Source organism: Panthera pardus, unplaced genomic scaffold, assembly GCF_024362965.1.
Source record: "Panthera pardus isolate Hobbes unplaced genomic scaffold, ASM2436296v1 HiC_scaffold_17, whole genome shotgun sequence".
Classification (NCBI taxonomy): domain Eukaryota; kingdom Metazoa; phylum Chordata; class Mammalia; order Carnivora; family Felidae; genus Panthera; species Panthera pardus.
In genome coordinates, this window is record NW_026526732.1 from 41,980,807 (window position 1) to 42,052,895 (window position 72,089).

The window sequence follows — 72,089 nt, forward strand, 5'->3', positions numbered from 1 at the left end:
ACTGCAACCATGTTGAAAAGAGAAAAATATACAAAATACTTGTCATCCACACCAAGTCTCCTTGCCTCTACCCTAGACCACCTAAACCTCCTCCTCTTTCACCATATTCCCAACACCACCACATACACATTGTTTCCCAACAAAAACTATTTAGTGTGTACTTCATCCTCTTGTCTTTTCTTCTGATTGGCATATCTACTTCCTACCCATCTATCAAATTTACATCATCTTTGAGTCCTGTATTCCAATGAAGTTGTTCTTCACTCAACAGGCCATTTCATTGTCTCATTTATTTACCCTAACCTGTTAGCATCTTAGCTAACATAGAAGACCAGAGACAAATAAAGATTTACGAGTAGGATGCAAGTACAAAGTCAAATAAGAAAGGAACACATGGAAAGCAAGAGAAATAGAAATTTAGGATTTCTGACATCCAGTTATACTGTTGTCTTGGTTACATGCTCTGAACTTTTAATTCCATTTGAGTCCATGCAAAGCTCTTTTGGCCCCAGTCATTCATTTCTTGGCTGTGGATGGATGGAGTGTCATTCTAAGTCCTATATTCTTCTTCTCCTTGCAGGGCAGCTGCTGAAGACTACTGCCTTTACATGAACCCCAACTATTCTCCAGCTCATCTCAGGGCCCTTGAGTGTATATCAAAGGGGCCTTACTCTGCCCTCAAAGAAAGATAAGTTTTCTATTCTTCTCTTTACGGAAGAGAGATGGGGAGAGAACAGTGTTACAGTGCATACTTTACCAACTTTCAGGGAGACGAATATATTGGTTGGTAAGAAATTATGTCCAGTTTTTAATTCATTTCAACCTCATGTAATATTCCCCTCATTTTCTACTGCTTTCCTTATCTCTAGTTAAATGAGAGTGAGTCTAAGTTTCCATTAGCCTTGGTGTAGATTCTGAAAGCAAAACATGAGAAGGAGTCACCATCTTTCTGGGGGCTATCAGGAAAATTGAATACTCAGTTGTGTACTCAGATGCTGAAGAAGCTGTTCCAGCTGAGGTTGGCTCATGTTTGCTCTTGTTGTGCTGCTATAGGTATTGGGGGCTGGGTGTTGGACTCTGCAATTCAGTGGGTTAGTTTTCTCTGGGCCCTGAGGCTACCTGATCTCACCCCATCCTCAGTCCTTGCTTCTCTTGACTAATCCAAGTTGAAGATTACAAAGTTGATCTTGTTTGCCTATCTCTTTTGTGATGCATAATGGCTTACATATGTTAAAGTAGAATATTTATGAATATAAAGCCACCTGGTTTCTCTAAAAATACTAGGAAGAATGCCTCATTTCCACCCCTGATTAGAATGCATAGCATGGCCTTTTTTTGTTTGGGTTTTGTTTAGCCATAGTTCTGCTATTGTGACAAATTTTATGGGGTATTGTGTACCAGGCTAATGTTACATCTATCTCAAATAACCAATACTAAGAATATAAAGAAAAAGCAAGTAAAACTAAAACTTCTTAAAAGAGGAGAAATCCTCCAAGGAAAGGAAAATGAGATGTAAAATATTAATTCAGCACACAGATGCATCTAAAACCTCTCTCAGGAAAGTGGAAAACAGCAAACATCTGGGAGATTTCAGCTGTTGAAATAAAATTACAACCATTGGTTACAGAGACTTTTCTTGCCCCTTGCTTGTAAACAGCCAAATAAGTCCATGGAACAACATATAAATAGGAGAAATCTTCAAATCCCAAACTAAATATCCCATGTCAGGATAAAAGACTAACTTTTGGGCAGAAAGTCAGAAAAGTACTGAAAAAACTCGTAAGTTTCCAAAGTTTGAGCTTTAGAATACAACTCATAAATCAGCCCCCACCTACTTCACTGATCTCATACCCTACCCCCCTCCCACGTGGGCCCCCCTGCTGCTGCATGAATTCACTAGCACTTCCCATTTGATGCTCCTTCTCCTGGTGGACTCTTTGTCCAAATACATACGTGACTTTCTCCCTGACTTCCTTCAGATGTCAGCTAAAATACCACTTCCTCACCTTAACCTGAAGTATTTCTCCTTATAACATTTACAATTTCCTAAGTTACTATACGTGTTTAGCTTCCCTTTCTAGAATGTTGGCCCCTGGAGGTTAAGGGCTCTGTTTTGTTCATTGTTAAATTCCCAGAACTTGCGACGGTGCCTGGCACATAGAAAACACACAGTAAGGTTTTTGAATGATAGAGTGAAAAGTCTAAAAGAAAGAATGAGAAAGACAGAGTGAGAGGTGCAAGATGCAACACCCAGATTTCTCTTTCAGCCTTGAGCCTGTCCAGGATCCCCTCAGCTGCAGACAGCCCCCTTGCCAAGGTCATGCCCTTTTGTGTGTGATCCACAGACAATGGCTGACTGAGGCAGATGTATAAAGTCATGGCTGTTTCAATACAACACGGGAAAACTGATGAGCCATTTCAGTTCCAAAGCTCACATGAGGAGTTGGCTGGGGCTCCTGGGGCCCACATCACAGCTGCGTTTCTCTCTTGGGCAATCCTATGTCTCCCCTCCATCTCCACAGGTATTGATTCCAAAGACACTCCCTGAAAAAAAACCCAAACACAAAGTCTACTTCCTGGAAAACCCAAAGTCCTACAAGATGGAAAAATGGGGAATATCTCTTCTTTACAAGCAACTGCTGTATTTCACAAAACTTCATTTCTACCCAAAAATAAATTTCTTGATTTGGCAGATATTTGTGGAGAAACTAGCATGTGCTTAGCACTGTTTTGTGATGATATAGCAAAGAAAACATGGACAAGTTTTATGAGTTCCATGATCCTTGTATTTTAGTATTATAGTAAGTAAACAAAGGAAAAGATAATTTGCTGTATTGATAAGAGATGTGAGGAAAGTAAAGTAGATTCTGGGCTAAGAGTGGTAAGTGAGGAGCTGCTTGTAACTGGTTCCGGGAGGAGCTCTGGGGCAAACGCTTGAGGCTGAGATTGGATGGTGAGAGGAGTTAGGCATGCCTAAGGCTTGGGGAGGATCACTCATACGTATTCATCATGTGAGGACAATATGCCAGGCACTAATAAAGGTACCAGGGTGACAAAGATTGATCTGGCACAGCCCTGCCTCTGAGAAGGTCATGCTCTAATTCATAGTCATAAATAATTCTAATGTTTTCAGGTAAGGGAATCTGGGTATTTATTGCTCTCTTGATTCGACTAATTATTAAGTCATCATTACCTGATAACAGCTTTATTGAGTACTTATGTGCCAAGTCTTCTTGTAAACAGTTTTCACATGCAGAAGCCTTATTAGGCCATTATGTTGTTGTTTCTATTATTATTATTATTATTATTATTATTATTATTATTATAAGATGATTAAAACCAAGGCATAGAGTAAATAATTTCCCCAAATCATAGTTATCAGGCAGGAGAGGCAGAAACAAAACCCCAATAATCTGATGTCAAATCTAACACTCTTGACTTTTTGTGTTGTATTGAAATTGTCCCTTAGTGTGTTAGTAGATATTCCTTCCTATATGGAGTTCAGAATAGGTATATGTAAAAAAATAATAATAATAAAGTAGATGTTTTCATTCTGAGCAACAAGTATTTTTCTATGCCAATATTCAGTTCAACTGTTTTGCAAATGGAAAGTAGTATAGTCCTCATTAAAATAATGTATAACTCAATGATACCATGTGTTTTTTACATTGTTTCTATTAACAATCTCAGAAATTTGAAACCATCATAATCAGTTATTCCTGAAGGCACAAAAGAGATTTTCCTAGATTTTATTCCATCTCTAAAACTTGAGGATGGAGCAAAAAATTGAGCAGTATTTGCCAGGATAAAAACCAAAGTACAAGAAAACATAAAATGCACCATTTTTAAATTTAAAAGTAGAGTACACAACACATAGTGAAATATATGTACAAATGTTCACTTAATCCACAGGGAAGTGAAATGTTCTCATGGTCATGGTTCATGGTTCTCCAGTGTCAGAGTGACTGGTATAATTTTCCATTGGATGAGATACTGTATCATTTGCAATTTAAAGAGCGGTTTTTACATTTTCATCCTCACTCATCACTGATTGAATCACATGGCAACTGGACACTAAAGTTTCAGTCTCATTAACAAACATTTGCTTGCTTCCCTATGCCTGCCTGAAATCTATTGCTAGAGGAAAGACGCATCAAGCTATGGCAGCCTGCATCTGATGTTTTTAAAAGTAGGGGTAATAAAAACAGCAAATTTGGTGATTATATGCCAAGAGCATTTCTGTTATACAACAACAACTTACAAAGTGCATATTATTTTAGAGATGATGAGACTGGGACTTGGAGAGGTGAAGTACATTGCCTTGGGTCGCACAGCTATTAAATTACAGAGGATTCAAACCCAAACTGCTTTAAATCTTGCACTCATAAATACTATCTTAAATTGAGGTAACACTAAGTGCATATGTGAATACTCATTAGCAGCTATTATATTTTTCAACTATTATTTCTGCCTTTTGGCTTAATGGACAATCTCTGTCAAGAATAAATCTAGTAGGGTTTGCCCAGTTATAATAATACATCAGAGTTCTGGCAATTTATCTTCCTATCACCACTCAAGTGGGATTTTATTTTTTATTATTTTTTTAAATTTTTCAATATATGAAATTTATTGTCAAATTGGTTTCCATACAACACCCAGTGCTCATCCCAAAAGGTGCCCTCCTCAATACCCATCACCCACCCTCCCCTCCCTCCCACCCCCCATCAACCCTCAGTTTGTTCTCAGTTTTTAAGAGTCTCTTATGCTTTGGCTCTTTCCCACTCTAACCTTTTTTTTTTTCCTTCCCCTCCCCCATGGGTTTCTGTTAAGTTTCTGAGGATCCACATAAGAGTGAAACCATATGGTATCTGTCTTTCTCTGTATGGCTTATTTCATTTAGCATCACACTCTCCAGTTCCATCCACGTTGCTACAAAGGGCCATATTTCGTTCTTTCTCATTGCCACGTAGTACTCCATTGTGTATATAAACCACAATTTCTTTATCCATTCATCAGTTGATGGACATTTAGGCTCTTTCCATAATTTGGCTATTGTTGAGAGTGCTGCTATAAACATTGGGGTACAAGTGCCCCTATGCATCAGTACTCCTGTATCCCTTGGGTAAATTCCTAGCAGTGCTATTGCTGGGTCATAGGGTAGGTCTATTTTTAATTTTCTGAGGAACCTCCACACTGCTTTCCAGAGCGGCTGCACCAATTTGCATTCCCACCAACAGTGCAAGAGGGTTCCCGTTTCTCCACATCCTCTCCAGCATCTATAGTCTCCTGATTTGTTCATTTTGGCCACTCTGACTGGCGTGAGGTGATATCTGAGTGTGGTTTTGATTTGTATTTCCCTGATAAGGAGCGACGTTGAGCATCTTTTCATGTGCCTGTTGGCCATCCGGATGTCTTCTTTAGAGAAGTGTCTATTCATGTTTTCTGCCCATTTCTTCTCTGGATTATTTGTTTTTTAGGTGTGGAGTTTGGTGAGCTCTTTATAGATTTTGGATACTAGCCCTTTGTCCGATATGTCATTGGCAAATATTTTTTCCCATTCCGTTGGGTGCCTTTTAGTTTTGTTGGTTGTTTCCTATGCTGTGCAGAAGCGTTTTATCTTCATAAGGTCCCAGTAATTCATTTTTGCTTTTAATTCCCTTGCCTTTGGGGATGTGTCGAGTAAGAGATTGCTACGGCTGAGGTTAGAGAGGTCTTTTCCTGCTTTCTCCTCTAGGGTTTTGATGGTTTCCTGTCTCCCATTCAGGTCCTTTATCCATTTTGAGTTTATGTTTGTGAATGGTGTGAGAAAGTGGTCTAGTTTCAACCTTCTGCATGTTGCTGTCCAGTTCTCCCAGCACCATTTGTTAAAGAGACTGTCTTTTTTCCATTGGATGTTCTTTCCTGCTTTGTCAAAGATTAGTTGGCCATAGGTTTTGGGTCTAGTTCTGGGGTTTCTATTCTATTCCATTGGTCTATGTGTCTGTCAAGTGGGATTTTAAATTCTAAGAACTGGGCCATTCTTTCTATCTGGGTCTTTTAGAAATCACCCCATACTGGGTTTATGTTTCATGATTTAATTAGTAATTGGCTTAACTGCCTATGCACTTCTATTTTAATTTTATGTCATTTTTGGTACACATCTTTTAATCATGATTATATCCTTGACGTATTATTCTGCAAGACCAAATATTTTAGCTACCTTATTCTAAAACAACTTTATTTAGATATAATTCATATATCATATAAACCACTGGCTTTTAGTATATAATTTACTGGCTTTCAAAGTACACAAGTCACTGGCTCTTAGTATATTCAGAGTCATGCATCCATTACCACAATCAACTTTAGAACGTTTTCTTTACCCCAAAAAGTAATCTGTACTCCTTAATAGCCATTCCCTAACCTCCCCACACCCTCAGTCCAAGGCAACCATGAATCTGCTTTTTGTTTGCATGTATTTGCTTGTCTGCACATTTCATATAAATGTGTTTTTTGGTGACTCTCTTCTTTCATTTAGCACCGTGCTTTCAAGGTTCATATGTGTTGTAGCATATATCAATACTTTATTTTCTTTTATTGCCAAATATTATTCCACCTTATGTATGTATGCGTGTGTGTGTGTGTGTGTGTGTGTGTGTGTGTGTGTGTGTGTGTATATATATATATATATATATATATATATATATATATATAGCTAGATCAAATGGTAACTCTATGTTTAACTTTTTGAGTAACTACCAGACCATGTTCCAAACTAGATGCACAATTTTACTTTCCTACAAGCAGTATATGAGGTTTTTAATTACTCCACATTCTTGTCAACACTTGTTATTATCTGTCTTTTTGATTATAGCCATCTTCATAGGTGTGAAGTGATATCTCATTGTGGTTTTGATTTTCATTTCTTTGTTAAAACATAACCTCCTAAGATGATAAAAGTACTTATTGAAAGAAGTTCAAAATGTCATTGTAAGTGGCAACTAACCATTACAAACTAAAGAAAAAATTGCACAGTGGAAAATGTAGCCATATTTTTACATTTTATTTATTTTTATTTTTAAAATATTGTTTGTGGGGCACCTGGGTGGCGCAGTCGGTTAAGCATCTGACTTCAGCCAGGTCACGATCTCGCGGTCTGTGAGTTCGAGCCCCACGTCGGGCTCTGGGCTGATGGCTCGGAGCCTGGAGCCTGTTTCCGATTCTGTGTCTCCCTCTCTCTCTGTCCCTCCCCCGTTCATGCTCTGTCTCTCTCTGTCCCAAAAAATAAATAAAAAAAAAAATAAATAAAATATTGTTTGTTTGTTTAGTTTGAGACAGAGAGAGCATGTGCACACATGCACAATAGGGAAAAGGCAGACAGAGAGAGAAAAAGAGAGAGAGAATCTCAAGCGGGCTCCACACTGTCAGCACAGAGCCCCTTGCAGGGCTCAATCCCACAAACCAGGAGATCATGATCTGGGCTGAAATTGGATGTTTAACTGACTGAACCACCCAGGCACCCCCAAAATTGACCGTTTAAAAATTAGAATGGAAAATATTAGAGTAGAAGATTTATATTTGAAATACAGTCAAGCCCAAAGAAACAAATACCACATGGTAAACTGGAGTGATAATGATGATAATTCTCTGAATGAACCACATGCTAATCATTCATTAGTTTGTATAAGACACTTTGCCAGAAAGATTACAAGGGACACTGTCAAATAAATTGTGATAATAATTCCAAGCAAACTTGACCTTGGTCAATGCTTTGAATTTATATTACTCTGGCAAATCAGCAGTATCACTCTATTGTTCATTATTCCTGTTATGTCTTCCCACTCTGTATAAGATAGTATATGTATAATGTACATGTGGTAAATGTAAGATAAATGTATTGCAAAGCTGAGAACTGGCAAGAACTTTGCCAGGGAGCATTTGAAATAAAAGGTAAGGAACAATCATAAAGGAATGAGCTTTAAGTATTGGTAAAGTGTCCACCAAACAGCACTGGACCCAACAGTAAACTTCTTTTCTTTTTTTTCCCTAAAACCCTAGAGGCTTATAATAGGACACTCATACGCATTAATTGGCTCATCCAGTCTTTGTTTATGCCTGGTATCCTGGTGTTGTCATTAGTATCTTTCATTTTCACTCTCAAAAGGCTCAGAAGAAAGATGCTAAAATATATTTTCACCCTACTTATAAAGGACCTCCTATTGCAATGAGAGATATATGAAGGAGATACAGCCCCTTTCAAGAATTAAGCAGCTCTTCAAACCAGGGCTCTGTTTCAGATGGAACGACTAAAGAACTAAGGAGAGAAAAACTGCTGATGCCCTCTCCTGAATGCTGTCAGATTTTTCCCAGAATGGGCTTCCCTTGCGTGTCTCTGACTCTATTCGAGGTGTGCTTGGAAACACAGGTGCAGCCACCTGATGGGTAGCATGGAGGTGGTACATGGGAGCATAGCCATCCTAACTGGATCACTGACTCCTGTATGTTGAAACTTATTTCCAAGCTCTGCCTATCATAATTAAAGACATTGTTAATATCTACCTACCTCTATCAAGATCTGCTCAAAACTGTGGCTGGACCCGGATATATGGGTAAGTCAGTGGATTGGGCTCTAAAGAACTAGAATGGCTGACGTAGCAGCTGACCTTGTTCTTTCCTCCTCATGACACTAGAAAAGCACTTACTTAGAAGGGGTTTGCTGGTGGGCAGAACACTGATTTTTCTTTTCCCTAATCAGTGGGGATTGGAACTAATGGGTCCAGGGGCACCTGGGTGGCTCAGTCAGTTGAGCTTCTGACTTCGGGTCAGGTCAGGATCTCGCAGTTCACGAGTTCAAGCCTCGCATCAGACTCTGTGCTGACATCTCAGAGCCTGGAGCCTGTTTTGGATTCTGAGTCTCCCTCTCTCTCTGCCCCTCCCCCACTTGCACTCTGTCTCTTTCTCAAAAAATAAATAAACATAAAAAAAAAAAAACTAATGGATCCATAGGACTGCTTCTTGATCATATTTAGTGGCAAGTTCTTAGTTGTAATTTTGAACACCTTTCAACATTTCGTCTAAAAAGTGAGTCTTCTAAAAGTTGAGGCACAGGAATCAAATGGAGAATTTACATTTTAGAGCTTTGCTGTCTGCTGCTTAGATAATTGGCTAGAGCCCATTATATGTCACAAATTTAGTCACCTGGTATACAAACAGAAAATAATTGTACATATTTTAACTTCACTTTGAGTTTCCTTCATGGGTTGCATTTGCTAATTTCAGGCATGACCCTGAACAATTACAGAGAATTTGTCTAATAAAGAAGTTATTCCATAAGGAAAAACAAGCATATTAAGAATCCCATCTCTCTCAAAATTTTCACCTGTGTGAAGTTAAACAGAGTCCTCCATATATTTGACTTTGGATTTAGTAAAAGTCATCTTTTAGGAGTAATATCAAATAGGAAAAATAGGACTTCTCTTTCTCAGTCAACGTGATTTTAAAACCATGAGTGATTGTGTACCACATGAAATGGATCGTTGGTATTGCTACGCTTTCTGGAATGACATAGGCACACTCTTTGGTGACATTTTTTCACTAATGGGGCAAGATTTTCCAAATATATACTAAGTTTTCACCTGTTATTTTAAGAAAAAGTCAGAGCTTTAATGGTGGAAAAACGCTTCTGCCTGTATATTAGAGAGCTACTGTCTGAAGGTGAAAATGGATTTCTTCAGCCCTGGTGTCAAGTCCCAGAAAACGGCAAATGCTCTGCTTTTATGGAAAATTGTATCTTGTATTCTAAATTTTAAATTTTCCTGGCAAACCATTTGTGCTTAAAAACAAAACAACAAGCTAATCAGTGAAATGTCTTACTTTCTCAGAGTGAATATTCTGCATTGGTTGTCGCTGTTGTTTCTATAAATGCATGTATGATCCAATCTCTCTTTGTTTTTCTCTTTTACTCTCCTTTACCCTTTCTCTCTCTTTCCCTAAAATTTAGAACCGATCAAATCTAAAGTCAATTTATTAACTCCCAGACTTATAGGAAGCAGTTTATAAATAGCCCACAGATGTTGGTTAATCACATAGTAAATGTCTCAGTTTGGGATGCCTGAGGATTGGAAAAGTTCTTGTAGTAGAGAGAATGCAGGAAGAACTGGGAGCATTTTCATACTGGATTATTCTGATTTCACCAGTCACCTGCAAGTGGATAGCATCTAAATGGGTCTAAAACTTCTCACAGTATGTGGTTAAAAAAAAAAAAGGCCACAGAGCATAAATGCAACCACATAGATGGCAAATAGAGCATTAAACTTAATTCTGAGGTGAAGAGAAAAATGAAGCAGAAAGAGTCATGCTTTCCAAGTCTTCTGATCAAATAATGGAAAGAGAAGGGGTCATCAAATAAGATCCTGGAAACAGAAGATGCTGAGTGTGAACTATTTTGAAATCCGATCCAAACCCCAATATACATGTACAGAGAACAAGTATCTGTGTGTTCTGTTGAATGGTAGTGTGGTTTCGGGATTTGCTCCAGTTGCTGCAGTCAGCTTCTCTGGGATCTATCCTGACTTTGTGCCAAGAGGACATCTCTGTGGAGGCTAGCACTATGCCCTCAGCACGGGTTTCTGTCTTCAGTCCCCAAATCACTTTCAGTGCCATGTACATCCTGAGCACAGCACAACACTTATGAAAGCTCTTTTCTCTGGTGTTTTTGTTATGTTATTACCATTGACATCTTAGCGCTGGTGGATTCTGCTTCCTTAGAACACTAGTTTGACTCATGGAAAAGTGTTGGGGGTATGAGTAGCAGAGAAAACAAGCCATGTTCTGAAACCCTATATGCTCTCATGGTCTCAAGTTAAAGTCAAAGTTGGGTTTTCAGTGCTTTTAGTTTTTTTCCAATTTTAGAAGATGGGAGATGTCAGGACAAAATTTGAGTATGATGATTGGAAATATTTTCCAAAGTGATTTATTTTACTACTGGTTAACACTAAGGTTCTTATTTTGATGTGTATTTTTAATATTCTCATATATTTTGTATGAGCTTGTATTATCCTAAAATCAACAACAGTAAAATACCTGGGTCCATTGTAATAATCAAAAGTATCAACCTGACAACTTCCTGCTTTAAATAAGAAGATAGAATGCTCGGGATTCCATCCCATAAATATTTGAATCCTTTGCTTGCGTAGGACATACTGCACTAAAATGCTACAAAGAATGCAACTATAAACCCATTTGAAAGTAGTATTTAGATGTGATCTAATAGTTGTAGATACACCTTATGTCTTGGGCACAGATACAAACCAACCATGCCTCAGTTCTTAATAATGAAAAAATGAAATAATGAAAAATAATGAAAAAATGAAACAATTAAAAAACTCATTTTCATTGAGTTGACTCTGTTTCATCCTAATTGCCATAAAGCTAAAGATTACATATAAGGGGCGCCTGGGTGGCGCAGTCGGTTAAGCGTCCGACTTCAGCCAGGTCACGATCTCGCGGTCTGTGAGTTCGAGCCCCGCGTCAGGCTCTGGGCTGATGGCTCGGAGCCTGGAGCCTGTTTCCGATTCTGTGTCTCCCTCTCTCTCTGCCCCTCCCCCGTTCATGCTCTGTCTCTCTCTGTCCCAAAAATCAATAAAAAACGTTGAAAAAAAAAAAAGATTACATATAATATGGATATATTTCTTTTAGTTCTTGATCCAAAAGTTGGCATTGATGGGAGACATCTTAAAGCAAAATGAGTTGATTTTATATATCATACATTTTTGAGAACAAATCAAGCTTCTGTAACAATCCACAAATAGTTTCAACCTTCTGTTAAAAAGAGAAGAACAAAATAACCTTAATTTAGTATTTCTTCTTTCATTTTTTTAACTTAAAACTATATGTTAGCATTTCCTTCTCCTAAAACTTTACATCAGCTATTTCTCAACTTGCCTTGCTATCTGGATTTCATACTTTTGTCATTAATCATATTTGTCACATATTTTCCCCAATGGATGGACAACTTTACAGATTGATTTCCACCTCCAAAGTGTTAAATTTCTTTCTATTCCCAGGGTTTAGTTCATGGTGGTGCTCACTGAAAAACACCTGTCAAAATTTTGGGCAAATTGATTGATCTTTTTGGATCTCAACCTTCTCATCTGTAAAACAAAAACAAAAAACAGGAAGATCAAGATAGATGATATATACATTCCTGGTAGCTTTAAATAAGTATAATATAACACGTGACTCATGTAAACACAGATAACAAACATGAGTATTTACTATTCTGAGAAGTAGTCAATTATAGAATTTAGTCAGTAGATGGCACTGTTTATTGTAGTATTAGCGTTAAGAAAGCAATCACAGAATGCCAATTACCTTGCCTGATCAGGATGGAGGTAAGAGAGAAGGAGGCTCTGTTCTTACTGAAGAGAATACATAGATTCCTTAGAGGTTAGAGTGACCTTGAGAAGGAATCCAGCCCATTTTCCTGGCTAATTAGACCTATAAAAGGAAAATTCTATTTCAAGTATTTTTCAGAGTGGTAGATATTTTTAACACACTTCGTCTATCCCTTTCAAATTTGAAGCATTTAAGAAATCTTCTATCCAAATAGCGTCTTTTCTTTCATGTCTCTGTATTCAGTCCTGAGTGGAATTAGAAACAATTCTTCCCATTATTTTCCTGTAAAATCCCTCCAGGTCTATAGAGAGTACTTTATGCATGTACTTTTTTTTTTTTTTTCTTGGAGTCTTCAGTTCTGGGAAACACTATCAAATTTATGAGAAATGACCATTCATATTCTCATACATGAATTCTAATATTAGGATACTATGTCACATTTTAATGTGTGACTATATTAGCTCACACGTACAGTCTGGAATTTATACAGTATTTAATTATTAAATAATGGAAATATGTAAATATTTATAGTATACAACAGATATACATAGCATTTCCATTAGCCAGAACCAAATCAAACCTTTTGGATTAATTAATAGAGCGAAAATAAATAATACAATTCATAACTATTAGGTACAGAATGTTGCTATAAACTCTCATCTTTTCATCTCTCTCCCATTTTTCTATGTAATTTTCATGAATTTGAAATTTCTAAGTGAAAACAAATTAGAAATTAAAGTGCTATGTAAGTAAATTCTATCAAATAAGTATTCAGAATAGTTTTATTGTAAGTTCAGAGAGTTAACTATCTTGGACCATAAGATCTCATTCCTTTTTCTTTTAGCATTTCAAGGAAATATTAGTGCACTTAAGCTTTTTGTAATTCTGTTTCTCCCTACTATATTTTAAGCCTCTTAAAATCAGAGAATATTTATTTCCCATGAATTCCAAGAGCCTTACACAGTACTTGCTTAATAAAGGTATACAGTTGGTGCTTAATAAATGTTGGTAGAATGAATATTTTCACCCAAGTAAATTCAATGATTCAGGAGAATTATCAACTGCATTCAAAATATAGCTTCAATAACTATCATGTCGACATTTATTTCCCCTGTGATAAGTCTACTTATCATATAATACCAAGACTTTTTGGTAGCTTTCCTTGTGTTGTTAAGAAGTAAAAACAAGTGTAAAGAAAGCTACTTAAAAAATAATCCTATTTAGAAATATATATTAAATAATTATCCTTTCTCACCTTCTGATTATTATGAATATGTACATTATATCATATCATTCTGTACAAATGCTTTTTTTTCAGACAAAGCATCATTATAAGCCTTTCCTTTGTTCTCTTACAATTATAAGCTTATGTACTGTTTTTAAATTATTTTGAAAACATTGAGTATTTGATTATTTTCTTTGATTCATTTTGTTTGGGGATTTTATATTTTTGTACTTTTTTACTGCTTTGAAAGTATTTTTAAACATTAATTAATGTTTATTAATTATAGGATGGTATATGCACTGTAATTTTATTCTATACAATACCTTGGATTATGTCACAAAGGAGCCTTAGTCAGAAAATTAGCTTTTTTGATTAATAACGACATTTACTATTTGAAGAAATTACTTGGTATCGTGTAATATCGTTTGGTGTCCTATGAATACATTAAAATAAATAGACTTAGGCCTTTTGATGAAATATACAGATGGAAATAAATGCATGAAAAGGTGTTAAAAATCATTAGCATTAGGGAAATGCAGTTTAAGACCCTGATGAGATATAACCACACATCTATTTGTACAGTTACAGTAAAAATAGTGACAATACCAAAAGCAGGAGGGGATACAGAGAAACTGGATCTTGCACAATTACTAGTGAGAATGTACAGCCAGTCCGGAGAGCAGCTTAGTTTTCTTAAAAACTAAACATACTCTTATCATACAACCAGCACTGGCAGTTCTGCATATTTGTTCTAATAAAAAGGAATGAACTATTCATAATGCAACAATTTGGATGACTCTTGAGGGCATCATGCTGAGTGAAAAGAAGAAGAAGGAGGAGAAGAAGAAGAAGAAGAAGAAGAAGAAGAAGAAGAAGAAGAAGAAAAAGAAGAAGAAGAAACCCCAATTTCTAAGTATCACATACTGTATGATTCCATTTATATAACATTCTTGAGATGACAAAATTATAGAGGTGGAGAACAAATTAGTGGTTGTCAGAGATTATGGATGGTGGCAGAAGGGTGCTATAAAAGGATAGCAAGAGAAAGAGATCTTTGTGGTGATGGCATAGTTCTGTGTCTTGATGATGGTGGTCATTACACAAATCTACACATGTGATTAAATGTTATAGAACTACACACACATTGTGCTCATGTCAATTTTTCTGGTTTTCATATTATACTACAGTTATGTCAGTTATAACCATTGGGGGAACTGAGTGAAGGGTACATGATACTTCTCTATTCTATCTTTGCAACTTCCTGTTTATAACTTTTCAAAATCAAAAGCTTTAAAAATTCATTTCCCATCTTGTCTTAAATTTCAGAACAGACAATATTTTTCCTTTCTTTACTCAATGTAATTTTTAATTATCTTACACTTTACACTTATTCTCGTGGATCTGTTTCAAACTTGCTAGATTAAGCTATTATCACAATTTCTTCTTCTCTTTAGGTTTTTTAAATTTTTTTTGTTTGTTTTTTTGTTTTTTGAGGGAGAGAGAGAGAGAGAGAGAATGTGAGCAGGGAAGGGGTAGAGAAAAAGGGAGACACAGATTCCGAAGCAGGCTCCAGGCTCTGAGCTGTTAACACAGAGCCCTACATGAGGTCTGAACTGACAATCCATGAGATCATGATCTGAACTGAAGTCAGATGCTTAACTGCCTGAGCCACCAAGGAGCCCCTCTTCTTCTCTTTAAATGGTGGTAAAGATTAAGGTATGTAGGAGAAATTTTGCAAGTTTTCTACTCAACAGCAAGGATGGTTAGTATACAGAATAAGACAAAGTTCACTGGGAAAGACATATACTCATGTAAGAGTGTTCATTTTTAAGATAAAAATTTTAATTTCTTTTTTAAAAATGTTTATTCTTGAGAGAAAGAGAGAAAGAGAGAGCAAGTGGGGGAGGGGCAGAGAGAGGGAGAGAATCTGAAGCAGGCTCCAGGCTCTGAACTGTCAGCACAGAGCCTGATGCAGGGCTCAAACCCATCAACTGTGAGATCATGACCTGAGCCAAAGTTGGATGCTTAAGCGACTGAGCCACCCAGGTGCCCCTAAGATAAACATTTTAAATGTTTATCTACTATTAGCTGAACGAGTGATGACTTCTTCTTCTTCTTCTTCTTCTTCTTCTTCTTCTTCTTCTTCTTTTGGGGGGAGAACTATAGATCACTGCTTTTGGTGATTGTAATGAAAGCAGTACCAAACCAGAACTTCCTTTCCATTTTACCTTATGTATTTAAATGTGAACAGCAGAAGAAACTATTAGGAATAAATCTTCCATTTATTCCCCAATCAAATGATGTACTATGCAATGAAATGCTTTGCATTTTCATTTGGTGCACAGATGTGTCTGGAAAGAACCTGACTTGAAATTTGGGATGTCTAGCCATGAATTATTTTCTGCCTCGTAAGTGTGACACAGACAGTATGAATTTTAACTACTGAGTCTACTGCTATAAGATCTTTTAAAGCACGACTATGAAGGACTTTGAAATAAAGTGAGAGACTTATCTGGCACTCATAGATACATGGCTTAGGCTTTAAGTTTGGAAAACACTATCAATTATGTCATAAAACCTGTAATAATTTGTAGTTATTCCTTACTATCATCCTTAACTTGTCAAAGTGGTCCTGGAAATCACTCACAAAAACTAAAATAACATTAATATTTCCAGCCCAAATTCGAATACCTGGTTTATTCAACGTTTTTGTTCATGAACATTTGGCCTAAAAATAAGTTTTATATTTTTCTTCAAACATGTATAAAATAACTTCGTAAGCTTAGATGTAAAAAAAAACAACAACTATGTCTTACAAGCCTTTTGCAAAACCCATTGATGCTCTTTTCTATATGTCGATGTAATTTTTTTATATTTTCACTCTTATCTTCTAATTGTCAATACATAATTTCAGAAGTACCTTTATATATGAAGAAATATTTCTTCTTCTTGCTTCAGGTCTATTATACACTTTGCATCAGGCCAAAGATGTTTAATTGCATTTGTACATGTCTAGACTTTAGTCTTCATTTCCATCATATTCTGTGTTGTTTTTTTTTAATTTCTCGAATATTTATTTTTGAGAAAGAGACAGAATATGAGTGGGGGAGGGGCAGAGAGAGAGGGAGACACAGAATTTGAAGCAGACTCCAGGCTCTGAGCTGCCCACTCAGAGCCCAGTGTGGGGCTCAAAGTCACAAACTGTGAGATCATGACCTGAGCTGAAGTCGGATGATCCACCGACTGAGCCACCCAGGTGCCCCTCATATTCTGTGTTTTTTAATAAGCTTCATGAGGACAAAGCTCAGGAGCACTGTCCGCAGCCCTGAATGTGAAGTGAACTGTGTAGTAGGTGCTGAAGATAATTTTGGTAGTTATAATTTTCTACTTAAGATTTTAATTTATTTCAACTGAATACTTGCAAAGGAATTGAATTTACTTTAATGAACTTCTTTTAAGGGTGCTTTGCTGGCTAAGTTGGTGGATCATGCGACTCTTGATCTCGGGGTTGTGAGTTGGAACCCCACATTGGGGGTAGAGTTAACTTAAAAATATTCTTCCAGAAGTATTAGTCCCATACATTAAAGGAGCAGTATGATAGTGTGCAACAATATTCTACTAGTGACCAAGATGACCTAAGAAGCACAGCCAGGAGACCAGTGTGGCTTAGCTTAACTCACTGTGGTTCAGTCTTCCTCACTGTAACTCCCGGTCACCAGCTCTGTGCACTGCAACAATCTGTGCTTCACTTCCACTCCGCCTTGTAGACTGGAAAAAAAAACTGCACTTGGTACTATGGTTCTATAAAATGGGAAGTGTGTTCCTCAACTTTTCAGCACATGTCCCTTTCAGTAGGTATAAAGAATCTCATTCCCTTTTTTTGAAGTTAATCAAAATAGCCAAATAAATTAAGTATGATCACACACACACACATACACACAAACTCAAATGTCATTAACTACTGAACATGTTTCAACCTTATCCATCACCATTACTCATTGATTCTCATATAGATAGATATAGATATAGATATAGATATAGATATAGATATAGAAAAGTTAGAGTCACGGGAAGTTGCAAAGATAGAATAGAGAAGTATCATGTACCCTTCACTCAGTTCCCCCAATGGTTATACCTTACATAACTGTATAATACTGTAGTATAATACAGTTAGGTGTCTGACTTCAGCTCAGGTCATGATCTTGAGGTTTGTGAGTTCAAGCCCCACATCAGGCTCTGTGCTGACAGCTGGTAGCCTGTAGCCTGCTTCAGATTCTGTGTCTCCCTCTCTCTGCCCCTTCCCTGCTCATGATCTTTCTCTCTCTCTCTCTCTCTCTCTCTCAAGAATAAATAATTTTTTTAAAATCTGTTAGAGCTAATAAATTCAGTAAAGCTACAGGATACAAAATCAATACGCAAAAACCTATTGCATTTCTTTACACTGATACCAAACCATAAGAAAAAGAAATTAAGAAAACAATTCATTTATAATTGCTTTAACAAGAATAAAATATCTAGGAATAAGCTTATCTAACAAAGGAGAAGACCTGTGTATTGAAAATTATAAGACATTATTGAAAGAAATTGAGGAATACACAAATAATGGGAAAGATATTGCATGCTCATGGAATAGAAGAATTAATATTGTTAAAATATCTATACTACCAAAGAAATCTACAGATTTAATGCACTCCCTATCAGTATTTCAATGCTATGTTTCACAGAAATAGAACAAATAATCTTAAATTTTTTGTGAAACCACAAAGGATTTGAATAGCCAAAGAAGTCTTATGAAAAAAGAGCAATGCAGGAGGCATCATACTCCCTGATTTCGAACTATATTACAACCCATAATAATAATTTTTAAAAACCCAATAGTAGCATAAAAACAGGCACACAGATCAGTGGAAAAGAATAGAAAGCCCAGGTGTAAACTCATGTATATATGGTCAGTTAATTTATGACAACAGATGCAATAATGTATAATGATGAAAAGACAGTCTTCTCAGTAAATGATGTTGGAAAAATTGGACAGCCACATGTGAAAGAATGAAATTGGACTGTTACCCATTTCAAAAGTTAACTCATGTATTAAAAACATGAATGTAAGACCTGAAACTATAAAAATCCTGGAAGAAAACATAGGTGAAAAGCCCCTTTGACATAGGTCTTGGCAGTGATATTTTTGGATCTGCTGAAAACAAAAGCAATAAAAGTAAAAATAAACAAGTGGGCCTACTTCAAACTAAAAGGCTTCTGGGCAGCAAAGAAAGCCATCAACAAAAATAAAAAGGCAACCTAGTGAATGATAGAAAACAATTGCACATCATAAATCTGATAATGGTTAATATCCAAAATATACAAAGAACTCAGAATAGCAAAAAAGTCAATAATCTGACTTAAAAATGGATAGAAAATCTAAATAGACAGTGTTCCTAAGAAGACATACAGATGGCCAATGGATACATGAAAAGATGCTCAACCTCAAGAATCATCAAGGACGGCCAAATCAAAATCACAATGAAATATCGCATCATACCTATTAGAATGGCTAGTATCAAAAGACAAGAAATGCCAAGTATTGGTGAAGATATGGAGAAAAGAGAAACCTTGTGCACTGTTGGTGGGAATGTAAATTGGTGCAACCACTATGGAAAAAAGTATGGAGTTTTCTCAAAAAATTAAAAATAGAGCTACCATTTATCCAGCAATCCCCCTTCTGGATAATTATGCAAAGAAAACAAAATGTTAATTTGAAAAGATACATGCACCCCATGTTCAATGCAGCATTATTTGCATTAGCCAAGAAATAGAAACAATCTAAGTATCTATCAATGGATGAATGGATAAAGAAGATGTGGTATATATATACGTGTATAATATACGTATATAATGTAATATTATTCAGTCATAAAAAAGAAAGAAATCTTGCCATTTGTGACAACACAGATGGACCTTAAGGGCATTATGCTAAGTGAAATAAGTCTGATAAAGACAAATACTGTAAAAAAAAAAAAAAGACAAATACTGTATATCTCCTATATGTGGAATCGGGGGGGGGGAGGGGGGACCAGACTTATAGATAGAGAAAACAGATTGGTGTATGTAAAAGGTGGGGTGGGGGTGGGGAAAATGGGTGAATGATTTTTTTTAGATTAAATAAATTTAAAATAAAAATTTTCAAAAATCCATATAATTTTCTAAGTGTATAACAAGTTCTTTCAAGAATTCAGCGAGATTGCTGTTTCTAAAAGCTCTTAAACTCTGAAATATAAGAAGACTACTTCTCAGCATTGAAACTCTCAGCATTGAAACTCAAAGGCCACCTAGGTACAACATGATGAGTAGATGTGTGATAATCTCTTATGTCAAATCTGAAATACGCTTTTCCCAGCCATATTAAGTCTGTTAGAAAAAAACTTTCAAGTGATCTGGCAACTTAAAGTGAAACATATGCTTTGATATTATGTTATTTTTCTTAGGAGTAAGTAATGCCATGTTGCAAGAAGGTGGGTTTTCATACTGCATTTCTAATTACACTCCTGAAAAAGTTATTCCATACATATTATGCAAGAATCTAACCTCAAAAGAAAAAAAATCCAATTTAAGAAAGCTGGATAACATTTACATGGTTATGCATTTCACCACACCCCATACCTTCTTATTTCCTCCTTCCTCTAATTTAGAGCATGTGCTTTCTTTATTCATTTTTGGCTTAAAATTTTATGACTTAATAATAATTTGATAAATTTACTTAGAAGAAGAAATTTATCTAATGACTCATGTAACGAATGCTTACAAAATAAAAGTGTGCATTTTATACCGTCTAAGTGTTTCCAGAGTTACTTAGTCTTGTCCCAAATGATGCTATAAGCTTTGAAATAAAGCAGAAGGCAGAACTTCTGTGGTTTGTGACCCTTTCCGAACTATAGTTTATAGTCATTGCATGTGAATAAATAACTATACATTATTATAATTTTTTCTTGTAACAAAGTTATGAATGAGCCCAAACACAGAATTGTGAGTCCATTTCTCTATAATACAAGAAATATAAGAATTTTTAGAGAATAAAGTTGTGTATAATCTGTTCCTCCATTCTATAATCTGTTCCTCCTCTCTCCTCCTCTCCCTTCCTCTCTCTTTCTGTTTCTCTCACTTTGTTTCTTTCTTTCCTGATTCAGCTGTGGCAGGACCAAATCCTGGAGGGGGGCTGGCCATGTATAAAATTTCTCATTGTGTATCTTAGTGTTCCAAGGATTCTTAACTTTTAAAAGTAGGTTAGAAATGCCGCTCACTATCGTAGGATTTTTGGGAGCTTTGCTTTTGGAGCTCATCAATTCTAAGACACATATATTTTTAATACTAACAAATCTCGAATTGGGATGTATCCTACAATGATGCTACTTAGTATTTTGTCATAGTTTAATTGGTAGGTTTTCTTCCCCCATGCTTTACAACTGACAGCATCCTGAGTTTTGGTGAAATATTGTAGTTGAGATGGAAAAATTGATTTGACTCATTAATTCATTTACATTTATGTTTCTAGTAATCTTTTGTAGTCTGCTCTGTATCTTTCCCTGGTCTCAGCCCACTGTACCTCACCCCCGGGGCCACAGTTTTCCTGCCTATAGATTAAAGAAGGTACATCAAATGGTTTACAAGGCCTCTCTCATCTTGAATGTGTTCTGATTTACTTCTTACTGCCTAGTTAATACCTTTGCCTTCCTGAAGCAGAAAATCACTCAAGACTACAGTGGATCTCTCCATTTCCTTAACTGAATAAAAACAAAAGATAGCAATACAGATTGCAGTGGGGGTTGGTGGTAATAATTAAAGAGTAAGCTCTCACTTAAGTGAAAGAAAGTTTTTATCAGGAGGCACCTTGTAATTGCTTAAAGTTAGGTCTGATAGTTTTTTTTTTAATTTGTTTTTAATGTTTATTTATTTTTGAGAGAGAGAGAGAGAGAAACAACACGAGCAGAGGAAGGGCAGAGAGAGAGGGAGACAGGATCTGAAGCAGGCTCCAGGCTCTGAGCTGTCAGGCCCCAGGCTCTGAACTCATGAACTGTGAGATCATGACCTGAGCAGAAGTTGGACGCTTAACCAACAGAACCACCCAGGCGCCCCTAGGTCTCATAGTTTTAAAGTCTTTACCTGATCCAGAATTCTGGAAAGACCTGTGGGACTTTGTGAAGAAGGTAAAAGTTATTCCATTCTTTTTCTGATCAGTGAAGAAAATGTCAAAGAGCTGACAGTCTTCTTGTGTTCCTTCGTGTCTTTGAGAGAACCAGACACTTGAGGATGAAGAGGGTAAGGACTAGTGACAATGTAGTTCTACCCCATATTCAGGTAACAGACTGCTCTTTATAGGGACTGTTGCCAATTTGTAGTACTCAAGCCAGAAACCTTGATTTCCCCCCTCCTTCTTCATGACTCCTCCCATCAAATCAATACAAAATTCTATTGATTCTAATTAATAAATATCTCCCAAAGCTTCCTGCTTTTCTCTATCACCATGGTCACTATCTTTATTCAGACTACATCATCTCTCTCCTGGCTTATTGCAACAACTTTCCAAATAGTTTCCATTTGTCTAGTCTTGCCTTTTCTTGTTCATTGCAAGGAGGCAATCGTATCTGATAGCTTTTAAAGTCTGAAGAGTATCTAAAGTACTTCCTGCTACAGAATGCAAAGCCACGTACATGCAATTTGATGAGCAGAATCTCTAATGCCCTTTGGTTTTGTAAAGTTTAATGATTATTGCCATTAGAAAAAAATCCAGTTCTATTTTTTCTTTTCGACAGTGCTTCCAACTTTTTTCATATTATGACACATCACAAATCATAATATTTATGTGACTTAAAAGGATAAATTGGGGAGGGGGTTGGGGAGTCTACATTGATCTTGATTTTTAAAAAAAAATACATTTTTAGGTCATATAATTACAGTAAAAAGTAAAATACAGAGTGTTAGGAAAGAAACTAAATAGTTTTGTGTTGTACTTTCAAATAAAACATTTTTCAATTTTTTCCAGCTAAGGAATTTGAATTTGCAAACGTGGATATAACTTTTATTTTAGAACTTGTGTTTGAAGTGTCTTCACCAAATTTCTAATCAAAAACTTAAATGACCACCTCTCTGAAATCTTGATAGTGACCAATCTGTAAAGAACTTTGATCTCATAAAAAGTAGCAAATGATAGAAGTGTATTAATCACTCTTTTTATATTTGATGGAAACTCCTTTGTCACCATTAACCAGAATTTGAATAACTTGAACTACTTAAATGGTCCTTAAAAATGCAATCTTTTCTGCATCTAACAGCTCTCATTTTGTCTCTTTCTTTCTTTCTGTTCTTTCAATAACCAGTATCATCTCAACATTTTGATGGTAATGCAGAGATTTCAAAATTTCAAAATAGTGATGAAACTTTTCCTCAAGTATAAATGGTATTGCTCTAACAGAATATACTGAGAACAGTTCCCCAGAGAGACAGAACCAACAGGAGAGAGAGAAATAGAGACAGAAACAGATAGAGAGAGAGAGATTTTTATTATGACTGGAGGTTTGGTGAGTCTAAAATCTGATAGGGAAGGACAGCAGGCTGGAAACTCAGGAAATAGTTGCAATTCAAGTCCTGTAGAACCAGGAGGACAATCTGATAGATAATTCTTTCTTGCTAGAGAAGATTGACATTTTCTATTCAAGCCTTCAGCTGATTGGATGAGGCCCACCCAGCTAATGGTGGACAATCTGAATGTAATTCCATCCGAAGATACCCTCACAGAGACATTCAGAATGATATTTGACCAGATATCTTGGCACATAGGCCAAGAAAAGTCAACATTAACTATCACATACACAGTTTTAATAATTCTTAGGATTCAAATTATGATAACTAACTAAATATCTCTAATTAACCATTTACCTTTCCCAAAGGAAAATTTTTCTTTGTGAGTACACATTACTATAATATTTATATGGTCTTTGCAAGTTTTGATTAAAATTAAGTACTCCAAATTTTTTACTTAAGTAACCTTTTTAGAGGAGCCAATAACTTGCATTTCATTTTACTTTTGTTATTGCTCATGAGTATCAAATACAATCCAGGTCTAATCAGTACAGAGTGAAGTAAATAATTCTCTAATGGAGTAAAATATGCACAAAATTGAGGATTACAGTAAGACTTATGGCTAGACCCTGCTTACCAATGTGATTGAAGTTCATAGAGGTTAATTAAGGTACAGCAGTGTAGAGCCAGAGGGACAAACCACGGGGATGAGGAACACAGGCTCTGCAGTCACAATATTGGAACCAAAGCTTTTCTGAAGCTTAAGTTTCTTGCCTCACAAGCCTGATTGTTATAAAGAGTAAAGGAGAAAAAAAAAAATAAAACACAGTTCTCACATAGTGGCTGTTGCAGAGTAAGTGTTCAACAAATAGAAGCTACTGTAATTTTTGTTTGTATTTATTTTTTACTTTGTTTATAGTTATGTTATCCTAAAGAAGGAGCTGGGGATTTGAGTTTAGGACTTTTTTTTTTTTTTTTTTTTTTTTTTTTTTTTGCTAAAACTCCTATTCAATAAACTATTTCTCAAACTGTTATTTTGGTAGAACTGGTCAGGGACTAAATACCCAAGGAGAGTAAAAAGGGAAGAAAATGGAAAAAATAAATCCTAAAAAAATGAATTGTCAATCACCTCATAAAAGCTTCTTATCACCAAGATAAGAGCGAGTGGAGACATTTCCCTAGATTGCTATCAAAACACAGCGACAGCATTTGTATTCAGTGTGCCAGAAAATGGAAATCTTCTTTCCCGTTTACTTACTTGTATTCATCTCTAAGATTATGGGGGGGAAATATTAGTGGATCCCTTCTTGAAAGGCTGACATGAATATTTAAGCCCCTATCAGCACCAGCTGCAGTTCAGAATCCCCCACATTCCATCCGCTGATGAAGAAGTCATCAGCAGCACTAAGTGACTCTTTTCTCCTCTCCAACCATTTCTCTTATTGGCCTATTTAGATTTTTTTTTTAATCACAAGTGCTGAGTTTTTTTGAGGGCAAGACCTATCATATTTTGCTCCAATCTGGTTGTGGTTACAGTGGTTCCTGCTCCTGTTGCTGAAATTGCATTTCTGATCATTCAAATTAGGCCTCTGGAAATGGCTCATTCTGACCGCGCTAGTGGTTATTTCATATTTCAATCTGAGAGATATAACTATCTGCTCTCTTCAAAACCAACAACCAAAATAAAATCACATTTATTTCCCTTCTTTTAGGTGTTTCTGGAATATTCTGGGAACTGTAGAGAAATGAAACATGAAATATAAGACAAAGCCCCTTCTCTCGAAGGGCTTTATTCTAGAACACAGTGATAGCATACATATATGCTTAAGGACAAATATGTCCCTACACTCATCAGATATATTTTACTTACAAGATGCGGAGCATTACGGTAGAGACTTTAAACAACAAAAAGCTGTGTTATATATGTTTCCTGTTTTTGAAGCCTTAGAATTGAATAGGGTCACTCATTTAAGAAAATGATACATACTCTGAGTCTTACATTATAGGTTCAATGCCAATCAGCAATGACTGTGGGGGAAAAAAATCTCATATGGAAGGAGACAGGGTAAGAAAGGACAAGGCAGAAGCAGGGAGCTCTTAGTCATGTAGCTTTGCTATAACACAGAGTAAGAATTAAAATCATTAGAGATAAGTCTACAAACATAAACTGATAGCTACTACAAAAGGTATTGAGTTTGAATATGGGAGAATGTTTAAAGTGTTTTTTTAAAAGAATGATCATAATCAAAGAAATACTCCAGGCACGTTTATAGAAAGATTAATGTATCATTAGTGACAACAAAATATTGGGAGTAGAGATTTGGACTGAGATGCTCTTCAGTCTGTTAAATTGCCTGAGTGTGAATGCTTACAGTCAAACTAGTAAGGTGATATTGAGAATTTAGAAAAGGACATGAGTGTGTTAGATATTTTGAATATAGATCCTCTAAGACCCAGTGACTTTTAAAAGTGAGAACAAAGAAAGTTATCTCTGATATTTTGAGAATGATCAAAATAAATGACCCGGACTATAAAAAGTTGGAGGATTTGCGCAGAAGTTGGGGGTAGTGATATGTGGACAAGAGCAGGGAAAGGAAGAATTGAGATTAATAGCCGGTCATTCAGCAGGTAGGTAGGAACAGAAAAGTAGATCTGAGGAGAGAAGTCAGTAGAAAACAGAAGTTTAAGCCTCATCTATATGGAAGTGATTACTGAAGTCAGGAACACTGATGACATCACTGGGAAAAGAAGTGTCAGAGAACAAAGGGAACTTACATTTGTTGACCACTTTTCATATATCAGATACTGGGGTTGGTGTTTCACAGTATCGCATTTATCTAGTGTAAAAAAACCTTGGAAAATGTCCAAGAAGCGGTGGGGAAGAAAGAAAAAAAATACCATGCAAGGAGAAAGAAGAGTGGGAGGAGAAATGAATAAAGGAAAAAAATCCATATGCTGTCATACTCTCTAAGCAAAAGGAATGGAGAGAGGTGGAGGTCAAACTATTTTGTCAAATACTGAATGGGAAACAAGGAGAGGGGGACATTGAAGATGAAACCAGAGAAAGGGTTGATTTGTAATGATCACTGAGTTTCATGAGATAAGTGTGGGGGGAAAAAACAAGATATCAAGGCATGAAGATCAAGTTTGTAAAATGTTCAGGGCAGCACATCACAAAGATTAGTGTTTTTTTTCCTTTTTTTTTTTTTTTTTTGCCCTTAGCACTACAGAAAAAAATACAATTTCCTGTTCTTTATTCCTTGCATCTTCTTCCTTGTGGTCTTTTGCTTAAATTCCTTCCATTCTTGTCTCTGTGAAAGAGATGGCTCTACGTACACTGGAACTTTCAGTATATATTTATAAAGCCCAATTTACAAAACTATTACTAGAAATACACCAGTGAATTATTTTCCTTCCTGATGGCTTTGTGCATTTTCTCACTGTCAGGTACTATTGCTTTGTGTATACTACCTAATTTAATTTCTAAATGACCTTATTGTATTATTGTTATATCGTTATTTTTATTTGTCAGTGAGGCACACAGAGGCACAGATAGATTAGCTAACTTTTCTGATAGAAAGAAACTCTCCAAATAGAAATTAGAGGCATCTTTTATGCATGGATTATATGTCTTTTGCATGTGTGATTTAAATAGATAAATATTTAGCTGCAGACCCATGATCTTAATTGCCATTTTATGCTTGTTTCTATTTGTTTCCAACAAACCTAATGAATACTATTCATATGTGCCCCACATAGGGAAGATACAGTGGTCTTCTTTATACTGGGAATGAATACCTTCAAAAGAGAATAAAATTCAAACAGATGAATGAAATAAATTTACAAAAGCAGTATTTTAGGAAAACAAAATATAAGTTATTTTAATTCAATATGAGGAAAATTAAGTTAAGACAATTGCTAATTCTTATATTGTAAGCTTTTTGGTATATTTTATTGTAATAATTGAGGTGTTGGGTTTTACATGAGACACTCAAAGGTATTTCAGTTTCTCCTTTTATGTGTTTATTTCAAAGGTTTTGTCATCTCATATTTTTCTTAGTGGGTATATTTTATATTGATATTTTAAACATTACTGAGGTTTTTCTTTCTGAAATTTTGTAATTTATTAGGTTCTAGATTTTTATACCTTTTCTTTATTGCTTCTATTGCAAAACTATTAGAAAACTTGCTAAGTAAAAATAATGCTGTAATAAGGGTGGAGTGAATCTATTTTTTTATAAAAATCTTTCCAAGTTGTTCTCTTCATTTTTGTTTTAATATTCAGCTGCAGAAACTAAATAAACAAATCCCCTCTAGGGATGATAAGAATGTAAACACACTCTTTCTCTCTGTCTCTGTCTCTGTCTCTCTCTTTCTCCCTCTCTCTCTCTCTCTCTCTCACACACACACACACACACACACACACACATCATGTTCATCTCCTTATGAGACACATTTAGGATATTAGGCAGGTGCATAAAGGTCTTAAAGACAACTATTTATTTTCTCACTCTAGTCTTAGTGAGTAAGGCAAAGCTATCTCTTATTTTGTTTCTAGAATACTCAATGTTCCATCAGTTCAATTACAGATGTCACCAATCATCCAGATATTTGATCTAATTATTCAGATGTTTATCAGCTTTATGTGACAAAACTGGCCCAAATTGACTTGAGCTGTTATTTTAATGCATGGCAGTTTAGACTGAGGAAAGTATTAAATGTAGCCCATCCACATGGCCTTAATGGAGAAATAAAAACTGGCACTTATATGTTCCCATTAAATCCTATGGTCATGTCTATTCACTTTGGTAAATTGACTCAATAAAATTTGTTAGAGAGGTTCTGCCCCAAGAATCTAAAGACCTAGTCTGCAGGGATATCTTTGAGTGTTTATTTAGCTATTTAAATTTTTTTGAGTCTAAATTGATAATCACATTTTATATTTGCCTTACTTATCTAAGTTTAAAGCTGAAAATATCACTTTATTTCCTTAAAATAAATTGCTTTCAAAATAAAATTAATACTATTTCTTAGACTACCAAATGTTACCTAATGGTGCATAGAATGATAACGTAAAGAAAGGACAAGTTTTAGAAAGAAACACATCTGGTTTTGAATCCTAGCTCTGCTATTATGGATAACTCAATCTTGAATAAGTTAGTTAATTTCCCAAATCTTCAATTTACTCCCCTGTACATGTAAGTGTTATTATAAAGATTAGCTATAATGGATATAAAATGCCTGGCACTTTATAACTCGTAGCTTTTATGATTTTCTTAAGTTCTCAGAGTAAGTACATCTCTTTAAGATGGAATGCATCCTATGTGGAATTTTAACCTTATTAGTGCTTGTGATCCTTCCTCAATCTTAAATGTGCTACTATTTGAGGGCAATATGCACCCATTCATTCAACAAACATTCTTCTGATACTTACTATATTGCTGGTCCTGTCTCTGCATAGAAATATAGTGAGGAACAAATGGATATAGTCTCTGTACAATTAGGGTTTGAAACTAATTGGGAAGAAGAAATAAACAAGTAAACAATCAGATTTTTTAAAATATATGATTTGGGGGGTGCCTGCATGACTCAGTCGGTTGAGCATCTGACTCTGATTTCAGCTCAGGTCTGACTCTTGATTCGGCTTGGTTGTGGGATAGAGCCCTGTGTTGGTCATTAATGGTGAACATGGAGCCTGCTTAAGATTCTCTCTCTCTTCCCACCCCCCCTCTAAAAAAGAATAAGATTTTGAAATATACTACTGAAAAAAGTGTAGGTACTGGAAGAAAGTAGAACTGAGTTATATTAGATTATCCAGCAAGTTTCTGAGTAAGTGCCATTGAACCCGATTCCTGAAGGATAGGTATGGTTAATAGGTAAATTATAGAGCAAATGGAAATTCTAGGCAGAGAAAATCAACGTGTAAAAGTCTTGTGTCTGGAAAGAGCTTTCTGTGTTGAGAAACCGAAACAAGATTGGTGGCATTGCAAAGTTGGGACAAGGAGTGGCATGATCAGAGGGGAGCCTGGAGTAATGGAAGAGAAAGGCCATCAAAGGCATTTTAGAGTAACTCTTGAACTCGATCTTGAAAGGATTGAAATGAACGGATGCTTTATTTAGCCTCTCCTTCCACATCTTTCACCAAATCCATATGAAAGCTAAAAACCAACTTTATACATGTGTAATGCTCAAAACCAAGAAAAGACTCTCAGGGAACTAGAACATATAAAGAAATCCTGAAAGAAAAAGAATGCAAAATGTGCAAGAGAACTTCTGTCACTGAATATGAGAAGGAGCAAGCCTGCTTCATCACCTCAGTCATAGATATTACGGCCCACAGGCGTGGGCAACCAACAAGTTGGTTAGCTGGAGCACCACAAAGGGGACTATGTAAAGCAAACACCAATAGCCCTACAGAGTAAAGTGGGCAAATTCATAATCACAGTGAGAGACTGAACATCCTTCTCACGGAAACCAACCAAGAAACCACCCACTAATAAGAAGGGATATGGAGGGGTTGTGTAATGCACTTAACCAGCCTGAGTAGCTGTACAAAGAAGCCTGTACCATGCATGCAAAACTAATATCATTTTCAAGCACACAGACTACAGCCACAAAAATTTATCATGCGTTACACCACAATGAAAATGTCAGCAAATTCCATAAAGGTGATATTATACAGGCTGCATTTACTTATTCATCAACAATTACAAGAAATTCAGCTACTCAAAAAATCTCCATATATGAGGAAATTAAACACATACGTGTGTACAAACACATACACACAACCAAATAACTATGAGGTTAAAGTGCAAATCAATATGGAACTTGTAAACTATTCAGAGATAAATAAATAAGTGAAGTGTTATATAACAAATCTACTGGAATATGAAGCAAAATTGAGAAGAAAATGTATGAACTTAAGTGTATCTATCTATCTATCTATCTATCTATCTATTTATTTATTTTTATATTTGAGAGATAGAGAAAGAAAGAGACAGACAGAGTGTGAGCAGGGTAGGGGCAGAGAGATGGAGACAGAATCTGAAGCAGGCTATAGGTTACTAGCTGTCAGCACAGAGTCTCAAACTCATGAACTGTGAGATCTGACCTGAGCCGAAGTTGGACGCTTAACTGACTGAGCCACCCATGTGCTCCAAGTGTATCTATTTAAAAAGAGTATTAAAAATAAATAATCTATGCTTTTAAGACAAGTATCCAGGAAACAGAACAAAATGAACAGAATAGAAAAAAGGATTAATGTAAATGAAAGCATAAACCAACTAACTAGAAAATAAAAAATGAAAAATTGAATAAAAACAAAAAATAGTAGTTTGAAAAGATTAATATGATACTTTAGTAAATATGATCAAGATAAAAAGGTACAGATAATTGTAGACATGAAAAGGGAAACAAGGACAATACATAACACATTGACAAATTATAGGAAAAAAATCAACTTCAGAGCAATAAATTTGTAAATCTAGATTAAATAGATAATTAATTTTTAAAAATATGTACACCAAAAACTGTAGAAATTTTTGGAAAGAAATTGAAGAAAACACAAAGAAAAACATTCTATGCTCATGAATTTGAAGAACAAATATTGTTAAAATGTCTATACTACCCAGAGCAATCTACACATTCAATGCACTCCCTGGCAAAACAACTCCAGCATTCTTCACAGAGCTAGAATAAACAATTCCAAAATTTGTATGGAATCAGAAAAAAACCTGAATAGCCAAAGTAATGTTGAAAAAGAAAACCAAAGCTGGAGATATCACAATTCCAGACTTCAAGCTGTAATACAATGCTGTAATTATCAAGACAGTATGGTACTGGCACAAAAACAGACACACTGATCAATGGAACAAAATACAGAACCCAGAAATGGACCCAGAAATGTATGGCCAACCAATCTTTGACAAAGCAGGAAAGAGTATCTAATGGAAAAAAGACAGTCTCTTCAGCAAATAGTGTTAAGAAACCTGGGCAGAGACATGCAGAAGAATGAAACTGGACCACTTTCTTACACCATACACAAGAATGAATTCAAAATGGAAGAAAGCCATAAATGTGAAATAGGAAGCCATCAAAATCCTAGAGGAGAAAGCAGGCAGGAACCTCTGACCTCAGCTGCAGCAACTTCTTACTTGACATGTCCCCAGAGGCAAGGGAAATAAAAGCAAAAATGAACTATTGGGACCTCATCAAGATAAAAAACTTCTACACAGCAAAGGAAACAATCAACAAAACTAAAAGGCAACCAATGGAATGGGAGAAGATATTTGCAAATGACATATCAGATAAAGGGTTAGTATCCAAAATCTATAAAGAACTTATCAAACTCAACACCCAAAAAACAAATAATCCAGTGAATAAATGGACAGAAGACACGAATAAACTTTTCCAAGGAAGACATCCAGATGGCTAACAGACACATGAAAAGATGTTCAATGTCACTCAACACCAGAGAAATACAAATCAAAACCACAATGAGATACCACCTCATACCTGTCAGAATGGCTAAAATTAATAACTCAGGAAACAACAGATGTTGGCAAGGATGAGGAGAAAAGGGAATACTTTTGCACTGTTGGTGAGAATGCAAACTGGTGTAGCCACTCTGGAAACAGCATGGAGGTTCCTCAAATAATTGAAAATAGAATTATCCTACGACCCAGCAACTGCACTACTAGGTGTTTATCCAAAGGATGCAAAATGCTGATGCAAAGGGGCACATGCACCCCAGTGTTTATAGCAGTGCTATCGACAATAGGCAAATTATGGAAAAAGCCCAAATGTCCACCGTCTGATGAATATATATATGAATATGTATATACACACACATATATACACACATATGTATATCATATACTCGGCAATCAAAAAGAATGATATCTTGCTATTTGCAACAACGTGGATGGAGCTAGAGGATATTATGCTAAGTGACATAAGTCAGGCAGAGAAAGACAGACATCATATGATTTCACTCATATGTGGAATTTAAGAAACAAATGAACCTAGGGGAAGGGAAGGAAAAATAATATAAAAATAGAGAGGGAGGCAAACCATGAGACTCTTAAATACAGAAAACAGACTGAGGGTTGTTGTAGGGGAGGTGGGTGAGGGGGTGGGTAAAGGGTGATGGGCATTAAGAAGGACACTTGTTGGGATGAGGACTGGGTGTTATATGTAAGTGATTGATCATTGAGTTCTACTCCTGATTCCAGTACTACATTGTATGTTAACTAACTTGAATGAATAAATAAATTAAAAAATTAAAAAAAATAAATTTTGAATGTTTGTACTTTTATGGTCTATTATAACTCAAAAAAGTTTATAATTAATAATAATTAAAAACATACTCTCCAGGAAAATTTTTAAAAAGGAGAGGAAAAAAAATTTTTTTTAATTTAAAAAGGAGAGGAAAGGAGCTAAAATGTTCCAGGCAAGTGAAAGCAACAGAGGCACACATGTACACACACACGTGCACACTCACACACACATGCACAGTGTTTCCTTTCGGGCATGTTTCAGAACTGTACTGTATTCTGTGCCTTGCAAGTAAGTTATCAGGGACAGAGGGTAGGAGTTGAAACCTCTGCCAAGGAAGAGGCAGGAGAAGCAGTAGTTGTTCATAGTGAGCAGGGGGGCTTGACATAGAAAAAATAAGCAGTATAATATTATCTATTAATAATATTTTTCGTCAAAGAAGCCTCTGAATTCTAAGCAGATGTATTTTGTACTTTCTGTGCAGGCCCAAATCTCAGAATCTAGGCTATGAGAATGTTTAATTTGAAGACTCTGAGAGTCCAAGGTAAACAAGAATGACCTTTAATTGCTCCCTCCTGCCCCAGTAGGTGCTCCGAATTAAAAAATAATTCTAATAATAGTTTATGTGATTTTGGGTTCTATACAATCTTTCTTAAAGTATTTATTTTCCTGGTCTGTGCCACTCTAACAACTAATTGTAATGTTTTAGAAAAATGCACACAGTCTTCAAAATCATAGGAACTACCATTAAGAATAGAGTGGAAAAGGACAGGAGACCATCTGGTTTCTTTTCCCAACTCTTAAATAAATGCTCTCTTATGGTGTGTGAATTTTATCTATTTGTTATCTACACTTTTTAAAGGGCAAATAAGCTTTTGTTTCTACCATCAGGGCTGGGACGATACATCTAGAGGTGATGTATCACCTGTGACTCTAACTGCCCTTTCCATGGGAGTGGGTTAAGGTCACTTAACGTATTGATGGCCTGGTAATGCCATTATGGGGTCTCGTTTTCATCCCTTCAATTTTAATTTTTAAATGCTATGTCCTTTTTATAAAGGGTTATTTCAAAAATACAAGACATAGGGGCGCCTGGGTGGCTCAGTAGGTTAGAAGTCCTACTTTGGCTTAGGTCATGATCTCACAGTTTGTGGGTTCGAGCCCCACTCTGGGCTCTGTGCTGATGGCTTGGAGCCTGGAGTCTGCTTTGGATTCTGTGTCTCCCTCTCTCTCTGCTCCTCCCCTGCTTGCTCTCTCTCTCCCTCTCTCAAAATAATAAATAAAAACATTTTAAAATACAAGACATAAATAAAATAGCAGTAAATATGATGAAAAGTCATGTTAGAAACATATACAACTTAGTCTGATCAGCCTGCCTTAACAAGGCATCACAGATTGGGTGGCCTAAACAATACGAATTTATTTTCTCATGGTTCTGGAGGCTACAAAGCAAAGATCAAAGTGTCAGCAAAGCTAGTTTCATCTGAGGTCTCTCTTCCTGGCTTGTAGGTAGCAATCTTCTCTGTACCCGTCTGTGACCAAATATTCTCTTCCTATAAGGACACTTGTTAATGTTGGATAAGGGCCCACTTTAATGACCTCAGATTAAGTTAATTACCTCTTTAAAGGCCCTATCTCTAAATAGAATCACTGGGGGTTAGGATTTCCATATGAATATTTTGGACAGGGACTCTATTCAGCCCATAGCAGGAGATTTTAGTGAACTATACATTTAAAGGGGGGGGGGGGAAGAAAAATGTGGCATAAACATAGCTAATAAGACCATTGTGTGAAGGAATGAAAGAAAAATGGTTTGAGAACCCTTTAAAATGCCTACGAACTTGGCCAATTAGTCAAACAGTTGAAATTAATTTCTATCTCCCATACCATAACTTCAGAGTACTTTGTTGTTTCCTGTAGTTGTATTAATTGAGTTAATTGTGTGAGGATCTGTTAGAAAATGCCTTGCACATAATAAGGACTTAGTATTAGTGCTCGATATCCTCATTGTTAGCTCGCATTCATCTGTCTGCCTTTAGTGAAATAAGGTATTCATGTGACCGGCTCCACAATCATGGTTTCCTGAAAGGTAGAGATTTGCTTCCTTTTCTGTCAACACATAGCGCTTGACCAATAGAATGTGGTAAACCAATGTTAAACTTCACAGGAAAAATAAAAACAAGAATTTACCATTTCTTAATCTTTTTTTTCCTTAAAAGCCTGGACTATATAAATGTTCTAATACATGCTGAATGACATACAAATAATATTTACTTAAGTAAACAATTTTTTTGAAACAACAGAAGAAAACCCATTTGCTGAGGCATTTTAGAGGCTCATGAGAAAAATAAGAAGGAGCTAATTTTAAACCATAAAGAATTCCAATTTGGTAGTGTTTGTAAAATGCTTTGAAGACACAGAGTAGTGCATGTGCCTTTTTTTTTTTTTTTGAACTTGGCAAAAAGGAAAAGGACATTGAATACATAGAACCAGATGGAGTGTGAAAAACATGAAGAAACAAGTGAAAACTAAATCATGAAAAATACAGTTTTTTGGAAATAATTGACATTTTTGTTGTCATCTGGAATAAACAAAGCTCCAAGTTCACAAAAAGAAGAAAATTATTTTTAAAATGTACAATTTGTAAATGTATTTTTATTTTTTGTTGTCATCTGGAATAAACAAAGCTCTGAGTCCACTAATAGAAAAATATTGTTTTTAAAATGTACAATTGGTAAATGTATTTTTATTTTGAAGATGTTTAATTAGGAAGATATTAATAGTTTTATCATTTTACTTTCTTCCAGAAAATAAAAAGGGGGTGTCTCTGTCTTCACGGGCTAAACAGGAAAGCTCTCCTTGACCTGCATGCCTCATCCTTGCGTGTGAGACTTGTGTTTTGGTGTGGGCTGCAGGTACTGTAGGCACTGTGGGTGGCTTCTTCATCACAGGTTGTTTCTATTGTCTTGTGTTTTGTTTCCTTGCTTCATAGAACTCGATTACAAAACACTTACCTTTATTGGTGCAATTCACTAGTCATTTTTGTGCTGCCATTCCAACAATTCACATTCATACTGCAGTTTTTTAAGTAATTCAAAGTGTGTATTTTGGAAGGAGTCTGGCATGGTTTGAAGAGCTCTGAATTCGGACTTGGCTGGGAATAAGGTTCTGCCTGGCTAGGCATTAGATATAAGACAATGGGCAAATCATTTAATTTCTCTAATCTTCTCTTTTCTTATTTGAAAGGTGAAGGAAATATTTATTCTTGCTAGCCAATGTACTTGTAATGAGGATTGTATGTGAAAATGTATATAAAAATGCTTCTTAAATGAAATGTGGCTTATTTCTATTTGTTTAGCAGGACTCGTAATTGGCTTTTCTCAGATTGCCAGCTCCCACACTTTAGATCCTATCAATGGCAAGAGATACCTGTTCTCTGCATATACTGCTCAGAGAAATTTTAGCAAGCAACCTTTATTCTTGATAAGTTTGACTGCATGATAGGAGTTGGTGTATGATAAGACATAAGCAAAATTCAGAGTTGAAAAAACATTCAAGAATATCTAATTACGTTTCCATTATAATTTTCAAATCAGGAGGCTAAAGCCCAGAGATGGTTAATAATTTCCTTAAGATCAGTGTGCTCTGATATTTAATTTAATGCTTACTATGTCTCATGCATGATGTTACTGGAAAAAAAATCACTAGGTTATGTTTACCTGGAGTGCAGGGCCTTGTCTCAATTTTTTTAGATCAGGGTTCAGCAAATGAAAAATGGACTATGACCTGTTTTTGTAAATAAAGTTTGTTTGGAACATAGCCACACCTATTTCTCTAAGTATTGTCTATGGCTGCTTTCACAAAGCAGACACCATATGGCCTACAAAGCCTAAAATATTTACTGTTTGGACTTACAGAAAAAATTTGTCAAGCTCTGTTTTATGATGACATGATTGCTTTTTATAAAAGTTCTTTTAGGGGAGCCTGGGTGGCTCAGTCGGTTGAGCGTCCGGCTTCAGCTCAGGTCATGATCTCACAGTCCGTGAGTTCGAGCCCCGTGTCAGGTTCTGTGCTGACCGCTCAGAGCCTGGAGCCTGTTTCGGATTCTGTGTCTCCCTCTCTCTCTGACCCTCCCCTGTTCATGCTCTGTCTCTGTCTCAAAAATAAATAAACATTAAAAACAATTTAAAAAAAAAGTTCTTTTAGGATACCTTAAAGAAAGTGATACTTGTTAGAAGAAACTTAAATTTTAGGAGTGTACAAAGTGAAATATAAGAGAGAAAACTTTTCATTCATTTTGGATTCTTTTTCTCTCACCTTTGGAGCCTAGCACAACCACCTGGCACAGTGTAAGTGGTCATCAATGAATATTTGTCAAGGGAAGGAAGGAAGGAGGGAGATTAGAAGGGAGAGGCAGGAACAGGAAGGCTAGGTGACAGGCAGAAGGTCAAATTGGTTGAATTTAAGGTTAGTTCAGTCATGATGATGAGAAAAAAAAACCTGATTTTTTTCAGACCTTCACCTTGTTCTAAAACTTGATATCCATTTCTGCCACAGTGTGAGTATTTTGAAGAAGATAATAGATTTTATCTTCGAGCACTACTTTTTCTTTCATTCTAACATTGGAGACATGCTACGCAAGAAGCAGATTTGGCGAGGGGTGTGGTTCTGGGCTACTACCTATACATAAGAAAATAAATCTCATAAATGCTAATTTGCTTTGGCAAAAGGAAAAGAGTTTGTTTCCCTCTTTTTGAGCAAGAAAATATGAACCTCATGGTTTGCACGTAGAGTGGGGCTTCTGAGACAGAGAAAAAATTTCACATTAAGCAATAGATTTTCCCATAATAAACAAGAGAAAGCAATGGATACTTCTGGAATACTCTCCGCCCTTATTTCCTAGAGGATTACAGACCAAGGGTTGCCTTGGCAGGCACTTAACCACACTGTTTTACTGAAAGATTGCTCTCAGGTCACTAAACACAAATTACACATGCTTCTGTCATGCTATTTTAAAAGCAGGTTATTATAAAACAGTGCTGACCTATGAATGCTCAAGAGAAATGTGTCATGAGAAAGTAACCATAGGAAGTTTACCTATTTCCTTCTTATATTCCCATTTCTTCTCATCACTTTTGCCTGGTGAGGTAATACAATACAGAAACCTTCGGCTTATTGTTTTAAGCAGAGTTCATCTAGTTCGTTTTGGGTTCCTGGGTGGTGAATTGCTCAAAGACCTCCCATGGGTAGCAAACCTTTGCATTGTAATCTCATTACACAACAGTGAAGATCTGTGGAATGAGTTGTTTTTGTTTTGGTTTTTTTTTTTGCCCTCTCGCTGCAGTTTGTTTCTACCACATAACAATGTGATACGGAGTGAAGCTGGCACAAGTCTCTGTATGTGATATTAACTTGGAACTGCTTTTTGGTTGTCATCATTGACCATGTCACCACTTTGTCACCTGCCTCCTAGATTTTGTCAGCTCTAGCTGGGTGTCTCAGATCACTTTCATCCCTGTGGAATGTGCCTGCACCATTGGCATGAGGGCCAGTCCACTCAGACCCCCACACAAGGCTATCACCGCTGAATGGGTTGTTTTACTTGTGTTCTCCGGATTTGTGAGATTAATTCAAAGCCCTCCCCTCCGATGGGATTGGGGGGATGGGGAGAACTCCCAAGAACATCAGAGGAGGAAGCACTCTTTCTAGTTATTTGCTTGTGAGATTGATTTTATGAAATAAAATATGTAGTGGCCCCTTTACCCACAGCCTTTTCTCTCTCCAGTATGGTGGCTGAGTTTTCCTCAGCCTGTTTTTTTTTCATTCAACAAAGAAAAAAATGTTTATTGAGCCCCAGAACTCCAGTTCTCAGCATCTGTTTACACTCATGGAATGACTGAGTATGTGTGAAAAGAAAATGGCAGAAACCAAGAGGATAAGTAAGGAATGGCCCCGTTCCTAAACTCTTTTGAGGATATTTGATTTCTTTTCTCCTTTATTCCCCTCTTCCCTAGTTTCCCCCTGCCTCTTCAACTTTACTCTTTGTGCACAAAAGGTTGCCATTTGGTGTTCAAGTATTAATTTTAATACTTAAATGTTTCAGCCAGTAGTTCTTCAACAGCCCCCATATTGTCTCTGCACTTTAAATATACAATGGACACAGCGTAAACAGTAAGATTCATTTTTATCTACACTCATAATCACAGATTTTTGTATATGCTTTAGAGTAATAACACCCCAAAATGGAAACTTTTAAAATGTTTTATTCATTTCGTTAAAACCATTGGGTCATATCACAAAACGTGACTGAACAAAGAAACATGGAGAGGCAATATGGGGAAGAAAGGACTCAGAATTCTGATGGAGGACTGATAAAGAGAATAAAAATGATAATGTTAATATCTTATACATTTCCCTTCTCTATTTAAAAGAATTTTAAATAAGCAGGCTAGCCTGTAGCATCATTCTTCCAGGCTTCTTGCTCTGTTCCTGTTTAACTGCATTAAAACCTGTCTGTAAGACCCCCACTGGGAGAGGGAAAACATTCCCTTTGCTGGCAGGTGGTCTTTTTGCAAGCACTTTCCAATTGAAAACATATGCTCCTGGGTGTGAGGAGGCTTCTGGTAAGTAGGGGGAGCTCGTGCCAGGGAATGATTGAATTATATAGGCAAATTCAAGATAAACATGTTTAGTCCTCCCTTTTTTTCCAAAATAAAGGTGAAGGCTTTTGATATCATGTAGAAACTCTCTATTGTACTCACCTTCACCTACGAGTTGAAAGTCTTCCTTAACTGTCTTACAACATAATTCAGCACTTAAATCCTCTGTCTTATTAGTCTTAAACTAGTCTTAAACTAAGCAAGACCCCCTTACTTCTCCTTCCTTTTCCAGGTCCTTGCCACAAAAGACCAGTTAGGCTACCAGCAACATGGGATTGGTGTTCTTAGGGATAAGATCCCTTCCTCAGACCTGAGATTTCTTTACAGTTAATTGAAGAGAGGAGAGTTGCCAAAAAAAAAAAAAAATCTTTTGATGAAGAGCCAAAAGAAGATCCCTCCTCCATATTCAAAGTGGAAGAAAAAGTCTTTTGGCAAAGATATTTTAAAACGATAAATTTGATTCAGGAAGGGCAATGTGTAAATGACCATTTGATAAGGAGTCAATGAAAAAAGTTCGAGAAAATAACCATAATGAAATATATCTTAATAAAACATCTTTTACTCACTTCAGACATTTATTATGTCCCTTTCCCTGTCTGGCACATTTTGATAAAGGCTCAATATGGCTAAAACTCTGAAAACTTTGTGTTATATTGCCTAGCATGAAGAAAGTAAGCTTGTCTCATGAAAATTAGAATGTAATTGAATTTTGTAAAGTACGAAGCCCATAACAACGTTTTCCACAATATCTCAAACTTTAAAAATAATTGAGGATTGCACAGAAGCCAGTGAATAACTCCATAATGTGGACAAACATTCCTTACTGCAACCCGAAAGTACTTTATAAATAGTACTGTATTTCAGTGAAAAGAAGAGGTCAAACTAATGCTATTAAGCAACTGGTTATTTAGCTAAGATTTGCTGCATCAATATACAACTGCTTTCCCCATGTCAATGCTTTGTATGAAATTTTTATTACTTCAAAGATCAGAGGTTTCTTTATTGGCTCAGAGAAAGTAGTATCGCCCTTTTGTTCTTCCCTGACAAGAGATTTTCAAATATTTGCTACATAAAGTGAATCTAAACATGTTAAAGGAGCAAATCATGCTGCTTAGCTTGAAAATATTGAAAGTGAAGCATATTCCTCTCATTTTCTTTGTAGCAGAAATATCTTGTGCTGTACTTAAAAACCAATGGTTTATGCGTGAACTCGTTTACAATACATGTAGTGTTATGCGTGTACATTAGCATTCCTAGGAGCTGCATGAGTAACCCAGGAAAAGGGGTCAAGAAAATATTGGACTGTCCTTCAGTTATTACAGACTAGTTAGAAACTGGAAAACAAGCTAATTCTGATTTAAAAAAAAACATAATAATACTTTGTTTTTATATAGCGCTTTTCAGACATGACTTCATTATTTAACAGAACATTCTTCTGAGCGTAGGTAGCAAGAGCTTTCTTCAGTTTATAGAGGCATAAACTTGGGCATAAAAAGATTAATTGATTTCTGCTGGGCAGAGAAAATCCATGCTGAAGGAAAAGAGAGACCAAGTTTCTACAAAGGACTCCAGGGCCTGCTGTTTCTCCAGTAAATAGAAATCACATCATCATTAACCTTTGTAACAAGTTCTTAGAGTCTTTGCCACAACACCAATATGAACCACCTTCATGGCGTTGATTAAAAAGGTTTCCGGGTTTTGTTTATTGTTTTATGCTGACACACTACACTCACATACCATACAGTCATGGATTGAGCAACGGGTTGCTTACATGGTAATAGAGAAAAGATGAAAATCAGTAATGACACTCAAATCTTAATTCAAGAGTGCACAAAGAGTACAACTAAGAATTGTCATTACATACTCTCAGCAAGTACTACTTAAGGCCAAAAAAATCACATAATTAGAGGAATTTTAGAAGCCCATGATTTTAAGAAAATTCCAAACATAATTATAATACTCTTATTAAAAAATCTCTCTGAAATTGCTTTACTTATGTCATTTTCCCAGTCTGAATGTGCTTTCTCCACTGTCACTAGTCTTTTTTCAGTTCATTCGTTCATTCATTCATTCAAAAAGTATTTACCCAGTGCCTGTATTTTGCCTAGGAACTTTGCTTGCTATTGCAAATCTGAAGGTAACTAAGTTAGGCATGATTCTTAGTCCCGAGGAATTTACAAACTATAATCACAAACATTAATTTCTACAATGACCAGATATCATATAGAAAGAAACTAGTTTTATCAGGGAGAAAAACAGAAGCAGAGATCATAGAAAACATGGGCCCCTGTGAAGAAGAATCTATGACTTTTTCAAGAGCAGCTCAAGTTTTTGGGTTTTGTTGTTGTTGTTTTGCTTTATGAATTGTGAAATTATTTACAATTAAAGCAAAAATTTTTGTGAAATGTGTGTGTAAACTGCTGTGTTCTCTCACAGATGTTATAGGAGTTAAGAGCAGGGTTTCTGGCCTCAAATACCTATTCTACCACTTCTGAGATTTGTAATTATTTTACTTCTCTGTGCTTTACTTTTTTCCACTATGAACCAAGATGAAAGTAGTACGTACCTCATTAGGTTTTGTGAGCATCGAATGAGTTAATTTGTGTATCAAGCTTAGAGCAGAGCGTGGTCCGTAGTAATCACTCATTTAATGTTTACTATTATGACAGTCTTGTGGGAAAGATGTGCTGAAACAACTACAGGAAAAGTGTTGTAATTACCCTCATAGAGGAGTTACAGAGGGCTGTGGAAATGCTAAGCAAGAGTATCTGACTTCAGTGTGTGGAGTAGGGTGTGTGTTTGGCAGGAGGCTGTAATATGGAAGTCGGGGTTATCTTCTCTGAGGAAATTATACTGGAACGCAGTAGAATTCAGCCTGTCACACTAGGTTCTAAAAGCAATTCAGTCTGGTATACCCCAACTTGCAAGGGAGAGAATAGGGAGAGTAGAGACTGAGAGCATAGGCAGGTGCCAGGTCACAGATGGCCTTTTAAATGTAAAGAGGCTTGAACTTTATGTTGGCAATAATGAGAAATCACTGAAGTACAAGGGCAACACAATCAATTCACACTTTTGTAAGTTCATCTTGGCTGAAACGTGGAGAATATGGAGGTCAATGATTGAGACATGGGTGATCAGTTAGGAGGCTTTGGTGAGAATCCAGGTGAAAACGTTGGCATTAATTAGAGCGGTGTTAGTGGTGATGGAAAGGAGTAGGTGGATATAAAAAATGTTTACCGGGTAAACCTGATGTTTGATCGGTTTCTGGAGCTGAGGGAAAGAATGTCTCCCAGGATTTGGGGTTTGTTTTGTTTCAGTTAGTGATGCTGGTGGCATTATTTGTGATTGGGATTAGCACAAGGTAATAGATTGGGTCTGGGGGAGAAGAAGTGTCAGCTTTTGACATGATGACTTTGAGGTGCATGGGAGATAGAAACATGGGCAGTTGGATGTGTGGCTACGGAGTTCAGCCTTGGTGTATATCCTCTATAAAATCTTCCATTATCACTTCAGTGGGAAGTCATATTTAGATTCCGGATGCCTCTTCAGGTCTAGAAATTTGAGCAGTGGTCTTGATTTATCTCACAATGTCTTGATTTATAATTAAAAACAACAATGACCAAAAAAAAAAAAAAACTACCTAGTTTTTCAGTGGCTTATAGTCTAAGAGCTCAAATTTATAAAGTAAATTTAAAAGCAATGATTTTTTCTGAATTTGTAAGATATTTTCCTTAATTCTGCTCCAGGAAGATATTACACTCATTTGCATATACCCGTCATACTTCTTAGCATTCAGCACTTCCTTGGTATTATGCAATCCAACTTCTGTTTTTATAAACAGCAGGTGTTTGACTGGGGAGATGATTCCTATGCTTTTATGTCCAGAGCTCTAATGAGTGTTCTAGGTTTTCAGATATGATAACCTTTCATTCAACAGGCATTATTCTAGGTGCTAGAGATTGAGCAGTGAACAAAACAGATAAACGTATTTTTGCTTGGAGAGATTACAATCAGTGGAGAAAACAGTAAAGAAAGGATAATAAAACATAATAAAACATCCAACGTATATTGGATGGCTATGAGTTATTTGGAGAAAAATTAAAGCTGAGAAGATGGAAAGGAAATGATTGTAGAGAGGTGTTTTCAATTTTCAGTGAGGTAGTTGGGGGGAAGTTTCACTAGAAACACGACATTTAAGAACGAAGAAAATGAGGGATGAAACCAAGCCACTACATGGAGCAAGAATGTGTCCAGAGAGGGTACAGAAAGTACAAAGGTCCTGGGTAGTCATGTCTCCACTCCACAGAGGCCAATGTGACTAGAGTAGAGTAAGCAAGAGGGAAAGCTGTAATAGATGAAACTGGAAAAGGAAGGAGGTGGAGTTGCCAGATTGTTTGAGTCTTTTAGGCCATCACAGGTGAAACTCATGGAAGATTTTAGGCAGAGGATGAAATGTTCTGATTTGTATTTTTAAAAAAAATTTAACATTTATTTATTTTTTGAGAGACAGAGACAGAACACGAGCGGCGGAGGGGCAGAGAGAGAGAGAGAGGGAGTCACAGATTCCAAATTGCACTCCACGGTCTGAGCTGTCCGCACAGAGCCTGGTGCAGGGCTCAAATCCATGAACTGGAAGATCATGACCTGAGCTGGAGTCGGATGCCTAACCGACTGAGCCACCCGGGTGCCCCATGATTTGTATTTTTAAATGATCACTCTGGTTATGTTAAAAAAAATAGGTGGTCAAGGATTGAAATAGAAGAAAGGAAAATTGGAATAATTCAAGATAAAATCAATGGAAGTTATGATGTGATGGTTAATTGTAGGAGGCTTGAAATAGGACTGAAATGTATTGTTCAAGTAAGAGATGTATCTGGATGGTGCTAACCTCTAGTCAAGGCATGAAATAACAGTTGGCGCTTGAACGACATAGGTTTGAATTGCATGAGTCCAGTTACGTGCTGTCTACTTACAGATTTTTTCAATAAATATACATACAGTACTGTAAAAATATTTTCTTTTCCTAAAATTTTCTTAATAACCCTTTCTTTTCTCTAGATTACTTTATTATAAGAGTATAGTATATAATTCATATAATATTCAAATATATGTTAATCAACTGTTTATGTCATTAGTAAGGCTTCTGGTCAACAGTAAGATCTTCATAATTAAGTTTCGGAGAAGTCAAAAGTTATACATAGGTTTATGAGTACCCAGGGAGTCAGTACCCCCTAACCTCCACATTTTCTAAGAGTCAACTGTATACTGAATAATAGTGTTGTTTTGTAACCATGAGTCCAGGTCAAATTTCAGGATGTTTTTTATCAGCTTGTTGGCATCATTTATTTTGTTTATAGACAGCAGTGAGCTTGATGACTGTATTTGGTATCAGTGAGACCTCAAGTGGGCTCTGACACCTAGCAAAAAATATGCCTGCATGACCAGCAAGATATAAAAAGTACCAGTCAAAAATCCATTTTGGGCTCCCTGGTTTCAGTGTGTTCCATGCAGTGCACGTATCCCTGGTTCCTGATCTTTGAGAGAAAACAATAGGACCCTGAAGAGGGAAAGTTGTTGAAGCCTGGGCTCAGCCTCTCTAGACCCTTGCTATGAGACAGCCTTTGTCTAGAATGCATCCTTACGCTAATGCTGTTGCCTTATTACATTCTTTTCCAACAATAAACCTTACAAATATAGGCACTTTCATTTTGACTTCTGAGAGTCTTCTTTAATGGTTGGACCCTGTCTAACTCTTACCATTAGTGCAGGGACTTAGGCAAGGGTGGTAGCAATGGAAGCAGGGAGTCAGTCAGTTGGATCCTGGATAACATTTAAAAGAAGAATTGACATGATTTTCTGATAGATTGGACATGGCATGTGAGAAGTAGAGCAGAGTCAAAGATTACTCTGATATTTTCATCGGAGGCAAATGGTAGGAATGAAGACTGAGGTGGAGCCAAATTCATGTCCTTTTAATAGAAAAAGGAAAGAAATTAATTGAAGTCATTGAACATAGGCAACTCTTCTGGAAAAAAAACTGATATAAACAAAGCAGAGAAAAGAGGACTTTGTTGAAAAAAGAGCAAAATTACAAATATTTAAGATATCTAAGGATATAGGCATAAAAGGGAAATTATTTTGTTTTTAAATGCTTGAAAAGTTTTTCAGAGAAACACTTTCCTTCCTCCATACTAGCTATTTAAATTTTATTTAACACAAAAATCATGGGAGTAAACACCAATGTAACATTTAATTCTCTTGTGGGACTTGTCTTATAAACCATACCATTCTATCTCTAAGATATTTTCATTCCGTAATGATATTTCACTTAATTACAACAAAAGCATAATAAAATCAAAAGTTGAAATATAGAGAAAATGTAGAATATTGACTCAGTTTCCTATCTGGAATATTATATTTAAGCAAAATATTATTTCCTGTGATTCTGGACTTAATATTAATCTTAGAAGTATGTGGATTTTATATAAGTCCAAGAAAAGATCATTATTTCTAAGCTAAAATGAATTAAACCTGCCACTAATGTTGCTGTTGGCCTTTAATATTTATTCTGCTCTGTATTTACATTTCATCTGGAAGCCTTTTGCAGAAAATCTGGAATGATTATTACTTGGTTACAAAGTGAGAAACTTTGGAAACACCCTTAACATCTATGTAGTAGATGCTGAATAAATGTTTGTTAAGTGGATGAATATATACATGAATAAATATATAAGTAAATGAAGATTCACATGAATGGTTTATGAATATATGAATTTATAGTTGCATATATAAGGCAAAAAATGTTTTATGTTGTGTCAACAGAGAGGAAGTCATGAATCTTTTGTGATTCTCTTCATTTGTTGATAGGAACCATACTGAGGCCTACTTGCAGAATCAAGGTAGTGGAAGAGAGCATCATTGTTGACCTTTAAAGGATAAACTGAGGTCTGGAATACAAAGGCAGAGTGGGGGGCATGGCTCACAGCTAACATAAGTGGTTTCAGTGTTCGATGACTCTGTGTTCAGGGGGGCATCCTATACCCTGAAATGGAGATTGGGTAGAATTGCCTCATTGGAGAAAAGGGTGGAGCTTATTTCTTTCCTTTTCTGTGTGATGAACTCATGACCTCCCTCTCTTTCCTACACACACACACACACACACACACACACTACTGCCCAAGGCATCCATGAATTGAAAGATTTATATGAGCTCTCACAAAGGATGTGACTGTTCCCAAGGGTGTTTTCAGACAAGCAGTTTCTCCACCCACTCATCTCCCAAAGTCATTCCTTAACCAGGTAGTTAATTGATGTGTGGGATTGAGACAAATACTATACAGTCATTTCAGAAAGATTAACTCCAGAATTATTTAGTAAAGGAAAAGCAAATAATTCCAAATTCCTATGTCCTTACATGTACGTATAGATAGATAATAAATAGAAAAACAAGAGATGACAGATAGATGATAGCTAGGTGATAGATAGATAATAGAGCAATTATAGACAAGGCTTCCAACACAATTTCTTTTTTACTTTCAAGCTATTTAAAAAATGTCTTTCTACTTCCTCTTTCCCTACTTAACATGTGCTAATTCTCACAGGATTTTTTTAAAAAAATAAAGTGTATATAGTAGTGCAGTTTGGTAGAAATTAATCAAAGAAATAAGCTCTTCTAAAAGCCAAACTGCCATACTATCAAACAGTACAACAAATGGGGATTTCCATTCAAATAGTTGCAAAATATTCTTTGATACTTCAGACTGCCTACTGATGATGGTAGGCATGTCCCTTCTTTTCTAATGAAAAGAAAATTAAATTTTAAAAGAAGACAGTTTGTTGTTTGTCTTTAGACAATAGACACTAGACACCAGGAAAGTAATGAAATAAATGCAAAGAGGAAAGATGTGTGTCACAATTTCTCAAGTTTTTCCCACAGATCTCTTAGTCCAACCAGATGCTCTGAGCAGTGTGCTCCATGGCAGAACACATTTCTGCAGCGCTCCATATGCTGTCCTCTCTAGGGGATGCACAATACTTATTAAAATAGTAAAGGCACCAAAATCCTGAAATAAAGAAATCTTTTTAGCTTCCCTTACTCCAGTGTTTCCAAAATTTATGAGTCCACAAAGGCTTTTTAAATGTAACACACATCAAGATCCTGCAGAGCCAGCAGTGTGGAATATGGTTGGTGCCTGCCTATACAATGCAAACATACTCAACTTTACAGAGAGCCAGGCCCCAGGGAAATGGAATCACTTAGAGGTAATCAAAGCCTTCATAGAAAAACATAACATTTTGATACTCAGAGCATGGAAAAAAGAAAATATATAGCCTGGGAACCATGCATTGCACCACTTAGGGATAGTGGGGATTAGAAAGAATTAAGAAGAAGCCAAGAGTCTGAGAACAAAAGCCTAATAATTAAATCCACTAGACTGTATTTTTAATTAATTCTTCTGGTGGTATTGGACAAACTTTCTAAGATGAAGAATACTAAGGGCACTGTATTTTTTATTAAACCAGTGTCTTCTGAATTCTGAGATCCATTTGCTTTTGGAAAACCCCACTTCCCCGGGGTTCTGATGGGTCGTGGAAGTTTTCAAATGCTCATAAAAAGACTCATAGGCTTCTTGGACATCAAATTCTCTTACAAAACAGTAATTTGTCAAATAAGTGCCAATGAAACAGATGGATTACATTTTCCTCACAATGCGCACAAATTAAGAAATTAAAGAGAAAAAGTACTTGGTAAGACCAGCTTTGTATTTTGCTGGACCTAAAACATCTAGAAAAATGGTCTGAGATGTTTGGCTAAAGCCCAGTGCCACCAGGCATGTCTGGCTCCAGACACCAGCCTCATTGACTGAAATATTCTATTAAGCAAACAGATGGGTGAGTGGTTTGTCACTGACTTCTCTGAAAAAATGAAACAAAAAATGCAGTATTCCTGGAAGGATAAAATATGTGTGCTTCATACTTTTACAGAGGTAGGTTGAGATCCATCTCAGAAGAGTTCAAAGATAACATAAACTGAGGGAATTAAGTTTTTAAAAAGATTTATTGTATCAGTATGCGATAATTGAGAAAATACCTAAAGAAACAGGTAAACAAGAAAAATTGGGAGTGTAAGTTTTGCGAATAGCTAGAATTTCTGCCACTATGAATATAGTTACTGGGATGCTTTTCAGAACAATATGTAATTTTGTGAAACATCGTTATGTGTATGCTGTTTTTAAAATAAATAAACTTTAGTTTTTAGAGCAGTTTTAGGTTTACTGCAAAATTGAGTGGAAAATCAAAAGTTCTCATATACTCTCTGTTCCCCCTACACACACACACACACACACACACACACACACACACACTACCCCTCACTATCAACATCCCGCATCACAGTTACAATCAATTAATCTACAATGGACACATCATTATGACCCAAAGTCCATAGTTTACATTAGGGTTCACTTTTTAAATGTTTGTTTATTTATTTTGAGAGAGAGAGCAGGGGTGGGGCAGAGAGAGAGAGAGAGAGAGAGAGAGAGAGAGAGAGACAGGGAATCCCAAGCAAGCTCTGTGCTATCAGCTCAAACTCACAAGCTGTAAGATCATGACCTGAGCCAAAACTAAGAGTTGGATGCTTAACCTACTGAGGCACCCACGCATGGGTTCACTTTTTATGTGCTTTTAGTAAGGAGAGACCTTGGTGTTACAGATTATTCACTTGTCAACAAATAATGCTGCCTAAAACATATTATTGGTGCATGTTTGGAGGTAAAGAACCATAGAACTGGGCTTTTGCTTGTTTTGAAAGAAATAATTTATAATCACATATTTAGTTTATTTGGTTTCAAGAAGTAAATTGTAAGAAAATGTTTTTTATACTTAACTCTAATGTTCATCACAAGAAACAGATTAACAAATGACATTTCTTTCTTTCTTTCTTTTTCTTTCTTTCTTTCTTTCTTTCTTTCTTTCTTTCTTTCTTTCTTTTAGCAAATACAGTTTCTATTTTGCAATGTAGAAATAATATTTTTTCCTTGACCTATTTGTTCTTAACACAACTACCTTTGGAAAGATATTTAACAGAAAGTCAGCTTTGCTTATAAAATCATTATATGGCTCTGCTTTGCATATAAAGTCATTATAATAGAAAAATGAAACCCATATTCATTTCTAATAAACCTATTTTTGTAAGTGCTTCCTTTTCAATATCATGTTGAAACCTTGAGTGCACCAACCATGTTTCTTCACTTTTACAGGGACTCTGAGATATACTCATGGAACAAATTTGATGTTGAGGTTCTGACTCCAAAGATTGATTTTCTGTTTCTTGAACTACCAGCACCTCTTGATCCATTCACTGAGCAGACTAAAATCCCCAGGGGGGTGTTAGAAACCCCAAGATCAATTTGGATTCTGAGAATGTTCTTGCCTAAGGCCTGATACACACATTTCTGGTATTAACTTTCATCCAAATATATTTCTTTCTTTCAGACATATTCCTGAGGAAGGTGACCAGAGCATGGCCTTACTTTCAACCCAAAGAAACATTATTATATTCAACAATGCCCAGAAATTCTGGATGTAATGACTTTTAAAGAGTTGATTGAGCTAGGAATTCATCTTATCTGGAACCCAAGTTTTCCGTACATGATAGTACTTTGGGTTTTAGTACTAATTTAATTCTCTATATGAGCTTCCCAGTAAGAATAAATGCAAATATTTTAGTATTTTTCACATCAGAGAATATATATTTTAAAAAAAGAACAAAATTAAATTGAATTGCAATCCCCAGCTATCCACTGAAAACTGCTCTGCTGTTTTCTTTTTTATTTTTTTTCCTCTTTTTTCTCTCTCTATTTTTGTTCATACTTTCCCAAATTTTTTTCCCTTATCCTGAAGCAAACTTCATTCTCCAGTTTTGGCTCAGATATCCACATCCTTCTTCCTTTAGTCTGGGGTTCCAGGGATAGAGCACTTAGTCCAGATTTGGCCAGTTAAGTACCTTAATGTCTCCTTCTACCTGTTTATCCACCCACACCCACCCATACCCATCCATCTATAGTGATGAGCTGGGAATTAGTCTGTGACCAAACCTCATTCAAATTGGATTTTCAGTTGCACAAACCAATACATTCTTTTCTGTTTAAGTTGATTTGATTTCTCATTTGAAACAAGAAAAAATAGTCTTGGTACACCCTTTCAGATATTTTATTGATGATACTCATACACACATTTTTTATTCAATGAGTTTTGTGAATTAAATTTTCCAACAGATTAGTAAGAAAGCTTTTGTTTGGTGATTTTAATTCTATAATAAAATTCAGAGACTCAGAATGAACTTTAATTAGCATGGCGTTAAGAAGTCAGGAATAACTTTATAGCTTTCTTAGATTAATTGATTTTTCTAGATTAGTTTTTATAATTAGATTAATTGATTTATCTGCTGTAAAATCCTGTACTTTCAATAGATTTTCTGTTTTGATGTACAACATTGCAATACAAAGAAGATACTTAGCTTTTTATTTTTTAATTATAGTCTTTCTGTGTCCTCTTAATTGCTTCTCATATTTGAGTAGCATTTATTTAGAATATAACTCACCAATCTTAGCCTCAACTTCTTCTTAAAATGATCTCAGATTAATTAGTAGGACAAATGCACATGGATTACAAAAAAATCACACATCCTGTTTTAAATAGCTTTGTCCTGTAAATTCATAATTTCTTCTTGATTTTGTATGAGAGTCATAGCCCCCTACTTTCTGCTTCAACTAGAATGGTGAGCAATAATTTCTAAGCAAGCTACTGTAGGTGTGAAATATGATAATATGCAGAGAGTAGCTTTCTAGAGATTAAGGTTTAAATAAACATGAACTTGAAGAATTTCCAAAATTTCCCCTTATTTCTCTCCTGTAACCCACCTCACCCATGCTGGAGTGAGGGTTAGTTACAGAACCTGGGGGAAAGAGTGAGATAGCATTTTCTGGACTTTCTTTTAATTTCATGTTACTTCACTCAATATTTATTGTTTGACAACTTTTAATCTTTAATGGGAAAAAAAGTAGTTCCTCTTCACTCCTAAGAAATAAGAATGATTTGATCAAGAGAATCCACATGGGTGTAATGAAAGTAAGCTTAGCAAAAACTGGAGTCTTCTATAATAAGAATCTTATCTTGACTGAAATGTTTTCAAAGATCGCCATTTTAAAATTTACTTTAATATAGAAACAATGTTGACTACTATGTGAGACCACATGTACAAATGTTAATTGCATGTAAGTAAAATAAAATCAGTAACACAATACATTCTCAGTTGATATCGGTTTTAATATATTTTCTAGAGAGAAACACAACCTTAACCATTTAACATTCACAAATAGTATTTATAATACTTAAGCTTCTTTTTGGCAGACTTTAGGGTTACACAGGAGGCTGATGGGCTTGCCCAAGCATTCTAGAAAACCGAATGAAATTTTCCCAAATCTCTTAGTGATTGAAAACAAAGTTTTACTAATGGGAAAGGGACTGCCTCAAATGCATCGTCCATTTCCCTCATAAGACTTTTCCCAGAATTTCAAACATGCATGGAGTGGAAGTCTAAAGAGCTAAGCTCAAACCTCTAATGAAAACAATTCAATCTCCTTCTGTCTTAGAAGGCTGAATAAACAGAGACTGCATAAGGGTCTCAATTAAAATCTGGGAAGGACTGTTCCTAAAGAGCACTGACAAACCCCAAGGTAGATTGAGGCTTAGTAAAACTAAAAATCAGCCTGACCCGTGAATTAAAGTAATCACACTTTTACTTTATCTACCTAATAGAGTAAAGGACCAGATAGAATTGGTAGAAAATAACGTTTGGAACCAAAGTTCTTTTCCACATAATACAACTACAAACATAGAAAAAGACAGAAAACGTAACTGATTATAAAGAGAATAATAGAAAAAGTGGACCAACAGACAATCCAGACACTCTAGATGGCAGACAATGGGTTTAAAACAAGTACAAATAGTGTGTTCATATAGAGAAAAACAAATCCCAAAAGGATGAAGACAGGGAGAATTTCAACAGAGAAATGGGATCAATCTATAGAAAAACAATGGGTATCCTAGAACTAAAATTTTCAATATTAGACATTAATATTTCATTGGATGAGCTCAATGGAAGATGGGCCATAGCAGAAGACAGGGTTAGTGAACCTGAAGAGAGGTTAATAGAACATAGTCGGATAGAAACACATAAAAAAAAAGAATGGAAAAAGTAAGGAGAGTGTAAGAGAATTTGGGGCATAGTTAAATGGTCTAATAAACATGTCTTTTGTATCTGAGAAGCAGAAAGGGATGGGACCAAAGCAATTTTTGATGAAATAATGGCCAGTATTACCTAAAACTAATGAAAGAAACCAATCTCCATGTTTATTAAGGTCGGCAAACCCTAACCAGGATAGATACAAAGAAAACATTAGATACTGACATCAGCAAGATAATGATATAGTAGTTACCAGCATTGTCCCCTTGTAGAAACATCAATTTGAACAAGTATCCATGGATGGAAATACCTTCATAAGAGCTAAAGGTTCTAGGTGAGAGATTACAGCACCTGGGTGGAACACTGAAATAAGAAGGTGGAAAGAACAACTTTAGACTATTTCTGTCACCACTCCTCTAAGCCTGAACGGACCAGCACAGAGGGAGATGAGGAAGAGAGTTAAGTGATCAGCTGACTTCACAATAGACTCTAGCTCCAGGCCCACCCCAGTGAATCCTGGTACCAGGCTACACTTGCTAGTCTCATGAATTCTGCCACAAGGCCCACTCCAGCACCAAGTAACTCAGCCCCTGCTGACTCAGCCTCCAAGCCAGTTCCCATGGACCCAGGCTCCTCAACTGCCCAGGCTTTGTATATTGATTATATACAATAGGAAAGCAACAAAAGCAAAGAGGTCTTTTTAAAATTTGCTATATATTGCACATACCATTATTATTAATGATGTAGGGTTGACCAAAGCTGTGTTTGTAAAAGATGAATAGAATTGACAAGTTCTGAATAAGAATGATGCAAAAAGCAAAAGAGAAAACACAAATTACCAATATCAAAAATAAGGGCATCAGTAAAGATTTTAGAGACGTTGAAAAGATAAGAACATTATGGACCACTTTATGCTGATAACTTTGACAATTAGAATGAAATGAGAAAATTTCTTTTAAAAATGTTTCTTATGTTTGTTTGTTTTTAACAGAGAGAGAGAGAGAGAGAGAGAGAGAGACAGAGAGCAGGAAGAGGGAAAGAGAAATCCCAAGCAGTCTTCATGAGCCTGACGCAGGACTTGAACTCACGAATCGTGAGATTGTGACCTGAGTTGAAACCAAGATTTGGACACTTAACCGACTGAACCACCCAGGCACCCCTCTTCTAAAAATGCATCTTAATGAAACTGACACAAAAAGAAATAGAAATTCTGAATTTGGATCTGTAATTAAAATCTTTGCCACAAAAGTGCTCTGGTCCAGATGGCTTTACTGATAAATTATTCCAAACATTTAAGGAAGAAAAAAAAATTTATTCTTAAACAATATTTTTCAGAGAATAGGAAAAAGGGAAGACATTTTCTACCTTATTTTATGAGGCTCACATGACTTCAAAAGTAAAACCTAATTAACACATTATAAAGAAAATAAAATTACAAGGCAATGATTCTCATGAACACATATGTAAAAGTATTAAAAATTATACTAATTAAATCTAGTTATTTATCAAAATGATGACACATGATGAGAAAGTTGGTTTTATTCTAGAATGGAATCAAAGTTGGTTTAGCATTAAAAATCAATTGAATGTAATTTACTACATTAACAGAATTCAGAAGAAAATCCCAATGATATAAACAGATGCTGAAAAGCATTTGATAAAACAACACTCATTATACTGAATTTTAAATAAAAGCTAAGAAAAGTCACAAAATTTTCCTGAGGTACTTTACAAAATAAACTATTTAATGGTTTTGAATAGTAGTATGCTTTGAACAATTTTGCTGAGTGAAAAAGAATATTTGTTGCTCTTTTCCAAGATTGTCAATTATTTGTTTTGCATCTACATAAATGGAAAGCTATGACGTTGTTCAAATATGAGATACTAGAAAAAAGCATAGGCAGTAATTTCTCTGATGTTGGCAATAGCAACTTTTTTCTAGATAGGTCCCCTGAAGCGAGGGAAACAAAAGCAAAAATAAACTATTCAGACTACATCAAAATAAAAACTTCTGCACAGTGAAGGAAACAATCAACAAAACTAAATGCCAACCTACTGAATGGAGAAGATATTTGCAAATGACATATCCAATAAAGGGTTAGTATCCAAAATATATTAAGAACTTATAAAACTCAACACAGAGAAACAAATAGTCCAATTAAAAAATGGGCAGAAGACATGAACAGACATTTCTCCAAAGAAAACATACAGATGGCTAATAGACACATGAAAAGATGCTTAACATCACTCATCATCAGGGAAATGTAAATCAAAACTACAATGAGATACTACCTCACATCTGTCAGAATAGCTAAAATCAACAACACAAGAAACAACAGGTGTTGGTGAGGATGTGGCGAAAAATGAACCCTCATGCAATGTCGATGGAATGTAAAATGGGGCAGCCACTGTGGAAGACAGCGTAGAGGTTCCTCAATAAGTTAAAAATAGAGGGGTGCCTGGGTGGCTCAGTTAGTTAAGCATCTGACTCTTGATTTCAGCTCAGGTGATGATATCAAGAGTCATAGGATCAAACTCTGTGTCAGGCTCCATGTTATTAGCATGGGATTCTCTCTCTCCCTCTCTCTCTGCCCCTCCACCATTTGCACACACTCTCTCTCTTTCAAAATAAATAAATAAGCTTTTTTTTAAGTTAAAAATAGAGATACCCTGTGATCCAGCAATTGCACTTCTGGGTATTTGCTCAAACAATACAAAAACATTAGTTCAAAGGGATATGTGCACTACTATGTTTATAGAAGCATTATTTACAATAGCCAAGATATGGAAGCAGACCAAGTGTCTATCCATTGATGAATGGATTAAGAAGAAGTGAGATATATATATATATATATATATATATATATATATATGTATAATAGATATACTTATAATATAAAATATTATTCAGCCATAGAAAATAATGAAATCTTGCCATTTGCAATGACATGGATGGAGCTAGAGAGTATAAGGCAAAGTGAAATCATACTGATTTCACTCATGTGGAATTTAAGAAACAAAACAAATGAGCAAAGGGAAAAAAAAAAAACCAAAAAGATACACAAACCAAGAAACAGACTCTTAACTGTAGAAAACAAACTGATGGTTACCAGAAGGGAGGTGGGTTGGGGGATGGGTGAAATGGGTGATGGGGATTAAGGAGTATACTTGTAATGAGCACTAGGTGATTAAAATAAAAATTTTAAAAAAAGAAGTCAAGTATGAGTTAAAAACAACAAAATGACAAATTTCAACACATACTGTGAAATCACTGAAATGTATTCCTATTTATCAATTAAGAGTTAGTTTTCTTCCTTTCTTTACCTCAATACTGTTGATCCCGTACAATGGATATATATCATGAGTCAATCCTTCTTTAATGTTATCAGTTGGATAGAGTGATAGACTGAAATTTGAGAGAATATGAGGTTATAATGTTTTTACCATGTACTAGTCATCTGAGGGCAAGGTTTTAAATCCATGTTAGTGAGGTAATAAGTTTGCTAATTTTTAAAATCTATACATATACATATAATTCTATATATTTGTCAAATATTAATTTCAAACTGCCTGACTCAAATAACAGGTATTGTTAACCTCAAAAATTAAGTCATGTGTTTTTATTTTTAAGTGTTTTTTCTTTGTTTCGTTTTTTCTTTTAAGCATCTGACACAAAATTTTATTCTTTGCTGCTTAATGCCAGATGGTTGGATGTGTGTAAGTCTATTGGTTTTTTTAGATAAATCATTATTGTAGTTAAATAGTTTATAGTAGTAAGGAAAGACCCTATTAAAAGCAACTTCTTTGTATAGAAAGGGAAGTGGAAATACAAGTAACAGCTTTTCCACTAGATGATGTAAACAAACTTCAATAATACTGAAGAAGATCTTCTTGTGTCACGAACATATTTCAAAGGTTAAAATGAGTTAAATATAATTAAATGTTGGTAAAGTCTGAGAGCCTTGTTTTCAGAAAAATTATGTTTTTTTTTCTTAAAAAGGGTTGGAGTAATCTATATACATTGCCTGTAAGATGTTTTGCCATTTTATAGTACTATAAACATCTTTCTAGTCAATGCACACACATACAGACACACACAGACAAACACAGCTAAAATTATTTTTAATTGATGCTAAGTATCATAGTATTGGTAGGACATAATTTGGCCAATTTTGTATTTTAGGAAATGTGTATTTTTCCAATATATTATATTTTCAATTTGTTAAATTATAAATCATATTGTAATTAATGCATTTAGAATGAAATACTTTCCTAGACCTATGATGACCTTAGAGAAAATTACTTAGTTTTGGGCATGTGCATTTTAATGGGTAAGTTCTTTTAAACATACTTTGCCCAAACAAGATTATTATATTACTTTATTCTATAACAAAGAATATTAAACTTCTTTCACATATATGTATATTTTTTCTTAGCTTATCATTTTATTTTTTAATTAAAACAATTTTTAATGTTTACTTACTTTTGAGAGAGACAGACACAGGGTGTGAGTGGGGGAGGGGCAGAGAGGGAGAGAGAGAGAGACAGAATCCGAAGCAGGCTTTAGGCTCTGAGCTGTCAGCACAAAGCCTGATGTGGGGCTTGAACTTACTAGCTGTAAGATCATGACCTGAGCCAAAGTCGGACGCTTAACCGACTGAGCCACCCAGGGGCCCCATTGGTTTTTAATTTTTGATGTTAGTTTTTAATTTACAAAGACCTAGTTTTATTTCGGAGAAAATAGTGGTTGAAAATCAAAATTTTTCATCTTTTCTTGATGATTTCTCCCTTAGATATTATGCTTAGAAAGGTCTTTCTTACTGCAATATGTATATTCACCTAAATTTTATTTTGGTGCTTATATGGTATTCTTTCTTTCTTTTTTTTAATGTTTATTTTTGAGAGAGAGAGAGAGAGAGCAAGTGGGGGAAAGAAGAGAGAGAGGGAGACACAGCACAGAATCCAAAGCAGGCTCTAGGCTCCCAGCTGTCAGCCTAGAGCCCAACATGGGGCTCGAACTCACGAACTGTTGAGATCATGACCTGAGCCAAAGTCAGACGCTTAACTGACTGAGCTACCCAGGTGCCCCTATATGGTATTATTTCTAACTAATGAATTATATTCAAGAACATGGTATATATCTACCCATGTATTAAGTATTCTCTTTTTCCCTCCATAAGTATTTGCATTTAGGTTCTACAAGTTTCTCAGTAAGTCTCTTATGTGGTCAGTTAAATGAGAGTTAAAAAAGAAAGAACATTTGTAATAGCTACATGGTCTGACAATGTAAATATAGTACAGCTGTTTTTAAAAAGTGGAGATGACTAGAAAGAACATGTAGAAAATAATTAACTGCTCTCAATAATCATATAGAGTATTGTTATTCTGAGGATATCATGTGTGTAATGTAAAATAAAACAATTTAATTCTAATGAGATACTATTATCCCCCATGTCCTTGAAAGCAAGGACACTTGGTGTGGAAGAACAAAAAAATGGGTATACTTCAGCAGAAATTAAGTAAAAATTCAGTAGTACTAAGTATGAGTTGAAAGTATTGATATGAAGTCATGAGAGATTTTATATATATACAACTAAATATATGTGTAAACATGTATATGTGGATTTTCTGGTCTTGTCCACTGAAAAGACCTAGAAAGAAGTCACAAGCTCTTAGCGCCCAGATTGTGGTTTGAAATATCATTTCCCCTTTAAAGAAACCAAGATTTCAAAGAGAAATGGATAATTCCAAGTCCAAAGGAGGAAATTAGATGAACCTGAAACTATCAAAGACTACCAAGATCACATCAAAAGATTTAGGAACCAGTGGGTCATGTCTACATGGAACAATGTGGGCTTCAACCAGGGGTGCCTGGGTGGTTCAGTTGGTTAAGCACCTGGCTCTTGATTTTGGCTCAGGTCATGATCTCACAGTTCAGGAGTTCTAGCCCTGCATCAAGCTAGTCAGCACAGAGCCTGCTTGGGACTATCTCTCTCTCTCTCTCTCTCTCTCCCTCCCTTGTTCTCTCTCTCTCTGTCTCTCAAAATAAATAAACTTTAAAAAAAGAAAGAAAAAAGGAAAGAACCATACACTGATGAATAAACCCAACATTGACCATAGTCTTGCCAAAAGAGTAAACATTCTGATCAAGCATCTGGATCCAGCTGCCAATTTGCAGGAAACCCAAAGGACAGGGAAACTTACTGATTATACCATGAGTGTATAATCAACGAAATTCAGACTGTGGGAAATGTCCAGTATGAATTACTTGGAATCTTCAACAGGAAGAAAGAGAAAGAAATACAGGAGGGAACTGGTAGATTTATAGAGGCTTAAAAGACATATTGCTTTTTTAAAGAAATAAATGCAATGCAAGTATAGAGTCTAGTGATGGACACTTGGTGATAAAACTATAAAGAAATCCAAGCAAATGATCACTATAAAAATTAAAGTACTGATTATTTTGGGGGGAGGACACAAAAATGTATTATTAGGATTAGGCACATAGAGGAGCTTCTGGGGTATCTAGTAAAGTTCTATTTCTTGATCTGGGTGGTGTTTACAAGGGTGTTCCCTTTATAATAATACATTAAGTTATATACTTATTTTGTGAGGTTTTCTTTATTTGTGCTTTGTTTTATAATAAAAAAATTAAGAGAGCATGGTGGGGCATGGAAGGCATTTGTTTTCTATCTGAATACTCATATACGCCCCTTAAATAAGAATACCTCTCATCTTACGGTACTTAATGGTTTGTAAATCACTGGCATATACTTATCTCATGTGATATTTATAATTAACTGGTGACATTTAGAGAGAAATTGTTATTACCTGCTTTTAAATATGAGGAAACCACAATTAAGGGACTAGATCACAGAACAAGTAAGTTGGGGTTGAGGCTTCCTGAATCCTAGCAATTCACCGACACACCCACATCTTCACACACCCACACCACATACACATGTTTTCATGCACATACTCGCCAATCAGTACATAAGCAGATGAAAGATTCAACAACTACATCCACCCTACCACTCAGCCCCAAGGTTATACTGATCGTTAAAGGAATAACATCTGCTGTTTCCTACCTTATAGACATTACAAGTTATCCTACATGAGGGAGAGAGTTACTGTTTCTAAAGGATGTTTTCATGGATCTTTTATGACATAAATTATGTGTCTTTTCATTGCTGCTTTAATTGCTTTTGCTCAGCTCTTTACAAGTCAGTCTCATTTAAATAGTCTGAGGTAAAGACATAAGATAACTATAATTTAGTTAGCCACTGTTCTTTGCCCTATTTTATATGTGAGGAAACTGTGGCTGAGAAAGTTTAAGCAACTTGTCCTCATAGCAAAAATATTTCAAAAATAGAATTTTTAACATGGGATTGTATGATGACAAATCTACTTGCACCTCACTGACTCCCCTGGGGCCTTTAGTACTTGGTAAATGATAGAAAATATAGAGCTGTGAATGCTAAGAATATAAGAATACCATTGCCATCTTTTTATGATAGAAGATATCAGCATGTGGCAATGTTACATACAAGTGGATGGCCATCAAAAATATAATTCTGAGAAGAAAGCATTCAAAGAATTCTTGTGAATTATTTTCCAGAATCTCTAAATTTAGGTCTTACATGAACTTTGAAAACAAAATTGTTTTGTAGTTTCGAGCTATGAGAGACTACACAAAACTCTCAGAAGTTGGGCAATAGTTCCTGACTAGCCAAATTCAGCAAGCTCACCTTATATAACATATCTGTAAGAGCATTGCTAAATCAAGCAATGAAAACAACAACAACAACAACAAAAACCCCTTCACCTCTGAGTTTCCACAACACAAAATGTGAGGAGGCACTTTCCCATTGCTACAGCTGTTTTGTAATTTATCAGGAGTAAGCAGAAATAAAATGCAAGCAAAGATTTATAACAGTATTATAATGTCATATCATTGGAAACTTTTTTCTAGGTAATCGTCAATGAGTTACAACACAATGGACAACAAGCTTTTTAGGATGCCAATTATTATATTAAGAAATTTTTTCTAAACCATTTCTGCTGCAATCCTTTTGAAAAAAATGTTATATCGAAACCAAACATTACTTTGCTGATTTTCTATTTTACAAAGAATTCCAAATTAACAACTTGAGCAAAGAATCATCTTATGTTTAACAGTATCCATTAAGCCTTTATAATTCTACCTATAAACAAACTAAGGCAATGATACCACAATTTTCTCAAAACTACATAATATTATTGTTGGAAAGGCAAATCTTAGATATTCTCTCACCAAGACTATATTTACATGAGGCAAGTGTTTTTCAACCACACTGTATTATTTGGCCCCAGATATCTTTTCTACACCTCATTGAGACTTGTCTTGGCAAACAAGGAGATAAAGCAGGAGGCCAAATGATATATCAGGATACCCTAAAAAGTAAAAAATGCCAGGAATTGTAAAGGATAGTGCCCATGAAATTAGGCACTGCTTTTTGACCCCAGTAAATCCAGAAGACGACTCTCATTTTCAGTGTTGTTTAAGTTTTTAAACCCCAAATTAATTCCTCTTAGTTGAAAAAGTAATGATAATTTCATCTTTTAAAGAGTTAGATGATAGTATGCATCCAGATCCTAAATGTACATATGATCACACAGAAACCCAAATAATTATAAGAGAAAATCAACCCATTTTTTTTCTGACAAAAAAAATTTCCATTGTGCAAACTTTCTTTAATGTCCGTATATATTAAAAATTATGTCAAGTCTTGGTAACATTCATTCATGATAAGTACACAAAATCATCAATAAAGTTAAAATTATCACAAGGCCACTAAGTCACTAAAGGGAAAAACAAGGAGGGTTATAAGTGGATTTAACAATACCAAATTTATTTTGAAATAAATAAAAGATACTGTATAACATAATCTTTTTCCGTTTGATTATTGGCTTATAATTTTATCTAGGAATTTTGCTGAAAATTATAGAGAAACAAAAAAATAGATTTTGACATTCAAATTCAGATTTGGGTATCCCAACAAAGAAATATGCTATTATTCAATATATTGGAGAAACATTCCTTTTCAGTAATGATTTTGAAAATTCTCATGTGGATGAATCCAAAAAGCAAATGTCCTTTTTCTCTTTTCTGTTTTGACATCCTATTAAAATATAACTGCATACATATTCAATACATTACATGTGATATTTAAAAAGGAAACAGGAAACCTGAAAGTATTAAAGAAAGTAATAGACTTCATAGGATGCCAGACAAGACTAAACCGAGGCTCATATCAGCTAAAACACAAGGGAAAAAGTTCATGTAAGTTCAGCCACCCACACTGAATACAGCAACTGGCACTGGATTATCAGAAGTGATGTTCCTTAACCTGTTAGCTAGAAAAATTATGTTTTCCATAATTTGGCTATTGTTGAGAGTGCTGCTATAATAAAGAAATTGTGGTTTATATACACAATGGAATACTACGTGGCAATGAGAAAAAATGAAATATGGCCTTTTGTAGCAACGTGGATGGAACTGGAGAGTGTGATGCTAAGTGAAATAAGCCATACAGAGAAAGACAGATACCATATGGTTTCACTCTTATGTGGATCCTGAGAAACGTAACAGAAACCCATGGGGGAGGGGAAGGAAAAAAAAAAAAAAGAGGTTAGAGTGGGAGAGAGCCAAAGCATAAGAGACTGTTAAAAACTGAGAACAAACTGAGGGTTGATGGGGGGTGGGAGGGAGGGCAGGGTGGGTGATGGGTATTGAGGAGGGCACCTTTTGGGATGAGTACTGGGTGCTGTATGGAAACCAATTTGACAGTAAATTTCATATATTAAAAAATAAAAAAATTAAAAAAAAGAAAAAAAAAGAAAAATTATGTTTTCCTATATTGATAGCAGGAAATATTATTTCTAGAACTTATGATAGTTTGAACCATGAGTTTGTGAAATGAGTATTTATTTCTATTCTTTTGTTTTTATTAAAATGTAAGAATGTCACCATAGAAAACAAACCCACGGGGGGTTATATTTATTAATAATGCAGGTCTTGCAAAGAAAACCTTCCTAGCTTTTATTAAAATGACTGTACATATTTTCATTCCACCTCAAACTATATACTTTAAATGTGACTTAGAAAGAAAAGCTTGGACACTATTGGGAACCCCAATGATCTATAGCATAATCTTCAATCATACATGTGAAGAAATTCACCATTTTTTTTAATGTTTATTTAGTTCTGACAGAGAGAGGAAGACAGAGCATGAGTGGGCGAGGGGCAGAGAGAGAGGGAGGCACAGAATCCCAAGCAGTCTCCAGGCTCTGAGCTGTCAGTACAGAGCCCTAGCAGGGCTGGAACTCAGGAACCATAAGATCATGACCAGAGCCAAAGCATAAGAGACTCTTAAAAACTGAAAACAAACTGAGGGTTGATGGGGGATGGGAGGGAGGGGAGGGTGGGTGATGGGTATTGAGGAGGGCACCTTTTGGGATGAGCACTGGGTGTTGTATGGAAACCAATTTGACAATAAATTTCATATATTGAAAAAAAAAAGAATGCCAGAAAAAAACAAAAAACAAAAAACAAAATCGGACGCTTAACCGACTGAGGCACTCCAGAAACTCACCATTTTGAAGCTACTCTTTGGCAATCAAGAAAAGTCACTAATTTCATAAAGTAGAAGCTGAATCTGTTTACATAAATTAGCACTTTAGTGTAGCTACAAATATTCTCTTGTGATCCCCACTGTCATTATAAAATACTTTATAAAACATTGGAAAATTGTATAGTAATGTAAAATTGGAATATAGCATGACAAAGCTTAATATCACTTCACTCTTTATTTTCCTTTTTAAAAGCAAATAGACCCCCTGCCACCATGTGAATAGAACTTAAAATATGATGTATAGAGTCAAAAGAATTCTGGATTTCCTTGGACATAGAGAAGTGTGGAAGGATTCCCATAATTTGCCAGATTACTCAAGCTCTACCCTCCTAACTTTCTATTGTGAGCTCCTTTTCACTCAGTAGAAGATGATACTCTTCCTGTATTACTTATTCCAGGTACTGAGTGATACATAATTTATAAATGTAAAGTATAATATTTTACAAAAGTAAACAAAAATTGTATTATAACTCATGATAAATGACAAATCGGGAGGATCAATTTAAGCAGGACTATTTTAAAGGTGGATCAGTTTAAGTAATAAATAAAAACAGTAGTAATGAAAACAATCTTATTTTTGGGATATAGTGCTAATTTTACGTAGTGTCTTGACAAACAAAGGACTCCCATCAGACACTATTTTAAATAGTTTGAAATAACACATAAGAAATTTTAATTCAATTGGTATTTCATGAAAAGCAAAACAAAAAGCCAAAACCAAAACCTAAAAGAACAAGTTAGTGATATATAGTGCAAAAGTAATCATAGAATATTCTTTGACATCTATGAATTATTCTATAAATTTTTGTGCATAGTTAATGTGTTTTTAACATTTTGGGGATTTAATTTTTAAATTCCATGACCAATACATAAGTGCTAAAAGCAGCCTCTAATTTTCTGTGCTTGTAATCTGTTTCACTAATAAATTTTTTAAAATCATTATATAGACAAACCCATAAAAATAAGGTAACAAATGGCAGAATTTCAATTTTCACAAATACTAGATAATAAAAGTTTCAATTAGAAAAAGCATAGAAGGATGAGTGAAGGATCAGTCAGCAAAAGGTTAAGAGTATCTGAATTTTATGTTATAGTGGCAATTACTATGATTCCTAAAAACATACTGAAGTCACACCCCAAAACAGAATTTTCTGTAAAGCACAAATCTGAGATAATCTTAATCTTGAATTTACTGTGCTTTAGTCCTTAGCATTTTTCGTTGGTTAAATGAGATTCAAACCATTTTTATTTCATGAACTAAACCTGGATTTATTATTTTTTATAAATTTCCAAACCCAGAAATTGCTGCCTGAACAATAGGTAATATATTCATATGCATCTCATTTAGTGGCAAATACATTAGCAAAAACTAAAGTTCAGTAATTAGCCCTCACAGGAAAAATAATTTTCAGGATAGGTTATTACCCATTGACATTTATGGTTTAACATACCCTAATCATTTCTAAAGGTGTATTTTTATAATCCAAAGAAATAAAAGTCTATAAATGAGCTACTATTGCTTTCTTTAATTTTAATAAGACATAACTTTATATGTCAAATATATGTCAAATTGAGATTTAGCACCAACACAAAATTCAGTTACGTTAGAAGATATCTAGATATTCTTCTTCTATATGTTTATAAAACTCAAGTATAAACTGACAACAAGAGGTCTCTCCATATCTTTTCCCATAAGTAGAAATTAGGGAAAACTGCTAAACTAGCTAATATGAAAAAAAAAGGATATTATTTTAGGTTCACTGACATTTTCCTACAGGACTTATTTCAGTTATGGTAATTAGGCTAAATTGTAAGCAGGCCTTATTGACTCTTTTCAGAGTCCAAGGTAAATGGGAATAATCAGATCTTGATATTTTCACTCATATTTTTTGAATTATCTGATTAAATGAGAAGAGATCTGGCACTAGAGAAAAGTTGCCTGTTCATACAGACTGTGAAAAAGTGATGTATTAGCTAATAATTAGCTAATGTTCGTTTCACTTAAATTAAAAAAAACGGTTCTTCCTAGACCAACAATATTTATACAACAGCAAAATAAAAATCAGAAGGAAGAAAACCTTTATTATATGGTACCATGGGGGGAAAGATAGTAGAAAATTAAAAAGTTTTCCAGCCTCTTTGGGTTCTACCATTTTGAGTGACAACAAGGACAGCACCAGCCTTTTAAGACTGTACATGGTGTTTAAGTTATAGGCTATCAATAATTAGCAATCTTTTCAAAAGATATCACTGATTATTTTTATTTATTTATTTATTTATTTTTGATGGGGAGTGGGAGGGAGGGGAGGGTGGGTGATGGGTATTGAGGAGGGCACCTTTTGGGATGAGCACTGGGTGTTATATGGAAACCAATTTGACAATAAACTTCATATATTGAAAAAAAAGATATCACTGATTATTTTTATATTGGATATTGCTTTTGGTATTGTTCCTTTCTGGAGGCTTTAGAGGGGAATCAGTTTCTCTGAAATTTTTCCTTCTAGTGGCTGGCTGTGTTCCCTGGCTCATGGTCCCCTTCCTCTTTCTTCAAAGCCAGCAATGGTGGGTCAAGTCCCTCTCACATTGCATTTCTCTGATCCTTCTATTATTGTATCCCTTTGATCCAGCTTGGAAGAATTCTCTATTTTTAAGGACTTGTGTGATGAATGGGCTCATCCAAATAATCCAGAATAATCTTCCCATCTGAAGGTCTTAGTCACATCAGTAAAGTCCCTCTTGGTATATGAGGTAATATATTCCAGAGCTTAGGGTATGAACATCTTTAGGGGGCTTTTATTCTGTCTACCACACCTTTTGCATGAAATTTCTAGAAAAAGCACAACTATAGAGACAGAGACTATCAGTGGTTGCTTAAACTGGGCGTGGGATCTGGTTTCACTGAAAACAGACATGAGAGATCTTAGAGTCAAAGAAGTTATCTAAAGCTGGATAATGGTGATACTTGCACAATTCTAAAGTTTACTAAAAATCATCAAGCTGCAAAGGGTAAATTTTATGATATGTGTATTGTAGTGCAATAAAACTGTTAAATATTTGTTTAATTAATGGAAAAAAACAAATAATATGATTTATTGAAGTAGTTAATATGTTTCAAATAAGCACTCATTAATATAGAGGTCTCTTTTGGGATTTTTGACTCCTAGTAAATTTCTGTGTTCTCCTTATCAGTTGAATGAGTATTTTGGCTTCTGTCAATAACACACTGTATTTACATATAATTTCTCATGTGCTGATCTTAAACATATTCTTGTCATTACATCACCTGATAGGAGTGAAAAATATTGTGCACAGTGTGAGACTTCTGAATTCAAAGAAAGGACAAAACAAAGGCTTTCTTTGAATACCTCTGTTGATGAATTAAAAACACGGAGGCAGAAATGCCACGATCTGATCTCTGACTACTTCATTCCACCATTACACATAAAACTATGATTCATTATCATTAAGAATCATAACAAAGTCTGTTTGTCAGTTAATTTTCTTCATATATATATGGTAAATATTTGTTTTATAGTTTCCCTTGCCTGACAAGTAGTAGCTCACATCTCTGAAAATTGTATGTTTTCCCTAAGTAACTTATTATAGATAGTAATTCAAAAGAGTATATAGTTGATACACATTTACTCCAGAAGTACCCAGGAGTGTTATTTTACTCCGGTGAGGAATAAAGGGACATACTTTGCCAATTTATTAATGATGACTCATTAATTTATTCTCATTAGCCTTAAGGTTTTGAGTGAGTCAGCTGGCTGAATTGTGTGAAATGCTGGGTGGTACAGCAGGAAGTCTGATGCTGACATATTTAACTGTAAATGTTAGCGCCTGGTTATGGATATTCCCATGATCACATCCATTCTGGTTTTACTTTGTGCCTCAAGCTCTCCCAGAACTGGAGGTGTAATGTTTATATATTGCTTTGAAATGAAAAGTATACCCAAAGAGAGGCGATTACTGTACTACAAAAGCATCCATGTAAAGCTTGCCAAACAATGTAGACAAGAGTGAGGGCCCTAAATGGCCATGCCAATATCATCCCATCTTGAAGTACAAAAATGTAAAAATCAACACTTAATCTCCTAAATCAAGAAAGCTTGACAGTTTTGGCTGATTTATTTCCTTTTATTTTTTCTTTACTCCATTCTTTCCTATTTTTTTTTCTTATTTCCTATTTTACTCCATTTTTACTATTTTGGATTTTTCAAAATCCCTTAACATTGCTGGTCATACATTGGCTTTTAATTTGGAAGGTGCTAATGTATTTTCTTACAGGGCTGTTTTTTTTTTAAATATTTATTTATTTTTGAGAGAGACAGAGACAGAATGCAAGTAGGTTAGGGACAGAGAGAGGGAGACACAGAATCTGAAGCAGGCTCCAGGCTCCATCCTGTCAGCACAGAGCCTGACATGGGCCTCGAACTCAGGAGCTGTGAGATCATGACCTGAGCCAAAGTGGGACGCTCAACTGACTGAGCCACCCAGGCACCCCACAGGGCTGTTCTTGAAATCACAGTTGTCCTGGAATGGATAAAATGAGGAAGGAGCAAGGAGAACCATGTGAAAATTTCTCAAGAGTAAAACCTGTCAGAAATGTGCATAATTCTTGGCATTTTCCACACTTACTTTTTGGCTAATTAGAATGACTGTGGTCAATAGTAATTCTACTACTGGGTATTTATCCAGAGAATACAGAAACACTAATTTGAAGGGATATGTGCACCCCTATGTATACTGAAGCATTATTTACAATAGACAAATTATGGAAGCAGCCCAAGTGTCCATTGATTGATGAATGGATAGGGAAAATTATATATTTATATATATACACACATACACACAATGAAATATTATTCAGCCATTAAAGAATGAAGTCTTGCCATTTGCAACGACACAGATGTAAAATCTAAGTGAAGTAAATTAGAGAAAGACACATGACTTCATACATACATACATACATACATAAGACTGAGTAATGTATAGACTTGTTGAATGACTATATTGTACACCTGAAACTAATATAACACTGCATGTTAACTACTGGAATTCAAAAACAAACAATTATTGGGGCGCTTGGGTGGCTCAGTCGGTTAAGTGTCCGACTTTGGCTCAGGTCATGATCTCACGGTTTGTGAGTTTGAGCCCCGCGTGAGGCTCTGTGCTGACAGCTCAGAGCCTGGAGCCTGCTTCAGATTCTGTGTCTCATTCTCTCTCTGCCCCTCTCCCACTTGTGCTCTGTCTCTCTCTGTCTCTCAAAAATAAATAAATGTAAAAAAAATTTATCAAACAAACAAACAAACAATTATGGTCAGAAAGGACATGTAGCTTAGATGCTAGCACTCATTTAATGAAAAGGAGAAATGGGAAAAAATGAATTCCAAAAATGAGGCAAAAACTTTAACTTTCCCCTGGCTACCCCGCCCCCAGTTAGGCCAAACCAAACATTTGTGGGGTTTTGCCAATTAGAAGTACAGTAAAACCTTGGTTTTTGAGCATAATTCATTCTATAAACATGCTTGTAATCCAAAACATTTGTATATCAAACCCAATTTCAAGAACCATTGAACCATTGGCTCAGCTGTGATCATGTGACATCTGGCATCATGTACTACTCACATTGCAAGACATTCATTTATCAAATTAAACTTTATTATAAATGTTTGCTTATGTTGAAGAACACTCACAGAACAATTACTTGCAATCTAAGGTTTTACTGTAAATAGTTTGGGATGCAGGGGTGGCTCAGTCAGTTAAGGATCTGACTCTTGATTTTGGCTCAGGTCATGATCTCATGGTTGGAGATTGAGCCCCGCATAGGGCTCTGCATTGGGCATGGAGTCTTCTTAAGATTCTCTCTCCCACTCCCTCTGCCCCTCCCCTGCTCCTGCTCTTGCTCTCTCTCTCTCTCTCTCTCAAAAAGAAGAAAAGAAGAAGAAGAAGAAGAAGGAGAGGAAGAAGGAGAAAATAGTTATAGCTATTTCAGTTTAGAAAACTTCACTGAGGAGCATTTCATGGGACAAACTCAGACAAAATCCAAAAACTGTACTCTACTAGCATTTTATCCTGGTCTTATCTTAATGTTCTTTTGACCTTGTTTCAAATGCCTTAGTTCAAAAGCCAAACATCTAAATGACAGAACAATAAGGAATTATGTCGAATCGTAGCTTGATAAAAACTAGAGGAGACATTTCAAGCTGGTGGCTGTATTGGTAGTCACTGCTGATCTCATGCCTGGCACGGTGGTTGGTGCATGGAGCGGACCTAAAGATTTTGGATTGACAAATAGACATATCTAAGTAGGCTTAATTTAGGTCAATTCTATCCCTGTTCTCTGGGCAAGGGGTCATTCATGTAAGTGACAAACAGGAGTTATGGGAATGGTTTATTTAATCTCTTTCTGTGTCTGTCTCTCTCTCCAACCTTTCAACTAGCACTGATTGCTCTCTGCACCTTCTGTGACCATATTTTCCTGGAATCTCTACATCACCAATATTACTTAGGAGATAGAGCATTTAAAAATAATAAGTCCTTTGACCAGAATGTCTGTTACTCAACCCACAACTTGAACTAAATCATCAAACCTCAAAGCCCATGGAATTTTAAAATTGGGGGTTGCTAGTGCTGAATATTTTGTGATTTTTTTTCCTTTCTTGCACTTAAAATAATTCTGTGTTTGGTACAAATAAATATTCCATAAATACTTGACAGATAAATGACTTTGACTGTAAACTGTAGGCCAAATGAGGAAAGATTTTATGGTGAAATTTGGCTGGTTTTCACAAAGCCTAAATGCTTTGTAGCTCAGTCAAATTTATCTATGTTCTCAGATTGACACTGGTTTACCTCATGCCACATGGGCAAATAAAGTTTCAAGAGTTTATCTCCAGAAGGAAGAGCTTCTTGTCCAACACAAAAGTAGGGAGCAGAGAGAGGTGGAGTTTCCTCATGAAATCAGCCATCAGCATGCTGTGTTTGTTATGAACCCTCATATTCAGTAAAGTTGAGAATGTTAGGGTACTATAGCAAACAGTTTTGTTGAAGATCAAAGCCAAGCAAGCTGCTTTGACTTCATGTTCTTTCTTTTCATTTCCTGTAGGTGGTGAGCTCCTGAACTGTACTAATTACCAAAGTCTCTGATTAGAGGTAATTGGTTTCCTTCCTGCTACTGAAAATGTCAAAAAGCAAGCTGCCTCTGGATGAACCTCATTTGTGATGATTTCAGTTTGTTCTAAGGTGGTAAGAATTACAATATACTTTGTTTCAGAGATTCTTGACATTCTTTATTGCAGCTTATTTTTAATTATCCTGAGTAGTTTGTTTCACATTCATAAGCAAATTCATTTGATCACTGATAATTCTAACTTACCAATTTTTAATGAGAGTGAGCAGTTAACAAGAAAATTGAACCTGATCCAGTCATAAATTTTATGAAAAACTTTATTTCATAATTCTATGATGTGCTAATTAAATTGCAAAGTTTAAATTGGGTATAAGGTGCTTTTTTATGTTGAAGTTTAAAAAATATGTATTAAGAAAATACTTATATTTTTTAATTTTCAGATAGAATGATTTACACATAATTTTTTATCTTATGCAACTCCAAAGATAAAATTCCTAGGATCCATAGTACCTACAAATTATGATCACTTGAGATTAATTAAATCACATTTTTGTGGCACCTGGGTGGTTCAGTAAGTTGAGTGTCCAACTCTTGATTTTGGCTAAGGGTAGTGGGAATCAAGCCCTGTTGGGCTCCATGCTAAGCGTGGAGACTACGATTTTCTCTCTCTCTCTCTCTCTCTCTCTCCCTTCCACCCCTCTTCCCTACTCTCTCTCTCTCTCTCAAATAAAAAAAATAGGGGTGCCTGGGTGGCTCAGTCAGTTAAACATCTGACTCTTGGTTTCAGCTCAGGGCATGATCTCACAATTTGTGAGATCAAGCCCTGTGTCAGGCTCCACACTGACAGCAGGGAGCCTCCTGGGGATTCTCTCTCTCCCTCTCACCTGCTCTCCCTTTCTCTATCAGAATAAATAAATTTAAAATTGTTTAAATAAAAAAAATAAAGGGCACCTGGGTGGCTCAGTTGGTTAAGCGTTTGACTCTTGATTTTAGCTCAGGTCATGATCTCATGGTTGGTGAGATTGGGCCCCATATCAGACTCTGCACGGACAGCACAGCCTGCATGAGATTCTCTCTCCCTCTCTCTCTCTGTCCCTCCTCTGCTGGTGATCTATCTTTCAGAATAAATAAATACACTTTAAAAAAATAAAATAATAAAACAAATAAAATTTTTAAAATCACATTTCAGCAGATGTTCTAAGCAAATGCAATAATAGTAATTAATATTATTATTAGCATGTGAGATAGTGTCTGAATTAGATAAGGTTTGAATAAAGAACTATGAGATCAGTATGGAAGAAATTTAGACTGGAAAGTTAACTAAAAACTTCTGGTCTAATTCCTGCATTTTATAGGTGAGAAGATTAAGTTTCAGAGGAATAAACTGTCTCAGAAATAAAGTTAGTTAGTGATCACATTGAGACAACAATCCATGTCTTCTACTTTGAATTCACTACCTTTACTCTCTGTTTTTTTTCTGTATATACTCTCATAACTATATTATTGAGCTATCCATGTAATTATTAATTTAAATAGAACCACATCAAATCTTCATATCCAGAATTGTCCTTTAACGTATTTTGTATAGTGCTGTACATTTTGTAGATAAATGTTCAATTATGTATTGCTTACACAGTACTTATATCTGTTGTACAAACAGAATTATGACAATACAGAAAACATAAAAATAAAGGAAGAACAAACACAATTTTCACCATTAAAATACACAATTTGCAGTTTTTACTTCTAGGACCCATGCTTACATATTTTCTGAAGTTGTAATAATGAGGTAATATGATCTTTGCTCTGTTTTATTTAATTAACATTATATCATAACATTTTCCTGTTATTACATAATGTTCAAAATTATTACTTTAACAACTACATAATATTTCATTGACTTGGTTTGATATTTATTCAACCATTCCCC

At 35.5% G+C, this 72,089-nt stretch overlaps 1 long non-coding RNA gene across 1 annotated transcript; it reads right to left on the minus strand.

Moving 5' to 3' along the window:
- Positions 1-12,017: 12,017 nt before the first annotated feature.
- Positions 12,018-37,696, minus strand: LOC109248481 (uncharacterized). The gene is made up of 3 exons (XR_002072073.2): positions 37,544-37,696; positions 12,352-12,477; positions 12,018-12,131 (listed from the first exon to the last, which is right to left on the minus strand). It is a non-coding gene; the product is annotated as an uncharacterized LOC109248481 (long non-coding RNA).
- Positions 37,697-72,089: the final 34,393 nt, after the last annotated feature.